General features: G+C 37.6%; 8 protein-coding genes across 9 annotated transcripts in view; 5 read left to right on the top strand and 3 right to left on the bottom strand.

Annotated features, from left to right (window-relative positions):
• The window catches only part of LOC137721314 (guanosine nucleotide diphosphate dissociation inhibitor At5g09550-like), a 4213-nt gene extending 2446 nt beyond the window's left edge, over positions 1-1767 (top strand). Inside the window, exons 9-13 of the mRNA XM_068460414.1 lie at positions 79-177; positions 274-398; positions 770-980; positions 1241-1315; positions 1507-1767. Coding sequence (XP_068316515.1) covers positions 79-177; positions 274-398; positions 770-980; positions 1241-1315; positions 1507-1557 — 561 coding nt within the window. The 3' untranslated portion in view covers positions 1558-1767. The remainder of the gene's footprint in view (positions 1-78; positions 178-273; positions 399-769; positions 981-1240; positions 1316-1506) is intronic.
• Positions 1768-2852: 1085 nt separating this feature from the next.
• On the bottom strand, positions 2853-5515 carry LOC137720461 (very-long-chain (3R)-3-hydroxyacyl-CoA dehydratase PASTICCINO 2A). Its single transcript, XM_068459530.1, has 9 exons — positions 5294-5515; positions 5102-5213; positions 4953-4971; positions 4756-4844; positions 4589-4642; positions 3629-3699; positions 3450-3531; positions 3113-3209; positions 2853-3022 (listed from the first exon to the last, which is right to left on the bottom strand). The coding sequence occupies exons 1-9, from the start codon at positions 5362-5364 to the stop codon at positions 2952-2954; spliced, it is 666 nt and encodes a 221-aa protein (XP_068315631.1). The 5' UTR covers positions 5365-5515; the 3' UTR covers positions 2853-2951.
• Positions 5516-14762: 9247 nt separating this feature from the next.
• LOC137720506 (phosphoglucan phosphatase DSP4, amyloplastic-like) lies at positions 14763-21526 on the top strand. The gene is made up of 14 exons (XM_068459583.1): positions 14763-14902; positions 14991-15060; positions 15159-15203; positions 15885-15987; positions 16196-16272; positions 16364-16440; positions 16629-16709; positions 17092-17224; positions 18260-18319; positions 18651-18707; positions 19268-19363; positions 20315-20374; positions 20505-20612; positions 21017-21526. The coding sequence occupies exons 1-14, from the start codon at positions 14877-14879 to the stop codon at positions 21146-21148; spliced, it is 1125 nt and encodes a 374-aa protein (XP_068315684.1). The 5' UTR covers positions 14763-14876; the 3' UTR covers positions 21149-21526.
• Positions 21527-24089: 2563 nt separating this feature from the next.
• On the bottom strand, positions 24090-26922 carry LOC137720405 (Golgi apparatus membrane protein-like protein ECHIDNA). Its single transcript, XM_068459473.1, has 6 exons — positions 26783-26922; positions 25885-25941; positions 25573-25776; positions 25373-25432; positions 24928-25054; positions 24090-24365 (listed from the first exon to the last, which is right to left on the bottom strand). Exons 1-6 carry the CDS (start codon positions 26795-26797, stop codon positions 24277-24279), a joined length of 552 nt encoding a protein of 183 aa, XP_068315574.1. The 5' UTR covers positions 26798-26922; the 3' UTR covers positions 24090-24276.
• Positions 26923-30493: 3571 nt separating this feature from the next.
• LOC137720001 (O-fucosyltransferase 39) lies at positions 30494-34420 on the top strand. 2 transcript variants are annotated; one of them, XM_068458991.1, is made up of 10 exons: positions 30494-30781; positions 31495-31557; positions 31644-31725; positions 31862-31932; positions 32027-32115; positions 32218-32421; positions 32563-32833; positions 33136-33363; positions 33501-33698; positions 33948-34420. In XM_068458991.1, the coding sequence occupies exons 1-10, from the start codon at positions 30656-30658 to the stop codon at positions 34155-34157; spliced, it is 1542 nt and encodes a 513-aa protein (XP_068315092.1). In that variant the 5' UTR covers positions 30494-30655; the 3' UTR covers positions 34158-34420. The 2 variants fall into 2 exon arrangements, with proteins under 2 accessions (XP_068315092.1, XP_068315091.1); XM_068458990.1 differs by having other exon boundaries at positions 30496-30781; positions 31462-31557.
• Positions 34421-37009: 2589 nt separating this feature from the next.
• Positions 37010-38941, top strand: LOC137720998 (uncharacterized). The gene is made up of 3 exons (XM_068460127.1): positions 37010-37441; positions 38334-38450; positions 38613-38941. Exons 1-3 carry the CDS (start codon positions 37157-37159, stop codon positions 38724-38726), a joined length of 516 nt encoding a protein of 171 aa, XP_068316228.1. The 5' UTR covers positions 37010-37156; the 3' UTR covers positions 38727-38941.
• Positions 38942-39114: 173 nt separating this feature from the next.
• Positions 39115-43732, bottom strand: LOC137720997 (uncharacterized protein At4g38062-like). The gene is made up of 2 exons (XM_068460126.1): positions 43619-43732; positions 39115-42587 (listed from the first exon to the last, which is right to left on the bottom strand). Exon 2 carries the CDS (start codon positions 42553-42555, stop codon positions 39634-39636), a length of 2922 nt encoding a protein of 973 aa, XP_068316227.1. The 5' UTR covers positions 42556-42587; positions 43619-43732; the 3' UTR covers positions 39115-39633.
• Positions 43733-47695: 3963 nt separating this feature from the next.
• LOC137720752 (uncharacterized) lies at positions 47696-49927 on the top strand. The gene is made up of 2 exons (XM_068459868.1): positions 47696-48314; positions 49448-49927. The coding sequence occupies exons 1-2, from the start codon at positions 47840-47842 to the stop codon at positions 49501-49503; spliced, it is 531 nt and encodes a 176-aa protein (XP_068315969.1). The 5' UTR covers positions 47696-47839; the 3' UTR covers positions 49504-49927.
• Positions 49928-69688: the final 19761 nt, after the last annotated feature.

Here is a 69688-nt window from a genome sequence, read left to right as displayed (position 1 = left end):
TTTTCATGCATATCGAAAATTTAAACCCACCCTTTTTGTTCGTATTATCGATACTTGACTGATGTTGCACAATGGCAGGTAGAGTTTGAAAACAAGAAGGCCATTGGTGTGACTTCCGAAGGAGAAACTGCAAAATGCAAAAAAGTTGTATGTGATCCTTCATATTTGCCTGACAAGGTAACGTCGAGAAAAAAAATTTAATATCAGTAGGGTCATCTGGCATGAAAAGTTTTTTGAACTGATTTGAGTTCAAATCTCCATCTCGTGTAACAGGTGAAGAAGGTAGGGAAAGTTGCCCGTGCCATATGTATTATGAGTCATCCAATCCCAAACACCCAGGATTCTCACTCAGTCCAGGTTATTCTACCCCAGAAGCAACTTGGACGTAAATCTGATATGTAAGTTGATACCTCGAATGCCAATAACACAAATTCAATTAATTATTCTCTAACAGTAAGTCCTTATTCAAGGACCTTTTGAAGGACACTTGATCTGTACAAACATATGCATTTCAACCCACACAACAAGGGTTAAGTTAAATGAGTTATTTGTTTGCGTAAGTCGTTTTCATTTTGTGTCATTCCTCCATAGAACTCAAAATCATTGAGAATCGGGTAACATGTAATGCATATATAAAATAAACAGAAGTTGTGACGATGCCATACTCACGGTGCTTGCTAGAAGCCACATTGCAATTAGAATTAAATTACCATGAGAATGGTAAGACCTTGCAAATGAAGTTCTTTGACCGGATATGCCTCTGTTGCAGGTACTTGTTTTGCTGCTCCTACTCCCACAATGTAGCTCCAAAAGGGAAATACATTGCTTTTGTGTTAACAGAGGCAGAGACCGATAACCCCCAAGTGGAACTGAAGCCTGGAACAGATCTCCTTGGGGCTGTAGATGAAATCTTTTTTGACACTTACGACAGATACGAACCTACTAACCAGGATGCTGGGGACAATTGTTTCATATCCGCGGTGAGAATAAATGAATTCTTACATCTTCGTTTTGATTATTTGTAAGCTCATACATTTATACTTTAATTTGTACTCATGACAACTAATGGTGCTTAACTCGCAAACCCTACTTTCACTTGCTTTCGACACAAAAGCCGGCCATAAGTTCATTATAAAGCCGATTAATCCAAATAGTTGTCAATGTTACATTCTAGCCTGTCTGTATTTGAATTGATACTTTGAAGTCATTGTTCATTTCTTGGAGTTGGAATGCATTGCAGAGTTATGACGCAACGACGCACTTTGAGACTACTGTGCAAGATGTGATTGCCATGTACAGCAAGATAACTGGAAAGGTAAATTTCAAATCCATTTAGCCAACTCAAATAATTGAACATTAAGGATCAATCTAATCCCGCCCGTTAAACGAGGAATATAAATGTAGGACTTAATCAGCAGCTGCTTTATATACAAATCAGTCGAGGTTACATTTGAGCTCTTGCATTAGTACTCGAAGTTGATTTATCTTACTGCACCATGTTTTCAGGCCCTTGACTTGAGCGTGGATCTGAGTGCTGCTAGCGCTGCTGAAGAATGAAATTTCGGAACAAGAGCAATTAAAACACTATAGTTCCTTTAATTTCCTCTTCTTTCAATTTTTTTTTATTTTTTTCAAGTTCCAAGCTTATTCATAATCTGTTTCTGTTCTTATATATGTTGTATTCGTTAAACATGTTAATTAGCAGCACCTTCGTTGCTTAAAAACTTATTCCGCTCCGAAGGTGTAGATTAATTTGAACATTCTCAAAGGAGGATATAGAATTTTCGTTCTTCTGCTTCTGACACCAATACATGGCTCACATATATAATGGTTAAGGAAATTTTAGTTGTTTCCTGCTGCAATTTTACGTCTATTCAAGTTTAAAAGATAATTGATGACGTACGTCGAGCATGTGTGCATGTGATATGCTAACATGAAATTGGGACTGGCCCTGAGATTCAAGGGCTCCGAGGCGAGCCACTCAAAGGGGCCCTTGAATTCTCAGACCCTTAATGCGTTGTGAATTCATATTATTTTTTGATCCGCCACCAACGCATCAACAATACTGGTAGGATTTGGCTGTTCCTTTACCATCGCTTCAACAACGCTGAAAGCAGAAGGATACCAGAACGCGAAAACTTTAGTGGAATCTAGGCTTGGTTGCCCTATTACCATAGAAACTTGAAACTTTTCCACCGGGCTCCGACATTGCCAATTCCATCGCATCCCTTCGGATTTCGTCCTATGCCTCCTTCAGAATACGTTTGCCACGAACGTTCTCTATTGCAATTCGCAAGCCGGACTGTTTTTTCTTACAGAGATTCGCTGAATGAACAGATGTAGAGAGAGATTGATATTAGGAAGATTATATTCACACATCCTAAATTACTTATCCGACACCTTTTTAATTTTTTAATATTTATTTCTCAAGTGCTAGTGATGTGTAGAAAATATTAAAAAATTAAAAGAGCGTGGAAGAAGTAATTTGAGATGTGTGAATATAATCTCTCTTGATCTTATTTGTAATCTAATTTCAAAAATAGTTTCCCGTTTTTTACCAACTTGGAAATTACTTTTACTTTTCCTGTTTTATTCACCCTCCTTATTTTTCTTTTCTTTTGAAAGTCCTTTTTCTTTTTTCGCTTTCCTTGAGGAACAAGTTTCCTGCTTTTAACCGCGTAGCAGCAAATCTCTGTAAATACATCCACATATATTCCTGTTTTTAACTTTATGGTGACCTGAATCTTGGCTAAACAAGTTTATCGTGTTAAGATCGAATAATTTTTGTTCGGCGCTAACCAGGATGATTAGTTAGTCTCGTTAGCATGTTAAGAAATTCGTCAAAACAAAAATGATTCTGGCTGAAAACCTTTTTAAGAATAAAATTCCATCTTACACACAAAACCGTATGATTAATCATGATGAGAAATACATTGAAACTTTGTTGCTGTCTACTCCCCTTTGGCTTTTGCAAGAGCTTTCTTCCTCTGTCCAAGCATATACCCGTACATGTGAGGACTCCCTGCAACAGATAAATCCACCAGAAAATAAACAAAAACCGGCCAAATAGTTTTAAGTGTGGTTAAAATATGCCAGTGAAAGAGATGCGTACCTGGGACATAGATTCCTAGTGCAACAATTGCAGCATAGAAGTAATCGAAAGAGAAGTTCCACTTGTTTGGCATCCTTATAGAATACTTCTCAGAGTTCTGTGAATACAAGAACATAAGTGGTGAACATAAATAAACACTTTCAAAGACTACGCTATACGCTCTTTGTAGCTGCTGTGGACAAGTAGAAGATGATGTGCAAAGTTGCATGTATTAGATGAGTAATAAACGACTAGCACACCTAACTTGCAAAACCCAGAAAACCACTCCTTTTGGAACACCCTCCTCAACAAAAAAGCAAAGAAAGATTTTGCTTTTATGAATCATATAATTTGATACCTTAATGTGTGGCAGGGCAATATATATTAGACCAACTTCACTTGTGATGCCAGTTGGATACAACAAGATGAAGGTGCTATACCTGCATGGCATTGAATACAAAATAATGATGAATGAATGAATCGCAGGACTAAAACTACTTCCCGTCACATCCAATGATCACAAAACTGATGAACTACCTGAGCCACAAGAGCCATGAAGGTGCAAAACCAAGTGCCTCCTTCATACCAAAGAAAGAGTATCGAATAATCTGCAATTACAAACAAATGAATCTGAATTTGTTCACTCCTACAACTGAAGAAAAAGCCAACATGATTGCAATCAGCATCAGGATGCAAGTATTAATGCAATGAACATCAGACGGCAGCATGAATTTAACTGGCTTCACAAGTGAAATTAGTCTAATATATATCGCACTTTAAACCCTAAGACGGCAGCATGTATTAATGCAATCAACGCCTGGTTTCAGTATGTATTACCTTAAGTTAGGAATTTGGAAAGTGTTTTGGAAAGTTAAACAAAGAAGCAATTGTCTGAGAATTTTCAAATATTCTGTATAAACCCAACTTGTTATAAAAGCCAGCTATGACATACAAATTTTAAATTAGAAATTAGAAATTTCCGTCCAGAAATTTTTTGAGCCTTAGCATATGAGGTTTCTAAGTAATTTGGGAGCAGAAAACATACATACTGAGTTGCTCTTATTACATGCTTTCGAAGCAAAAGTTCAAGACAAACTTTAGACAAAAATTTCTTTCGTTCTTAAAGCAAGAAACTAGGATTTACTAAAATCATTTCATCAAGCTAAAAGCCTAGGTATTAAAAGGTCCCTTCATACACAATCTAAACCAAAATGCCAAGTCTTACAATTCCACAATAAAATTCCTTTTATCCACAATCTGATAAGAGACATCACACTCAGATAAAACAAATCAAAACAAACTTGGTCATGCCATTTTATCAGACAAAATCAGATTGCGAGATCAATGGTTTAGAACAATACTTAATGACCCAGATTGCTTAAGGCACCAAAAATTTGAAAACAAAAGTGCATATACTTGCAATAATAACACTTTTACACAGATGCAAACACAGAACAGAGCAAAAAGCGCAAGAAATGAAGATCGGATAACACTTGCCTCGGTGATAGACCAGCTGATGACCAAAGAGCTAACAAGCATATGACTCCGAGTCTGCAGCAAATAAGCTTCATCTTGTTACTTAAATATCCAAAAGAAATGAACTTTCATGTATAATAAAATGCTACTAAAAATTTAAACCCCAAACTTTGTATTTGCATTTGAACCTCAGGAAAACTCCACAGGATTCCCCATGTCAGATACAATCTCGAACCAATTTGCGGCAGTGTTGCTGTTATTGGAGATCTCACCAAACCTGCATCAAATGCAATCCCATATGAGAACTAACAATTAACAAAACCCACAAAATATAATTCAATCAGCTGAATTTTAACATATAAACAAAGGAAACTAAGGTACTCACCCACTAGCCCATGAAGAATCTGTTGCTCCATCCCAGCATTTCAAAACCCAATTCAAAGAATAACCCAAGAAAAATGAAACGTGAAAATACATTCTCCAATATTCAAAAAATAAATAGTAAGCAAGTGGAGGGAGTAGTGGAAGTAGAACCTCCAAAACGGCAGCGGATTGGGCGAGAAGCAGAGGGCGTTCGACGGCACTGTAGACATGTTGGTGGCCGGATTCATTGAGAGTCTTGAGAGCAAGATACAGTACCTGAAACCTGAAACACAAATCGAATCCAGTTGGGGAGAGAGAGAGAGAGAGAGAGAGAGAGAGAGAGAGAGAGTGGGGACTGGGTACCATCCGAGGAAGACAGTCCAGTTGTAGAGGGAAAGGTATAGGCGCCTGAGAGCGGATAACGGTACCGCCATGACTGATGTCTATGGCAGATCTACGAGCCTAGACAGCAATTATAGAGAGCGAGAGAGCGATGGGAAGAAGAATAATAAATGAGGAGTAAAGGGCATGTAGGTGAGTAGCTCAACGCTTCAACCAATTAGATATGCTGGCGCCTGAAATTTTTCTTGCACCGTTTTTAGTATTTCCTAACTTCCAACCCCCAACGATTTCAATTTTGTTTCATTAATAAAAATACCAAAACCCATTAAAGGTCAATGCTACTGCTTTCATCATAATAACCCATTTTAGGACTAATCTGCAATTGCTGTGTTTTTTTCAAAACTGTTTTTATTGTGATTTGAGAAGAAATATCTATGAACTAAAGTAATTAATTAATTGTTTGGTAAATTATAAGGGAAGTGTTATTGGCACTCCAAAAATCTCATTCGACACTCCTCACAAATATATTTTTCTTTCCAAATATAGAAAGTTTGGAGTGTAGAATGAGATTTTTGGAATGCCAATAACAATTCTCAATTATAATTGTAAAAGTGCTTTTAGCAAAAGAAAAAAATAAAAAAAAATAAAAAAAAATAAAAAAAAAAAAAGAAAGAAAAAGACTAATTCGACCTAGTCCTTGTGACAACCCGTCTCAAATTTTACATTTTTATTAATTTTAATGGTGTGAGTTTACGAAAATGCCCTAGAGGCAAAGACTTTGACTTCCGTTGACCATCGCCTAGAGAGACGTATAACTTATTCGTTTAGCATGTCCTTGTGGTACTCGTTGGTGTGAACGCATAGGCGAAAGCCGTTTGCGAGTCCGGATTATAACAGTATGGTTGTGAATGTTTGAAAATGATTATTTAAAGTTTAGTTATAAATTATTTGAATTCCCACCTTGTGGGAAAGTGGCCAATCAGATTTTAGGCACATTAAGAAGGAACCAATCCGAATTTGAGGGAGAGAGGGGAGAGCCAATCAGGAAAAAAAAAAAAAAAAAAGATGGAGAAGCTCCCGGTGCACCCCTGCCCAAACCAGCGTGACCACCCATTTTCCAAGGCCGATTCCGGCCAACTTCGGTGGAGTTTTTTCGACGCCACCACCACCATCTTGAAGCTTTCATTCCCTTCTACATAACTCACCCAAGAACCACCTTGATTAACCATGGTATGTGGCGGTTGGAGGCCACAAAAGTCGATGGAAATCAACAGTGCTCCGGCCACTCTTTTCGATTTTTCGGCAAATCGGCAAAGCGATGGCCGATGCCACCACTTGGGCTTTGTAGCCCATCATCCCAGGAGCAAAACTCAACCAACCTTGACCCCGTTGGACCACTGTAGAAGACGAATTGACACCGAGAAGCTTTAGGCACCCGCCGGCTTCGTGGGCAAAATTGACTATCTTCTGTCCACTTTTGGACTTCATGGCAGGTATGGAAGTTGTTCCTCTCTTTGAAATCTTTATTTTTGTGAAATTTGAGAATTTTTAGAAATAGTGAAATTTTCCGGCGAACCGTGGTGGCGCATGTGCCGAGACTCCACCTGACCTTCCTAGGCTAATTTTGAAGCCCCGATTCCATATTGGACATCCGTTTAGTGAAATTATGATGTTTAATATAGTTTCATAGTTGACCACCTAGTTGGCCATTAAGAGGTCCTTGCATGAATTGATGATCCGACCGTTAGATCATCACCAAATTTTAATACATTATGGTATGTAATATTTGAGGATATTAGTAACTTACAGATTGGAAATCTGACATTCGGATCCTCCCAAATTGGATTTGTAAGTTCGTGAAATAAAACGTTGACCGCCACTTGAATTGGCAATTAGTGGAGATCCAACTGTTGGATCGTAATGAAACTTTAGTATTATTTTCTAGAAGTATAATGTGGATCTTTAGAAGTTTCGGATTGGAAATCCAAAATGCGGATCTCCCGGATTAAGTTACGTAGGGTCGTGGACCCTACCGTTGATCTTTGACTGAAGGTTAATTTTTGGTCAATGGATCTCAAATCATTCTAGAACGTCCTTGGAATGTGTTTTATGTAAATTACAGGTTCTATGAATAAGAGTTCTGAGATGTGACTAAATAATTGTTCTAAGTGAGGATCGTTCATGACGTCTCGATATTCGTGCTTAGGAGTTGTAGCGCGGACCTGAGGTAAGTAGGTCTTTTCCTTTCTATTGTGTGTGTGTGTGTGTGTATAAGATTGACATCTCCACAAATGTTTATAAATTGAATATTTCATATAATTTCTGTGAATGTTTAGAAGTACATAGGTGAACTGCGAATGGCTTGATCCTCCTCCTCTGCCTCCGACATTTGCAGCGCCGACGATTCCGACAAAGCCTTTGTCGAGTCCCTCCATATTGCCGCGTCTAATTGGCTTCTAGCAAAGAGAGAGAAGATTCATCAATACCTGAAGAATCCCACAGCTCTCAAAAACTCCAAATTTGGGGAAATAGGTTAGGTGGAGAAGCATATGATTTAATGGAAATTGGGAAGGGAAGGTGCACAAGATAAGGGATGAGACATGAATTAAGAAGGGAGGTGTATGTTGGAAAAAAGTGATGGGAAGGGGTTGTGTTTGGTGGTAGAAGAACAAGGAAGGCCTCATCTTCAACTGTCATGTGGGGAGAAGATGGTGTAGGGAAGCCTTTTGTTGGGTGTCACCTTCCAATGTCTTTTTTTTTTTCCATTGTTTTTTCCACTAAGAAATTAGGTAAATGTTTAGGAGGGGACGGTAGAGGAGAATAGGTCGCGGGATGGGAGGCATAATCACATAGAGAGAGAGAGAGTGAGAGGAAAAGAGATGAAGGCACAGAGATTGAAAGAGAGAAAAAGACCAACGAGTACGGTTGGACATTTTTATCCCCACATTGAATAGAGATTTAACATAAATATCTCTTTTGAGTTAAATTTGCTAGTAATCTTCACCACAAGGGTATAAATTCTAATTTTTTTTTACCATAGGGTTGTCTTCCAAATACCCTATCACCACAGAGATCATTAATCTGATTCGGCCAATTTTGATATATTGAATTGGTGGAGGGTGAATGGGTATCTAAATATCCTATTTTGGCACATGTTGCAAGAGAGATTTTTAGCTATTCGTGTATCAACCGTTGTTTCGGATCCTCCTTTAGTACACGTGGATGGATAATTGATCTATATCGTAGTTCTTTAAGTCCAAAAATGGTGGGGGCTTTGATATGTACCCAAAATTAGCTTAGGTCTATCCATGTTGCATTACATCATGAGTCAATTATTGAGAAGATTGAGTTTTGTAAAGAAGTTGAGATAGGTAATCTTATTTATTGTATGAATTATTTGATTTTGTCAGATTATTTTAGAATAATGTTTTAATTATATGTTCTTTCTTTTTTTATTGTATGTAGAAATGACAAGTGGAAATTGAAAAAAAGAAAAAAGGTGCTATGTTGCCCCCTAGGCTGCCTAAGTATTAGCAAGCAAACTCTAATTCAAGCTTGAAATGGTTAGGTGTTGAAGTGTTGAACTTGAGGACTTGAAGAAGTGTGAAAGACATTGAACTTTAATGTTTATTTGAAATTTTCTAGTTGAAATGTTTATTTTAATTCAGAATATTTATTTGAAGCTATGACTTTGGATTTTTTATATTAAGTGTGGAAGACTTGAACTTTGGTTTTTTGTTTTAAGTTAGAAGACTTGAACTTTGATGTATAGTTTAAGTTTGGACTTTAGAAGATTTGAACTTGGAATGTTTATTTTAAGTGTGGAAGACTTGAACTTGAAACGTTTATTTTATTATGATTCTAGTTAGAATGTTAACTTTGAATTTAAAAAATATATATATGTTGAAAATTTGAAATGTTAATTAAAAAAAAAAAAAAAAACACTAAAGCAAGCCGAAATTGAACTGAGGAAACCGAACCAAACAATGACTTCCATTTGATTTTCGATTTTGGCAAAAAACCAAAACGAACCGAACCCACCCTCTAAAAGAAAAGGGTGGATACTGCATTTACAAAGGATAAAACAAAGATTGACAAAGTTATTGAATTACATGATTTGTAGAGCACATGTGTTCAAGATTTTAACACATTCAAACTTGTTTATTTAAATGTTTCTACAAGAAAATCAATTGAACCGATTCTCCATTTTATGAGTATGGTGGTATGTTTTTTTTTATTCTAATGGTAGTTGGTAGGAGATCCAATCGATTACAAACGTCGAAAATCCGGGTTTCTCAAACTCTCCGCCATGGCTATCACCGCACGTGGCAGTGTGTGACCTACTTTAATGTGTTATTTAAGCACTATAGACCTTCTAGTGACCTTGTGAACCTATGTCTAGTTTGGTCTCCCTAGATTCCATTGTTTGGTGTAGTTCAAATTGGACCATTACTAGTTTGTATGATTGGCGTTGTCAATTTGTAGAACGTTGTTGTTCATATGTTTTAAGGACCTTAGGAACTTACGGATCGGAAATCCAATGTACGAATTTTCTGGATTGGATTACTAAGGTTGTTGATCCTACGATCGACCATTGGATTGTCATGAAATTATAATATGTTGTTACACATAATATTTGAGGACCTTAGAAACTTATAGATTGTAATTTCAACATACAAATCTTCCAAATTGGATTATTAGGGTTGTTGATCATACCGTTGACCACATTGACCACGGGTTGACTTTTGGTCAAAATGTTCCGAGTTGTTCCTAAATACTGAAACTAGTATTACTAGAGACCCGATAAAGTTTAGCAGACTTACTCCAGTCAGCGGGCAATCATGGGGATGTGCACCTTGGTTTATGTGCAAGTGGCACCTTGATGTGGTATACGTGTTTATTGAACTTCTAGATGATATAAATGATATGTATGATTACTTGTATGAATATATGAGCCTAGAACCCTATTAGAAGTGTTGTGTAGAACTTGTATGTCTGTATGACAAGATATTTAGTTGCTATGTGAAATTAATAGTATATGTGCTCAAGTTGTAAATCATAGGTGTTGTTGTATTAGGTATAATGTGTGATGATGCGACTACACCATGAAACAATGGTGGATGGTCCTACTTGACATATTTGCGATGGGGACCATACGTATTTAGGGGTGATCATGCTTGGAATATTCGCGATGGGTGATCACTGCTTACACGGTTAGATTATGCATATGGCTTTGCTTGGTATATCCGTGATGGGAGACCATATGCAATCTAGGAGTGATTATGCTTGGTGTGGAACCATTATTTTCTAGGGTTAGAGTAAGGCTTATCCATTTAGAAGTCCGGTCATAGATTCACCAGCTCCGTGCAAAGCTGTTGATGAGTCAATTTTATATTATATATTTAACCCTATTTTTAGTATATTTTGGTTGATATTTTGGAAGAATTTTGATACTTTGAATTGTATTTCTAATATAGGACATTCGACTTCCTCTGGAGCAAAACGTTATCAAATGGATGAATTTTGGAGCAATTCTAGTTGGAGGACATTCGTGAGTCACTTGGCTTGATTGTATCAAAATATCAGATTTTTCCACCAAGCAGTTATTTTCTGGCGATAAAATAAATGAGCAATGTGTGGTGCTGGAATAGTGACGTTTTGGGCTTGACTTGCGTTTTTGGAGCCCAATATGACTTCGGATGGTTTTGTGACCTTCTAGAGAAGTGTTCAGAACGTCTTGATCTTTAAAACAAGCTATCTTGAGCCAGATTTGGAGGATATTTGAGGCTAAAACGTGGTTGGACAAGTACTTGGCAGATTCTCCTAGTTTAATTAGGGCTTTATTTTCTAAGATATTTTATTATTATTTAGTTTCCTAGTTGGAATAAAGAACCTATGTTTTAGGGTTTGTGCGATGGCTTAGCAAATATATTGCTTTGCCGTTCTCACTTTTTGGCTACGCTTATTATTATGCAACTTTGGAGACAGAAAGTAATTGCTAGGGTTCTTGAAGATTTTCTACTTTAAAGTGTTTTCATTCCTTTTATTCTTAATAATATTTTCTATGATTTCAATTATGAATATGCGTAACTAATTCTTTATGCTATGGCAAAGCCTTGAGCCTTAGCATGAATATATAATTTTTATTTAATTGCTTATGATTGATTGCATGCACACTTTGAATTATTAACCACCATGATTAAAATTATCTAATTGTCTTAATGCTTGATCACATTAGGATCTTTAGAAAAGTAATTTGATTCAATTGTGGTCGGAAGGTTCCCTAAAATTGGTGTTGGCTTTCTTGTGATTAATAATTGTAATTTCACTTAGGATGAACACCACATCCTAAGGGTTGCATGGTTTTTCAAAGGGTTTTCATAAAGCATAATGAGTCTCTCATGTTCAGATTTGCTCCGAACGTCCAAATGGGTTGCATGTTAGATATACGTTCTATGTTGGAGGTTCCAAGTAGAATATAAATTAGGAAAAACTAACCTTCAAAATGGCATGTGTAGATCATAAGTAATTGGTAAAAATACATAGGATTGCTAGGTGATGGTGGAACCCTAGTGCTTTTTTAATTTGATTTTTCCAAAACAGTTTCTTTCCCCTTCATCTTTAATATTGCAAATTAGTTTATTTTTATTAAATAAATTCATTTTAATTTAAGTAGGTCATAAAAATCAATCATCTCAACTTTTTGCTTCACAATATATAATTGGAATTTGGTTTGCTTCGATTTATTTAATAATCCCTATGGAGAACGACCTTGCGAAAACCATTGATACTACAATATCCTTGTCATTCTTGCAAGTATCATAGGAGTTTTTAACCCGTTTGTGTGTGTGGTAAGTTCCCTATCAGGTGTATCAGAAGGAGTAGCAATGTCACCATCACCTTATTCCAGGGCAATAGACAGAGTCCTTACAACACTGTTGGATGATCATACTTATTCCGCAAAATGCACGATTTGATCTGAATATGAACACAATCAGATCCTTTAAGTCTTCGAGTTCCTACAATCTAAGGATATTGGTGTGCACTACAAATAATCACAACTTTTAAGAGGGTGCAATATCTACTCCTAAACATTCTCTAGGATTCCTCCTAGCTTAGAACGAGGATTCTATCCTAAAAAGGTCTATCTCCCACGATATGAATACACCCATCTAGGGTTCATCTCTGGTAACGTAGTCTAAACACTTGAATTTTCCTACTTACTGCTTGAGTCTAAACTCATTCACTAACTTGATTATCGGAGCCTTTGGTCAGCATACCCCTCTTGGTCTTAGGCTTGCTCACAGATGTTTACTGTTTTGCAGGTTGCTCGAGTTTGTACACACCCACCACTCACAGTGCGCGAATTTTGGTTCCAACAATTAGTGCTTTCATTGAGAGTGAACTCTTATTCCTGTCGGCCAGATCAGTTTACCCATTGACATGTATGAGAGTTCAATTAACAACATCAGCTTTGTCATCTTCCATGGCAATGGCCACCAATAGTACGATGGGGTCACCGTTATAAATGAGATGTAGGAGAACGTCATGGAAATCTGTCTGTCTCTGGAAAGCGTTCGACAAAGCCCGCTGGTTATAGAACCCACTCGACTTGCCAACATGAAAGCGTGCATTGAAAACTTAAAGGAAGCTATTTCCTATTTCAAAGAATTGGCTACCTGAAGGACAAAAGTAATTGATCTGACCTCTAAAGAATCGCCTCAACCTCTTACCCTAGAAGAACATTGCAGGAAACCCAAAAGGCTTTTGGGTCTCCACCTTGTCTTGTGCCCAAGGTAGAAAACATTTTGTAGAGTTAATTACACATATGGCAAGCAAGAATACTTGGAAATACCTGGAGAGAAAGAAAGGCAGCTTGCAAGAAGCCAAAAATGGTGGCTTCCATCAACAAGCCACTAGCCATCGATTCCAATATCTTGATGTTCTCAAACCGAGACTTGGAAGATGTCAACTTGCCCCATGTCGATGCCTTCTTCATCAAAATACAAACCTCCAATGCCCTAGTAAACCGCATCCTGGTTAACAACTGCTACCCAAGTTTTGTTCGAGCAAAAGTCTTATTAGAGATAAAAGAGCTTAAGAAAATAATAAAATCCAAGTAAGGGCATGGGTACCCAATGACAAATATCTATTTTGAATACAATGGATATAGAGAATTGTGGAATTACAAAGTGATGATCATCAATGATATATATTGGTTTATATAATTGTAACCCAAAAGCTTGAACACCTCCAATTTATGGAGCAGGACCCGCTGAGGCAAACCGAAAATTGGTTCTCGTCACTACTGGAGCTCCTACGCTAGCATGAAGAAGCAGAAGCTCCTCCAAGATGGCAAATTGAAAGGTCGAGTGTTGGGCTATTTGCATAGACAATAGCTAATGGATATTAGCGATTTTCGTTTGGAAACCGTCTTGTCGAGCCACCAAGGTTGCTAAGGAGTCTGAAATTTCCTGATTTGGGTCTAGGAAAACCTCCACAGAGGAAGAAGGCTCTACTGTGGCAGCCCTCTTACCCATGGCGAAGGAGGCTCTGAAAACTAATTGATGGGCTCACAACAATGTTGTAGCAGGAAGAAAATGAAATACGCAGGAAAAGGAAAGGAAATAAGAAAATACTCTTCTTCATTCATATGCCAAAAAACTGTAGCTAGGGTTCTAAATACGTGAGAACCTACTCTTACCCTACGAGACCACTAATACAGTGATTACAACACGTAGCAAACCAAAAAAGAAATACAAAAGGATAATATTAGAGACTAGGCTTAATAGTTCGAATACCTTGGGCCTCCCATGACTCGAAGTCCATCATAATATGTACTAAAGTTATTAAGAGCGAAGATGGTTGAACATCGTTTATTAATAATGCATGTCTGCGACTAACGGGGAATGATGCAAACACCAAAAGACAAAAAGGTTACTATTTAGGCCTGAAATCTTGGGTTTGGGCTGAAATAGTCTCTACTTAATAAGGGTGTATTTAATTGAGAATTTGAAGGATTTTAATTCTTTTAATGAATTTAGGGGTATTTAATCAGGATTTTAAGTAATTCTCAGAAATTCAACGTGTATTCAATCAGGATTTTAAGATAATTTATTAAATTCCTTAAAAATCCAGGTTTATTCAATTATGACTTCAAAGAAGTTTATAACATTCCAGGTGTATTCAATTAGAAATTTATTTTAAAGAATTGTAAAAAGTTTAGGAATTCGAGAGAACTGAAGAGATTCCCTAGTGCAATTTAAGTATTCACAAATGTCTCATCTCTCCTGAGATTTCGAGAAAATTGAATCAAATTTTTTTATGAAATCTCTATAAACCAATTAAACTCCTTTAAACTGCATGAATTTATAAATCTATTAAAAACTTTCAAATTTTCAATTGAATACGTGATTGATTTTCAGATAGTGGCACTTTTGAGAATCTCGGAAATGGGCATTCTCTCCCTTTTTCTTCCGCCAAGCAAACATCTATATAAACCCAAACACAACAATATGTCGTCAGTTGGAACACCGAGCTCTCTCTCCCTCCTCTCTCTCTAAGATCGAAAGAAGATCTATCTTTTTTATTGCTGTGATCAGAGATGAACTGTCTCCAGATTCTCACAGGGTCTCTCATCCATTTCCCTACACACATATTCCATAAACATTCACCGATTAATGAATCTTTTTTCATTTCAATTTTTTCCAAATTTCAGATCCCCTGTTTTGCCTCTCCGGAGCTTCGGAAGCAGTCCCAGGAGGCCTTCCTTCTATATAGCAACTCTGGTATGATCATCTTTCTCCCCCATTACATATAATCTGCGTATGCAGGCGTGGTACGGAATGTTTTGCAGATTTTACCAACTTCTCTCACTCAAGTGCAGGGAACAATGAGCTGCATCGATCTACCCGGAAGCATGGCCGTCAAGGTAAATTAAGAATTTTTGAAAGCTTCTGTGATTTTTTCATGCTTGGATCTTATAAACTTGTCTTTTTTTTTATTTTATTGGGTTGGTTTCTGTTTTGGGTAGTTTTTCTGTCTATTTTTTTCTTGTGTTAATGAAAATTAAGTCTGGGAGATGGAAGCAGTTATGAATGCATTTTGTGTCATTTGTAATTGAAATTACTTCAGCTGTATCATTTTCCGAATTTGGGGTTCGGTGTTTCTCAGAAGATAATTTGAAATGAATTAACAGCCTTGTGTTACTGGTTTAAGCTTCTAAAGTCAGTGGTAAATTGTCATGGTTTAGGAGAAGTGGATAATGGATTCATTGTTGACGTGCTAAGATATTAACCCGCATATGATATAGGCCTTTGGACCATAATTTGTATCTCCTAGTAATGACATAGTACTTGGTAGGGTATGAATTATGCTCATTGATAAGCATCAATGGGTGACATAGTGCATGATAGGATATAAGTCTTTTGGCACAATATCATTTGACTGTGATGGCCCAATTATGTTAAGTAGTTTCTGTGGATCTATGTGTTTTTCTGTAGGGTAATTGGGGATGAGCAGTATGCATGCCTTCATTCAATTGGTTGTTCAATTTGTGAGACATGTTGTCTCGTATCTGTCGTCGATCATGCTACTTGGTGTGATTCTGTAGGCAATTTCTGGTTCCACCTCTAGTGCTGAGACAAGTGGTGCTGAAGCGAAAGAGGAAAAGTCTGAGATATATAGTAATAACATGACAGAAGCCATGGGTGCTGGTAAGTTAAAATGCTTGAAGTTTTCATAGGAATGGCTCGTACACTGAGAAACAAGATATGAAATTGTAGGATTTTTCAGTGTTGGAATCTGGTTTGGAGGGTGTGCACAGTGTTTAGAATTTAGATTGATTTCTTTCGGTGTTACATTTTTATTGTTACTTTGTTTCTGTCATTATAGCTAACAATTTCTCATATAATCTTGATGCAGTCTTGACCTATAGGCATGAGCTAGGTATAAACTACAACTTCATACTTCCAGACTTGATTGTGGGGTCTTGCCTACAGGTGATCATTGTTTTTATAACTGGTCATAGTAACAACTTTTATCCATTGTTAAAGTTTCCTAGACCGAGTATTTCGTTTTACTTATAACCAGACTCCTAAAGATGTTGACAAACTTCGAAGCATCGGCGTGAAGACTATATTTTGCTTGCAACAAGATTCAGATTTGGAGTATCCTGAATATTTTGTCTTCGAAGTTTTCTTTTGCCATAAACTCATTACTGGAAAAAAATTCACTTGACTCACTTCATTAGGCATGAGGTAATATTTGTAATGTGTTGGCCATTTGAGGCAACTGTCACAATTTAAGTTTATTTAGAGGAAAATTAAACATTAATTTCCTTAATTAAAACTTCCAGATATTTTAGTGTTGACATTGGTGCCATTCAAGAGTATGTCAAAACATTTGATGACATTGAGCACTTGCGTGCTGAAATAAGGTCAGTTATTTGAAAATTTTTGGTGTTTCTCTTATTGTTGTTCGTTTTCTGGATGAATTTCTGACATTGAAGCATGATAGTTTGTCTCTCATTACTGAAAAGTAGAAGCAGTTAACTTAAGTTTCTATTTCCCAATTCTATCCATGCCAATCATATCGAATGATCATTTTAGTTGTTTGGAGAGCAATATCAATAACCAGCTTATGAACTTTCACATACAGTTTTTTTTCATTAGAAATTTACTAATTATTCGTCTGTCTGTGCTTCTCTGTCCCTCTCTGGGGGAGAGTCTGTGTCTGGATGAGCATGTACATTAGCACACATGACACAATACATGTATAGTTGCTTCATATATTCAGCCGGGTAATGTTTGATGTTGCAGGGACTTTGATTCATATGATCTACGTCTCCGGCTTCCTGTTGTCCTTAGCAAATTATATAACGCCATAAATCAAAATGGAGGTGTCACTTATGTGCATTGCACTGCTGGACTTGGAAGGGCTCCTGCAGCTGTGGTATGTTGTTAATGGTGTATTTAAAAATAATGTTATTCTTCCCAATGTTTGCGTAAAATAGCAGACACCTTATGGAACTAATGGATTTAACCATTCACATGGAAGCTCACCCACCCGCCTATCAATTTCTTATTACTTATAAAATAGTGTTATGCGTTTGTGCTTTTGATATGCGTATTTTCATCCATGACCATTTATGTTTGTGTTTAGTACTTTGCGGCTTTTTTTTTTTTTTTCAGCCAGAATTAATGCAATTGTATTTAGTTCAATACGAATTAAAATGAACCTGTTTGACGTCCAAGGTTTACTATTAGTAAGTGGACCAGGAAAAATGAACAAGGGGGAAAGGTTTTAGTAAATTAACCTAAAACGTAGGAATAGTTTTTTGTCAAAGCCAAAACATATGTTAGTAGATTACGTACAAGGGAAAGCTCATACTGTTTAGACAAGGAGAAAATGTGGGACTATTTTAGTTTCTTGTATTTTAGTGAACCCATGTGACGTGTGTTTTCCGCATGGGGTCTCATATTTCCCTGCAGCTAAAAATTTTCTTTTTTCTTTAGACCATCCGCAGACCTGGCAGTTTTTGAGCCCTCTTGACAGATGCTTCCAATCCTGCGAAGAAATTTTTTCAGTTGTCTTTACAGTCTCTCAAGATACCTCAAGAAACTGCCAGGTCTGGGAAACACACTCATTAGTAATTCCCTATGTAGGGGGAGATGTGGTATTATTTTAATGTTAAATGCGAAACATTTAACCTACACAGTCAAGAATTTAGTAAATTTGTTAGAAAATCATTTAAATCATATGAAGCCAGCAACAATAGACAGGCATACACAAATAAATGCATATCCAAATAAGTCTTTGAAAGTAAGAAAAAACAATGAGAACTGTTAGTAACATCAATTTTTTTAATATACAGCTTGCATTGTCTTTCATTTCATATATACTTATTGAATTGTCCATTACACAGATCAGTCTGGTGTGTTGGTTATCTCATTTTAACGTTGTTCTTGAATGTTGTTATGATGGCAGTTGGCTTACATGTTCTGGGTACTGGGATACAAACTTACAGATGCTGTCAATTTACTTATGGTAACCTTTTTTTTTACTCATTCTGATGTGGAATTTATCAATAATTCAATACAACATATCTTTTTGGTAAAAGAGCTCCTGTGCATTTTATTTAGTGAAAATGAAAATCCTAGAAGTTTAGTTTTGTATTCACAAATCTTTGAGAGAACCTTGCATGTCAAGCTTTAAAATCATTAATGAGTTTTATGTAGTTGTAAGACATTGCTATTTTCAGAAGAAAAAAGATTCAGAAAGTTTGAATCAATGATATGACAGCTAAGCCGCTGTACTGCATGAATTAATCTGGAACTTCATAACGTCTCAGAAGTATCTTTCTATGGATTTAATGCAGAGAAAACGTCCGTGCTTCCCAAAACTGGATGCTATAAAAAATGCTACTGCAGATATTGTGAGTATTTTTTTCTTTAATGCTATTTTATATAAATAATTGCTTAAGTCGTCTTTACATGTTACCAGTTTTTCACATGTATCAATTTTCAACTTGAAAATATGATGATATTGTAAAAGTTTCAGGGTGCATGGTGACTATCTATTTAATAGAAAGTTTAGAAATTAGAGCAGTATTCAACCGCAATACAGTAATAGATCCATTCCTTAATGAAAAAATCTTGCCAAAATTGCCAGGTGGTAAATGCATGCTGGTGATTGTTTTCATTTATTAATGCTTGAATTCATTAGTAATATGAATTACTGAGGGTGGATAGTTTCCCTTTCTTCTGTTTTTTTATTGAAATTTGCACAAGCCACCCGGACTTTCGGGTTATGTGCATTTGCCACCCAAAGAATTTTTTTAACAATTAGCACCGAGACTTTAGATTTTTCGCTAATTTACCATCTCCATCTATCTCTGAAACAGTTTAAGTTCATTTGATCTGATATCTGTCTTCTTTTGTTATGTAAAGAGGAAGTTATTAAAAATCCACATGTCACATATCTTCTCGTATAAAGCTTACAGGCATGACAAAAAAGGTTGTCACGTTGACTTGGGGAGGTGATAATTGCTCTACAGTGGAAATCTCTGGACTTGATATTGGATGGGATCAGGTAGTAATCTTTTTTATTTCAACCTTAGCGGCAGACTTCTATTCTTGCTATAGCCTCAAATTGTGGTTTTAATGTATAGTGCTTTCTATCTCTAAATGCGTAGTATGGTATGGACTGTTTTGGACTGACTCTTGGGTATTGCTTTTCCGATGCTCATTTTTCAAGATAATGTGATAGAGATGATGGGGAAGATTAGTCTTATAAGAAGAGTATATGTATATAATCATGTATAGAGATGCTCGCACCTTAAGAAAGCATGTGGTTCTCCAAATGACCTAGAAACAAGTAGAGCTGTTGCAACATATTGTTCAAAGCAGATTTGCATGTCCTAGTAAAAGAATTTAATCCCTATTTGTAAAGGTCCAAGTCGCGGCTTATTAGATAGGATACAGATGTTACGATTAAACTCATCTTGGGTCACTACAAGACATAATATGTCATTGTGGTGCACATACATTAGATTGATTGATTGTTCTGTGCGGGAAGGTCAAGGAAGTTGGTGACCTGATGACAGGAGAGCCAGTGATGGCTCATGATGTTCTTATCAATCTATTATGTGCCTGTGCGTAAAACTTTGGTTCGATTTGAGCAAGCAATCCATTAAATTTGAATAATTAACAATACATATCATCAAGATGTTGAAGAAGATTATATGGGATTGGACATGAAAAAGCATAGACATATTGAAGTTTTTGTTCAAACATCATAAGAACAGAACTGCTGTTGACTTGAATAGTGCGGTGAAAAAGTAGTTGCTTCTTCTTTGAGCAATGGCCAAGAAGTTTTCCATTTTACTTCTATGTTTATTGAGGATAAATGAAACATAGTGATTTTGAATGCTTAAGATCTTATAATTTCAACTGTTGGAATTCTGGTGATAGTGATACTGATACATATTTTACGGTTTGTGTTCATTTCAATCTGTGACTTTCGCTTGTGATGCTTGTCCAGAGGATTCCTTTAGAGTTTAATGACAAACAGGGTTCATGGTTTCTCAAGAGGAAATTGCCGGTGAGGATTTTTCTGAATAAAAAATTTGCTTATGTTTGGTCTTTCAGGTTCAGCATTGGTTTTCATAACATTCAAACTTTGAATGTTTTATTCATCGACCAGCTTATTAAAATGAACTTATGCTTTACAGGAAGGACGATATGAATATAAATACATTATTGATGGTGGATGGACGCACAATAAGCACGAGCCTTTCACCTCTCCCAACAAGGATGGCCATGTCAACAATTATGTTCATGTAAGGTTCAGCTTTGAGTCTTTGTACATAATTAAATAATCTAAAAGGAAAATATAGATATATATTCCTTTATAAAACAATCTTGAGGTTCTTTTGCCTATTGGAGGCAGGAAGAAAACGGTAAAATCTTAAGATATAATGCCCTTCAGGGCTTTGTTTTGGAAAATTTTGTCTGCACATAATTTTTTTGTATAAGGAAGCAATTTGGCCACTGGGCATCAAGAATATGCCAGATATCTTTCTTTCTTTGTTAAATAATGCCAGATATGTTTCGGGGAAATTGGAAAGGAAGTTTTATAAAGTTGCTGCTTACTTTGTGGGATTAGAAACTTTGATCGCATGAATGGATTTTAATTGTTCAGGTCGCACCAATTTTCTTCTCATTGGCTGAGCTTCTCGTGCAGGTTGTTGAGGAGGATCCTAACAGTGCTAGTGCGGCCATACGGAAGAGGATGACTGGTGATGATCCTCAACTTACAACAGAGGAACGACTGAAAATAAGACAGTTTCTCGAATCTTGTCCCAGTGATGAGTGAATTACAAAAGGGCAATACAGTTGTTCTAGCATGTAAAGTAGTAACTGTACGAGTTCCCTATTCTTATGTGTTAACATATATGAAATAATGTGGTATAGTTAATGATCAATAAATGTAAATTCCTATTCCAGCAACAACTTAATAATAGAAAGGGAGGAGCGGAATTTAAATTGACTGACCTGATTTATAAATGTTGTAGAGATCTTTTCAGAAGGATGAAGATAGGAAAGCTGTGTTTGATTGTGGTAGAGGTAAGTCCTGCTCAACATGAATTTTCCACAGCCTTTTTTCATGATTATTTGTTTGAGTAGATTTGATGCGAGTTTGTTAAGAGGTTGATGATAATTGAATAATCGGTACTGGCACAAAATTCTACTTATATTTGTTTGACCCCTAAACCGTAAACTCAACTATTGTGGGGTTCAAGACTTATTACAGATTATGGTAAATTGCATTCTGCAGAGGTTATTAGAGATCACAATATTCTCAGAGTTTCTGTTAGGAGACCATTTGTGGTGAGCTTGATTTTGTGAATTATGTTAAACTGTTTGTTGAATTCCTTTCTGTTGTTTTTTGAATTATATGTAGCATAATTATGAAGTATCTGGGCTCATGGGTCATGTTTCGGTTTGATGTGAGACGTTGGCATCTGTAAGTTCAAAAGGGAAATTGTTTTAGTGACCTACTCATTATCATTAGGTAGAAACTTTTTGTTTACTTGTGGTGATCGATAAATTTTCTGCTTTCTGCGTTTGTTACTCATGTGTTGATACAAGACTGGGAAACTGCTGACATGAATTGTTAACTTAGATGCGTGGTGGACTCCTGATGTTGCATTTCCGTGTACTTGCACTAGTATTGTATCTTTGTTTGATGTATAATTCTTTTCACCTGTTGAGGTTTCTGGTATCGGATTCTACAGCTGCTTCGCTTCTGTTTTCCTCGGAACCACCAGATTGTGTTGTTGGTGTACTTTTTTGTGATTTAGTTGTAGCTGGCTGCTTCTCAGTTGTATCGTTCTTTCTTCCTTCAAGGAAATCTATCGTTTCCTCCCCGAACCATCAATTGGATCTCCGAGCATTTGACCCAATATCGCCCCTAGATCCAAATACCACAGCACCCTTCTCTCCTGCTACTCTTTTATTGTTTTCGTTTTGGTTCTCCTTCCTCCCCGAACCATCAATGTGATAAGGAACAAGAAAACCAGTAGAGAATGAGTGAATCATCCCAAACATAAGACTTCTCAAAGCTCAAATAAGGAAAGAAAATAGTACTAATTGCTTCGGTTGTGTTTACAAAGTGATCTCGGGCGTGACCATTTGGTGTGGTGGCCTTCAGATTCCGCAGTGGACGCATCAGAGAAATTGAATGCGTTTGTTAGCAAGGAAAGTCTGGTGGTTTGAAAAATCTCGCTTCTATTCAATTTTCTACAACTTATTGACAAGATTGGTTGTTTTGAATGCAAAATCATCTTGAAGGGTTTAGACTTTATAGTTTTAGTCCCATGTCGGTGTCAAACGCTCAAAATTTATAGGTTAACAAACTTAAAATAATAAGCCCTTAGTAGGTTGGAATTGAAATTGAAATGAAGGACTCAAGATTTAAGTGGTTCACTTCTCAAACTGGACTACATTCATTGTGTTGCTCAAGTTGTACTGATTTTAAAGGTTACAAAGAGTGTTCAGCTAAAAACTTATCTTTTTCTCTCTTTAGTCGTCCAACCACCTTACAAGAGGTTCCCACCTCTTTATATAGGCCCTCCATGAACCCAAAAAAAAAAAAAAAAAAACTCCTACATTTCTAGCATTTAATGTGTCACATGCATCGACTAGCGGGTTGGAACTTTCTTTAACCATCAGTCGACATTCGGCGCGTGAAGTGATGCTTGCTCAGTTAGGGCACGTCTTTCTAGATCAATACATACCAAGCAACCAACTTAGCCTTGATTTATCAAAAATGTCATTCTAAACAGTGGGCGAACCACCTTTATGTCGTGTCCTAGAGTTTTGCTTTAGATTGGTGATTGACACGTGGTCTGATTGGTGTCTGAGTAGGCCTACTCCTAAAACTTTGGGCCATAAAGTTATCAGTCTTCCCACGTGTCTTTGGGGGTCAGAAAGTACATTATGTTGCTCAGTCAGACTAGGCTAGTGAGCGGTCCACTCTAGCACTCAGGTATATCCCACTCAGGTATATCCTTAATTGGGTATTGGGCTTCTCAATCTTCTAGGTTTGACCTTAACTAGGCCTTTTGGATCTCTCCCCTGACTTGCACTATTTTATGAGCTGAAAATAACTTGTATTAACGGTCGGTTCATTGCTTTGATTAGGTCTAAAAGATCACTCTATACCTAAACATTGGACACATTTCGGTTTGAAAGGCTTGGCTATTTTATAGTGGATAAGAATCAACTCCGGGAAAGCTGGTCGTTATACCTGCCGTCACTTTGCGAGAGGACAGTCGGAAGAAAAAGAACCTGTGAAGCGTAAACGCAAACAGCTTATACACACCATCTCCTCGATAGAATTTACTGCTCCGCGCGGAATTTACCAGCCAAGAGGCAAGACCCGCATAGGCCTTTTGTTTCCAAAAACGATTCATTTCATTGAGAATACAAGGACCAAACAAGTAGTTTTGGAGAGAGGAGGGCTCTAGCAAATTCAAAGATATACAAACATGTCAATTTAAATCCCCCTCGCCAGAAGTAGAATGATAAAAGAATCAACGAAATTATCAAGCGACCCTTTTATCACAGTGGTGGAAAAGTGTTGAACCCTTGCATGACGGTGTAAGTTTTAATCCTGTCAGTGGCTAATCTAACATCTAATCTAACAAATCTATCGTTTAATAAAAAAAATTTAAAAAACTAAAAACGAAATTATCAATATTGGGTCATTGGACACAGTTTTATCATACAAACTATGATTAAAAAAGGTAAAGTTATGTAAAATTTTGCATCAATGTATATATCAAACATTCAATACAAAACCTTTAACATGCAGTCTTTGTATCCCTACAAAAGCTCAAAAAGAAGCAAGGATATTGCCGGTCAATATGGTGGATCATGTATACGCTCTTGCACAAGTTCATTTGTTCCAAAATATTCCTATCTTCCTGCATGCTTGACTCAGACGACACTGAATGCTGATTGTATTGTAGACGAGAACCGGGATGCAATGGTCTGGGAGGCAAACTGTTGGATCTGCTTTTTCGCGTCTGGAAGCAAAATCAAAGTGTTATTAACCAAGAATATGAAAACAAATTATCCCATCAAACACTACGGGGAGAAAGAAAAAGGAAAGCCAACTAGTGAATCTATCTTCAAATATGGAACTATTCCAATCTAACAGTTGTAGGTGATGAGTAACAGGCGTGTTACCTGCAAGAATGAGAGCTTAATAGCTATAGTACAATATCATCTACTTATTTATACATACCGTTCATATGTTTTGGGTATAAAAGAAAACTTTTAGGGTTCTGTCTTATTTGTGAGTTTTCCACATTCTTGAGTTTTATGTTTGGGTTTTGTGGTTCCAAATTTGTTGGTTTTATCAATTATCATCAATTAAGATCGCCCCAACATAAGTAGAATCCCGAACCAACCACTGTAATAGGATACATGATATGCGTCCAGCATAACATGCACTTCATGTAAAATGGTTTTCGTGTAATCTGTCCCAATAGTTTTTAAACCCTATCCATCCTGCGACACAAAACACAGAAAAATATCCTATATATCCATATATCTAACAACAAAATCAAATCAATGCTTCCATACCTTTCCGGCATTTGGTAAAGCCAACAATATTTGCAATGCTAAGGGTCAAACACACTCCTACGACGAGGAGATAATCTGCCTGAAACTTTATTAGAGAAAATATTCCAAGCACAATCCATGCAACAGCCTGCCCAAAAATGTAAAACAGCAACTTGAGACGTCAAAATAAAACAGTTCACAACTATGTGCACCTTTTACATACATGCACAGTGGACCTTGCTATATATATTTTAAAAATACTTTTTCAGTTTCAATTCTATTCATATCATCTTCAACTCCAAGCAGATCCATCCAGCTTCTTGTAGAACACACAAGTAACACAATGCTTTTAATATCTACTTTTATAACCTAATGCATATAATTTATCAGTATAAATCTTTATGAAAAATCGTACAAACGAAAATTGGTGCTGCACCACTTGTTATATTGAAGCTTATTTGCTTACCGTGATGTAAAGTGTCCACCAGAAGAGCCATGAATCCTTTTTGTTCATCCGGGCCAATGACTAAAGACATACAAGTAAGGATCAGCTTGGATGATAGTCAGGTGGTAACAGAGTCAACAGTAAACACTCTTATATCATTGAGCTTAGTAACAAAGGGAAGAGAAAACGATAATACAGATTTTTGTGATGGTAATACTAACCTCTTGGTCAAGGCATTCAAATTTCCACACACTCTCACCAAGATCATTTATCTCATTCCACCACCTCAACCCAACTAAGATGCGTCCACTAACATTCTTAACTACCCAGAAATCAAGGGCAGAAAGAAGAACAGTCACAACAAAAATGATGACAAAGTTATCAAAAAAGAGGGCAGAAAGTATGTAAAAAGCCAATGCTCCAGCCTGTGAAAGAGAAGGAACATAATGTTACTTAGTGAAGGAGGCAACACATTTAAATGACAATCTTTCGTTTATAAGAAACGGTAAACAAGAAAACTATAGATACTAGACCTTGAAAAGAACGTGGAAGAAACATGTCTTCGGGTTGGCATAGTTTTCCCCTTGTGGCTGCACATGAAAGTAGAGTAGAATTAGCTAAACGGAAACAAAAATGAAAAATGGTTACAACATAATGGGTCCCCGAGTTCAAAACAACACCATCTTACTTTCAACCACAACATAACGAGTCCCCAAGTTCACCGGAAAGGGCCAAAATTAAAGGGAAGTTTTCACATTCAAAGTCGCATTCATATTATTATCTATTTTCTGGTAAGGGCAAATAATGTAACACCTTTGATAAGAAACTCAATCCTTTTGCGACATATTACACTCTGAAATTGAACTCTTTCTTCGGGTGACATAACAACAAAAGCCCTCTTCCTATTTTTTGTTTCCCTTCAATAAAACCTTTCCTATTCGAAAATTAGATTTAGCTGCCGATTATACAACAGATTAGAATTAAGTCCCTGCACAATGCTAGACCTCCTCTAAGCAGCAAGCACCATACGGATCTTTACGAAAAATAAAATTCAGTATAAATTGTAGCGATTCAAGGCCTCATTAATGAATGATACTCAATTTCCTCTCCCTTTCCACAATTTTCTACTCAACCAAACAAATTACTAAGCTCAAAACATATCAACGAAAACATCCACCTAAAGAAAATCAGAAATCGAGATTACCATGGAAATTTTCCAAATGAAATGTTAGCTAATATTCTAATCGTTTTCCATTATTTTCTCAGCAACCAAACAAGAACGCAAAACGCATAAGCCAGATCCAGTAATAATCCAAAAACCCTTTCAATCCCAACATTAAACCCAGAAACGAATGGCCCACAAATCCGAGAAACTGGAGCAACTGAAATCGGAAATAGTAAGCAAGAAATTGAAGAAACGAGTCAACTCACCTGGCTGAGATCCATATTTCCCAGCTTGTGGATTTATGGGGTTATCTCCGCTCCTGTCTGAATTCCGAACAACAATTTTCTGAGCTCTCTTCTTCTTCCTCTTCTTCTTCCTCTTATAATACGTTTGCTTCGTTAGATGCAGCCTCCCTTTTTTGTTTTTTTTGTTTTTTTGTTTTTTTGTTTATATTTATTTTATTTTATTTTCACAATATTCAGGTGGCCTCGGCCTCATCTCAACTAAATTGGGCCCAACATGGGCTTGGCCCTGTCCAAAGTAAACGTGGGTGGGAACATTAAGTATTAAATTAAGGTATTGTATACGTTTCGATTCCTGACCCTAATGAAATGTCTTTGTGAGTATTCTCGGCTTCTAAAATGGTAGACCATCATAGGTAAGCTATTAGCTAGTCCCCTTTTAAACGAAAGGAAAAATTAAAGTATGATATGAGCAATTTAAAAACAATACAATACACGGAACGATACGTATAATGTGAACTTAAAGATTAACGTCATATAACAATGTTAAATTGAGGTACTGGTACCAAGTATGGATGTGATATCAACGATTCTCATAATGGCACCATATCAACAACATCACTGAATATCGTCAAATTTGCCGACGACGACCAAGTAGAAGATGGTGCAGGATAACCCAGAGCGCAACAACATCCATATTAGATCTTCATCTTGGTGACAGCAGACATCATTGAAACCATTACCACCACCAAGATTAAGTGGTTTTGGTGGTTGTAAGTTAAACCTCATTATTATTAGGTCCATTGTCTTAGATTCTTTTTTCGAATGCGGTCTTAAAAACTCCCTCATGAAACTTCCTTAGTGTAGAATTTTCAAATGTGAGTTAGGCCAGTTACAATTCAATTCTTTTGTCTTTACATTACAATAGTTTAACGCTTTTTCTATTTTTTATACATCCTTATTAAGTTCTGTCCCTTAATCTTTTTTAATTCATTCGATTCAATCGTTAGAAACTTAGAAACGGGTGTGAGATGTAAAAACTGGTTGTGGATAGCACCACTCGTTTACAATATGTCAAGTCTGCTAGGGTGGGCATCCGACTAAATAGAGTATTAAAGTAATGGATGGTTTTGAGGACTCCAGCGGGTTAAGGTGTTTCAAATATGTTCACCACCATATGGTCAGTGAAGTTACAAAAGCACACCCTAGATTACACGGGTTAGTGATTAGGGTTCTCTTTCTCTTTTCATCTTCTTCTATCTCCTCCTCTCACATTCTCTATTTTATCTTTCTTCTTTTTTTTTCTTTTTTTTTTTAATAAAAAATTAATATAAGATGTTGACATGACTTAACCATGACCGGTTCAAAGAGGAGGGGAGGGAATGAGAGGGAATAAAAAAATGGAGAGAATCTACTCCTTCGTTATGAGTGGTAGTATGACAACCTCATTCACTATGAAGTGGCAACAATCAAAAGTTTACAACATCACTTGTATCCAAAAACCAATTTCAAAAAAGGCTTATTTTTAGCACATCCGTTGGAAGTCTATTTTAATTTCACTTTACTTCTTATAACTCAAAAGTTGCTACTTTATTCATTGAAAATCAAAATTTGCTCCGCTTTGCCTCCTGAAACTCGATTTTGATTTCATTTTGCCCCCTGAAACCTGTATTGTTAAACTTGTATTGTACTGGACTTTGTGCCTTACACTTGTAAATAAAAATACCAAAATAAAAGTACCAAAATACTATTATTAAACTTGTATTGTACTGAACTTTGTGCCTTACACTTATTATACTGGATCGTGTGTCCAATACACTAAAAAATCTCTTTTTGTGGGCCGGGTGACCGCAACGCTCTCCAAACACAATAATGTAAGAAAGATGAGGTTTGGGGTCAGGGGGAGGAATGGAGAAAATCAGCATTCATTTCTTGTTGCTCCAACAGCAGGCACAAGCAAAAGCAACCACCTTACCCTAGTTCCCGTTATGGCTATGTTCAATAAGATTGGGAGGTTTGCAAATTTGGACATTGGAGAATATCCAAATACCAAAATGCTAGAAAACAAGAACAATTGAGCGAAGCATCTCTGAGCCACCACAAATTTGCACATTTTGTTTGGAGGGATTCAATTCCACTTTGTGAATTTTTCTTTTTATTTTTTTTATACAAAGATATATTATATACTAATGGATCTGATCCCGTTACTCCAAATATTCAAATCTAAAAATTCTTACCTATAAATGCAGAGAAATATTGTTAATTGTAGTGCTAAACGAAATTAATCCTTCCAATCTAGGTTAGAAAGATCATTCTATTCTATATACCTACAACATGCAGAAATAACATACACGAAGCCGTTGGATTGGAAGAACCGAAACATCCCATGTGATGTAATTCCCAGTTCCATCCATGTAAAATTTGAACAGTTACTAACTGACTGTAGTGTCGGTGCTGCCTGGCTGGAGCACCAAAAGCCAATCTATTAGGTATCGTTTGGTATGCAGACGGGACGGGACGGAACGGAATGGAACGGGACGGGACGGGACGGGATAGGACGGAACAGAACGGAGCGGGAGCAAATATGCCCTCGGATGAAAACAAGGAGGAAGAAGAAGGAGACGGAGAGGTTATAATTTTGTGTTCCACGGATGTGGAATGAGTCGTTCCAGGGGGTGAGGTGGAACGAAAATTCACCCAAAACTCGTCCCGTGGAACAGCTCGTTCCACCCGTTTTAGGCGCACCAAACGTGGGACGGAACGCCCTGTCCCACTCTGTTCCGTCCCGTTCCACGTACCAAACGGTACCTTAAGTACGGATGAGAATCCTCTCCTGATCTCTTTTGCAGTTTTATCTTATCTGTTTATCGGACATCGTTCGATTACTTTTTATCAAGTATTGTTTGTGTTCAATTTTAAATAAAAAAATAAAAAAAATTTCTAACTGCAGGATGTTAAATAAACGAACAAGATAAAGTAATTTTCGCGATCCTTCACAAAAAAGATTTGGATAAGATCTTATTCCATCAAGTACATAGAGTCATAGGGATACCCTAAAAAAAGTATGAAAGAGTCATAGAGATACTCACCCAGAAGCGAACCCAATGCTCCAATTTGCAAACCTTGTACACTGCAATTATCCCCTCACTCATCACTCTCTCCCCCTAAAAAAAACCAAGGAAAGAAAATTAGATGAGTCCTACAATTAATGTTAATATCTTATCACACATTTACGTGTGTGACAATTAATCTTTGTATGGTAATTTTTTTTATTATTTTTTTACAGAAAAAAAGAAATTTAGGGTTTTTGTTTATATATTTGTATTAAAAATATAAATTGGAAGGTAACCACAAGCCGCCCTTGGGTTTTTTTTTTATTTTGGAAAGCAATGGGGACTATGTGTTTAACTAAACAGAGGGGTCCGAAAGCAAACAAAAGCACTCTGTTTTGCAATTTTTTTTTATTGGAACTTTAACGAAAAGTTTATGGTATTATTTACTTTAACGAAAAATCATATTTTTACACTAAAAAATTAATCATGATACTATTTACTTTACTCTTTATTTTGTCATTTTTCTTAAAACTTAAAATTTCCAAAGTATTTTCATTATTTTTTATTCGATTAAAAGCCCTTAAAAAAAAAAAAAAAAAAAAGGCTCTTTATCTCTGAGAGTGACACGCTTATCAATCCAAACTACAAAGCAAGCAGTCCAGGTGTCCTCTCAAAGTGCCTTTACTCTCTCGCTCGCTCTCCCATCTGCTTTGTAGGCCGCTACATTTATAGTCGCGTTATTCCCTCGGTCTCGGTCTCGGTCTCGGTCTTGTTTCTGGGTCTTTGTAGTTTCCAGTGCAGAGCAAAACCCAGATTTTAGTTTTCAGATTGAAGTTTTGGAACAATGGTGGTCCAGTTTCAGTTTTCTCCCAGAGGAGGAGCTCTCGGTGCTCTTCTGCTCCTTCTCCTCCCAGTTTTCTTGCCCACTTTGTTCAGTCCGTTGGGCCATGCTTCTCCTTCCATGTACTCGGTATGTTTCTTCCTCTTCTTTAATTACCTGTTTTCCTTGGATTATACTTCCCCTTCCACGTACTCGGTAAGTGGTAACGAGGTTTTCCTGCTTTTTCTTAGAGGGATTTTCTGGCCTTTTTCTAGTGGTTTTGGTTATTGTTCAATTTACTAATGCTGTACAACACGGTAATTTCCTTTTCTTAGAGGGATTGCATGCAGTTTTTGCTTTGATTTGTTTGCTGCTGCCATTTTTCTTGTAAATTCGATCACCGACAAACTGAGGAACAAAGATTATCATAGCAATTAAGGCGTACATGCTAGAGCTAGAGCATGAGTCGGTCTTATGATGTCGGAACTACTCCAAATAACGCTTATACTTGTTGGGTTAGGCACTAAGCTGAATTAAAAAGTTGTTACATTGATGAAATTTGATTAACTCCGCTAGAAATTTTGGGACCCGTGAATGGCGCCAAGCGAGGTTAAGATGGAAATTGTTTTGTATGCTTGGGATCATGAACACATTGTTTGTACTTGTAAGAATAGGAAGGGCCTTAAAATTTACAAAAACGAAATGCCGAGGCGCCCATCAATTGTTATGCGATGTTTGTGCAAGTAGATATGTGTGCCATTAGTGATATATAAGTGCATTTCCCACCTGTTGCAAAGATCAGGATCATTTAAATACTGCTTTTCTTTTAGGGGCTTGATGTGATGACGAAGTCGACTTTTCAGGAGTGGAATGTTCCAAAATCTAAGCACCTACGCCTTCTCAAGAGTGCTTTACAACGCCAAACTGTGAGTAAGAGTTTATTAGTTTGACTGATTTGTACGCATAAAATTAGACTGAAAAGATTAAAAAAAAAAATCTTTACCTTGTGTAGTCAGAAGGGGAACTCTCGGATCTATGGACACCATTGGCTAAGGAATCATGGAAACCTTGTGCAGAATCATCAGTTGCCCCTTGTGAGTGTTTACGGAAAACAGCGTTACTTTGGTTATGTCTCTGTATCTAAAGTAGTTTTACTGTAGGTTGCAGAACTAATGTGTTTTACAATGTTAAGTGCTACTTTTTCGCAATTGATTCTTTTATCTCATGCAGCATTACCGGAAAAATCTGAGGGATTTATCCAAGTTTTTCTTGATGGAGGGCTGAACCAGCAGAGGATGGGGGTAGGTCTTAAAAGTTTGTAATTCATCCAACTTGTATCTGTTTCAAAGTTGTGTATAACCACCTGGCTAGTTCTTAAAATTATTTTATTTGTAGATATGTGATGCAGTAGCAGTTGCTAAAATACTGAATGCAACCCTTGTGATCCCGTACCTTGAAGTGAATCCTGTATGGCGAGATTCAAGGTATTTGTAGAAGCAAACGTTGATTTATATTTGCATTATACATGTCTTTATCTCTTGAATCCTTATTGGTACTTATTCTTCTACCGGTTCTTTTCTCTGCAGCTCCTTCATGGATATATTTGATGTTGATCATTTCATTAATGTATTGAAGGATGATATTAGAATAGTTAAAGAGCTCCCTTCTGATTTCTCGTGGAGCACAAGGGAGTACTATGCAACTGCCATCCGAGCTACGAGAGTTAAGACAGCACCTGTCCATGCTTCAGCAAACTGGTATCTAGAGAATGTATTGCCCCTAGTTCAGAGGTCAGTGTCACCTGAACTTGTTGGCTTAAATTATAGTGTTCTTCTTGTTTAATTTTCAGACCTTTAGTAGCTGTTGAAGTCAATGGAAAACTATGGCTTCATATCTTAAATTTCATATATGCTGAATTGTATGTGGTTCAGTTATGGAATAGCAGCTATTGCCCCATTCTCGCACCGCCTGACATTTGACAACTTGCCTATGGACATCCAACGACTACGCTGTAAGGTCAACTTTCAAGCATTAGAGTTTGTCCCTCATATTAGAGCTCTTGGAGATGCTCTGGTCAGCCGTCTTAGATATCCTTCTAGCAAAAGTGGGGGAGCTAGTTCCAATTATTTGCAGGAGATGCCTAATGTGAATGACAAGCAAGGGGCAGGGAAATTTGTTGTGCTGCATCTACGGTTTGATAAGGTTTGCCCCTCATAATTTGATTCACATCCATTTAGATTGACTCCTTTATTTTTCCCCAAAATTTGTGTCGTGCACAGTGAAATTCTGGCATTGCTGGTGGATGGAACTGCTATATGTAAACAATCGATGTCTAACTTGCAGTATTTTATGTTCTGCGGTACACAAACAATGGACAGATTGTATTTGTAACACATTATGTGCCACTTTAACAACTTACAATTGATTTGTAACTGTTGAAAAGTATGAAAATTTTGTGTTTGCAATATGGAAATTATGTTCTGGATTTATTTTTCGTTCTGCAGGATATGGCAGCCCATTCGGCCTGTGATTTTGGAGGTGGAAAAGCTGAAAAATTGGCTCTGGCCAAATACCGACAAGTGATCTGGCAGGGAAGAGTCCTTAACTCCCAGTTCACGGACGAGGAGCTGAGGAGTCAGGGGCGTTGTCCATTAACTCCAGAAGAGATTGGATTGCTTCTTGCGGCTTTAGGATTTGACAACAATACCCGCCTCTATCTTGCTTCCCACAAGGTTATTAGTGTTCCTTATATCCAACTCATGTCAGCCAAGTCTCATCCAGTGAATGGGCAAATATCAGTTAGGAAATTCAAATCTAATGTTTCTGGTTACCATAGGTCTAATTCGCAATTTCGTTTTGTTTTCTTCAGGTATACGGTGGGGAAGCTAGGATTGCTACTTTGCGAAAAGTGTTTCCACTTATGGAAGATAAAAAGAGCCTTGCTTCTTCAGAAGAACGGGCCCAAATCAAAGGAAAGGCTTCTCTGTTAGCAGCGGTTGATTACTACGTTAGCATGCACAGCGATATCTTCATATCTGCTTCCCCAGGAAACATGCACAATGCACTGGTAAGACTTCCAAATAAATTTTTTTTTATCAATTCTATGATGTCATATATTCCTGTTGCCATGGCTGGTACTTTCAACTTGTGAGGGTAGTCACTCACCTGCATAATGTCTTTGAGCACCCATCCTTACACGAAGGCACGAGATGTTCACTGCAATTTGGTGAACTGTAGATATGTTTTCACATGCTCTCCATATCATAATGTTCTGCAACTCATAGAATGCTGACGAAGAAGAAATTAATGTCAACAGGTAGGGCACCGAACTTACGAGAACTTGAAGACCATCAGGCCGAGTATGCCACTATTGGGGCAACTCTTCCTAAACAAAACCCTTAGCTGGTCGGAATTCCAGCAGTCGGTGGTAAAAGGGCACGAAAACAGGCAAGGACAAATCAGGATTAGAAAGCCTAAGCAGTCCATATACACGTATCCTGCTCCGGACTGCATGTGCCAGGCATGAGTTTAATGTCACAGCGAAGGCGGGTATGGCGAGTTTGACATCTCGTTATTTGGTACCACTAGATTTTGAGACTTGTATTATTTGGTAAATAAAAAAACAATGCCCATTTCCGTTACTCGTAAAACTACATAGCTAATATCTTTCGATAAGGTGCAATAGGTGTGATAGGTGCTTGTGGCCCTGTGGGGATGTATTGGGAGGAAAAAATAGTGTAAAAGTGGGGTTGTAAACTTGTAATATTTGTTGATGTGTTTGTTTCATTCTCTACAACCTTGAAGGACAAAAGGAATTTGGAGGCTGGTTTTCGTATTCTTGTATCGAAATGGAGAGGGGAAGAGCGATGAAATGAAAGGCAAAAGAATATGATATAATTTCATTAAAAGCCAAGAATAGGCTACTCAGTATGAGGGCTCAATCAAATTACTCAATGAGGGAGTTTCATGTTTGCCCTAACTTTTGTGGGTTTCCATTCTGGTCCCTTAATTCTTTTCGTCCCTAGTTTTTTGTTTTGATACTTTGGAGTTTGGAGATTGGTTAACTCGATTAGCATAATTTGGTAAAGAAAAGTCGAACATAAAACTTCTCATTTACATCTCATGATAATTTGTACCAGAGATTATAGTTTTCTCTACTGACTTATTGATCGGCTATGAAGGATAAAAAGCAGAATGAGAACGAGATTAATGAAATTTTGTCATATATGTTTTGTTTGAAATATATATTTAGTTATTTTTTATACAATAAAAATAAAAATAAAAAGTGATTAAAGCGTGGCTGTAGCGTTGCTTCTAATTCTTTCTCACGTCAAGAAAAAAATTGTGTGTACTTGATTTATTAGAAAACATCTTTCGATGATCAATCCTTACAAAACGTGCAATTTTGCACTCATATTTAAAATAAGAATACGATTGTGTAAATCTTAGTGTATCTAGGTATATCTTGGAATATTCTCTTTAGTAGATATGATCCTATTAGAGTTGTAATCCTATTAAGGTAAGGATTTAACGTATCATACTACTATAAATAAAGCCACAATGGGGTAACACAACACACACCTCACAATAAAATCTCTCTTTTTTTTCTCTTATTGCCGCCGGCCTCCCCCTCTATATTCCCCTAGAATAGTTCAGCTAATTAGGCCTACAACACGTTATTAGCACTTTCTTACCAGAAGCTAAGGAACTGAAGGATCATAGGAGGAGATTTTCTTCTACAAAATTCAAAGGCTCTTCTTTGTTTTCTGCCAATTAAGTATGCTTAAAATAAAGTAAGATATTTGAAACATTCACAAATCATCAAAACATTCCCCATGATACATGAACCCCCTATATTTATATTTTCCTTCTGATATATATTGTATATGATTTATTTATTTGTCAATATATATATACACACACACACACGTTTCATGCATTACGCAATTATTATTTTTCTATGTGGAATTTGTGAGTCAAAGCATATAAATAAATTAGAAGCAATTTAGGGCTTTTCAACCCCTAGCGAAGTCGGAAAAAGAACAAAAAAAAAAAAAAAAAAAGAACCTAGGAAATATGCGGTATTGGTTGCGGCTCGCTGTCACTAGCCGAGTGGAGCACACATGGGAGCGGCATCATCTGATGCCTTGGACCACACTAAAGTAGCCCTTTGGGATTTACTGCTCAAGCATGACAACCCAGGCCCTTGCCCTGGTAGGGTATTCACGGGCCTGCAGCCCCAGCCCAACCCGAGAATTATGGATATTATTTCTCGATTGATTAATTGAATGAATGAAATTATATTTATATATGTGACCGATTCAATTAATTTATTTCTAGTTACGACTAATGGAGAAGTTAGTTGTCTGGCTGACTGATAGTGCTAACACGCACACCATCTTGCGTGAGCGACGCTATTTTACTAACTTCGTACCTAAGAATGCACATTTGACAACCCTCTCAGGCTCATCCAACTTGATTGAAGGATACGGAAAGACGCATATAATGTTGTCTATGAAGTTGCTTTTCAAATATATATATGTTCAATGGTTTTGTACTTACCTAGTGGTTCCTATTCCACTACGGGGCAAGAGATAGATTCCGTCCTAGGCGACGGTTACGGTGTTGGCATAATGCCAGAAAATGGTTTTCCTCTGGCTATTAACACAGGGACGGGGAGCTGGCACGAGGCTTGGGGGTGATTTTCCTCTGGCAATTGGCACAGAGAAGGGGAGCTAGTATGGGGTCTGGAAGGATATTACTTGTAGTTCTCTTATTTGGAAGTTATGTCTAACTCAGGGGGAGTATCCTGAAGTATACTCACTTGAACTTTATGTACTTTTTTTTTCCTATGATTAGGAGCATTTTTCCCATTGGGTTTTTGCTACCAAACGAGGTTTTGATGAGACACCTATCCTAGGATGATCATACTCCGTTGAGTTCACTACTTTCGTCTTGTATGACGTTTATTTTAGACATTATGCATACTTCTCACTTTTCTCCTTAGTATATGGGTTCATCTGCCTTAGGTTTTACCATAGCAAGGTTCTGTGAGTTTTATTACCAATGCATACTTTCTTTAAATTTGAGACTCTCATTTTCCCGTTGTGTCGACGACTTCATCAACTATTCTACCTTAACTGCTGAAGACCTGATGCGATGTTTTGTTTCAGTATTTACACACTCAAGGGAAATGTTGCAGTCATATTTAAAATAAAAATGTGATTATGTAAATTTTAGTGTATGTAAGGATGTCTTGAAATATTCTCTTTGTAAATATTATTCTATTAAAAATGTAATCCTATTAAGATAATGATTTAACTTATCATACTACAATAAATAAATAAATAAATAAATAAAAACAGCCATAATAAAATAAAATGACAACACACCCCCACAATTAAATCTCGCTTTTCTTTCTTATTGCCGTCGGCCTCCCCCTCGCTATTCCCCTTCAGTGCCTACACCAGTACGGTCAAATTTTGATTATTTTTTCAGGTTTTCAACCTACGCCAAAAGGGAACAATGGGCGACGACGAGAAGGTGAAGAGCGAGGCTCTGCAGATAATCGAACGACACCAGAACTTGCCGAGTCTCGTTGTCTTCGATCTCGACTACACCCTCTGGCCCTTCTTCTGCGAGTGCTGCTACTACGACGACACGCCGTATCTTTACCCGCAAGCCTCGGGAATATTGTATGCGCTCAAGGACAAGGGAATATCCATGGCTGTTGCTTCGAGATCTCCAACTTCTGACGTTGCCAAATCTTTCCTCCAAACACTGGGTATCCCCTCATTGTTTCTCACCCAGGTTGGTTGATCATTTTCTTGTTTTATTTTCTAATCTTTAATTCGCAATTTGTTTAATTGAAATTAAAAATAAAAGACCTATTAGTTATGAAAATCCAATCTATCGAGTGGTAAGTAGAATTGAAACCACACCGTTTGATAAACAATTTGTGATTAGTTCTTGGTTATCATTTTTTCTAATGATGCACATATACTTCTATTTGGTCGTGTATCCCGTATTCGATACTTGCTCGATACTCTTGGATACTATTCAGACACGTATCATGGTCAATGCACACGGCTTTGACTTGATGAATAGGCGTAGGATACACGTATCCGACTTTTAAGATACATTTATATTTTCAAAAATGATAATAAAAAGGAGAAAATTAATAGCTATATCTATAATTGAAAGTTGGATACATTTACACTTTCAAAAGTGATAATGAGGTGGAGAAAATTGATAGGAGATATTTATAATTGAAAGTTGATGAATACAAAGAGTTCCCCTCTAATTAGAACTATGAATACAACTCTCACGCTTCTTCTACTGTATATTAGTTTTCTAACTTTTCTCCTCCAACAACTCAAATGTACTTTAATTTGAAATTTTGAATGATGAATTATGCTTTAAATCGTATATTTTTATTTTCCATATTTATAGAGTATCGTGTCTTAACTTTTAGAGATTTTTCGTATTGCAGTGTCATATCATATTGTGTCTCCGTTTCTGTATCCATGATTCATAGATTTTTTTTCTTTTTTGAGCTGGATATATGAGGAGAGTATATATAATGGGAGAGCGGAAAAAACGAAATGGTTATCAAATGAATGTTAAATGTTATATATGTTAGATAAAGCGACTAACCTACATTTGCGTAAACTGAATGTATTATGTGTTTGTAATTATGCAGGAGATTTTCTCCAGCAGGACTCACAAGACAGAGCATTTCCAAAGAATTCATGCAACCACTGGGGTACCCTTTACTGAGATGCTTTTCTTTGACGACGAGGATAGAAATATTCAAACGGTAATCTATCTACCATTTATATCCGTTTTGGAAGATTTTCCCAATAAGACTGCATTGAATTGAAAAACATAGATATTAAAATGGAATTCGGGTATTTGAAATGATTAGATTCAATGAGTCATCCGAAATTCGTGTGTTTGATCAATCACACGGTGTTTACAGGTATCAAAAATGGGTGTGACAAGCATTTTAGTTGGTAATGGTGTGAACCTTGGAGCTTTGAGGCAGGGTTTGTCCGAATTTGCGCGAAAGTCAGCTTCATCGAGCAGGAGCTAGTAGAGATCGTTTTCCCCCATCTCAGGACTGCAATGCTTGTTTCAGCATTTGGTTGCTCTGGTACCAATTCATACGACGAGATTGATGTATTGTTGCTCATACTACTTGAATGTAACTATCATTCGTATAGTCGCTTAGATACATTGTACTGATTAACTTGTCATTGGCTAGATTGTACCACATTGTTGTACTATTGGAAAGAAACGATCATTTATGTTAGTAAATTTGAAAATTGTGGTGTATACTGTCCATTTCCTTCAGATTTTAGGACAGTTGATGTTGTTTTGATGTAGCATTTCATCTTGCCTCTCTGTTTGTTCTTGCTAATCAGACAAAATGACAATCGATCTCAAGCTTAATCTGCATAGGACTTTATAAAACACGCAGTTAAGGGGTGTTTGTTCTTATTGGAAAACCGCATTCTGCTAAATAAATGCTCGAGAGGTAAGACAACATTGGCAATTCTCAGAAAAAATTTTGCGTTCGTTGAGCTCGATTTTACTTAAGACCAAACCCTAACTGGTTACATTTTAATTTAGCATTCTAACATTTAGACTTACCGTCGAGGTTGATTCTTCATGTTAACTGGTGTAATTGACAGCAGAACAGTGAACACTGTGAAAGGTTAAACCTTTTGAGTTTGACTAAAGGCGAACCATTGTTCTGATGAACCAATTTCAATTTTTCTCGTCGAAAACGAGTTTGCAAAGAGAAACTTAATAAATTGCAGAAACATTGGCTGATGCACATAAGCAAAAGAAAATTACATGCTTAAAAGGATAAGTCAAATTTGTGGAAACTTGTTGTGGTTGGAAATAAAATACTTACACACGCGTGGGTCGTCATACACAAGCTAAAAAATTCCATGCTATGACTAAACTGCATGATATTCTGAAACATGTACTAGCTAATGGTTGAGGTCTCTAAACGGAGATCTTTTATCAGAAATGGCTTCAGATATCTTGACGATGATAGGCGTACACACATTCTCTTGTTCTGGATCAACAAGTTCATCATCCCATTTCAAATCCATTCCTGAACCTTTGTCGTCGAAAGAGAGCATTATCCTTTCCAACATTCCCATCAGTTGTTTATCCGTAGCGCAGAACTCCCCGATCTTATCACCCAGCCCTCCTATAAACCGCAATAAATTTTCCTTTTCCGATGACAACTGAATGACATCTTCAAGTAAATTTCTTCTTTTATTCTTGAGCTCCTCAACCAAGGGATCCGAGTTTATTAGCTTTGTCTTCATTTGATTAGTCAGTCTCTTCACTTCCTGCTCTTTTGTTTCCAACTGAGCTTCGACCTCCAATGCTTTCTGTTTCGACTCACACAAGGATTTTTGTTGTGATTCGAGTTTCTGCTGTATATTACAGATTTCATCCTCAAGTTCCATGGCCATCAATTTCTTTTCTTCAATTTCAAGTGCAGCCATAACCTCAGCAGCAGTGATTTTCTCCCAAGCTTCGTAAATCATATCAATTTCTGACTGTTTCTCGGCTAGCTGTGAAGAGAAAGAAGCTAATGAGCTGTTAAACTTGTGTTCCAAGGACTCCACAAGCTGGAGAAGAACATTCACTCTCTGGTATTTCTCTTCGACTTGCTGGATGAGTTTCTCTTTCTCATACTCAAATGTTCTCTCTGCATCAGTTTGTGCCATCACGAGACCTGCGAATTCCCTTCTCAATGATTCCTGCTCTAGCCAGTGGACCTCTTTCTCGAGTTGCTCAAAGTTCTTGTCCTTCTCTCTTGTGAATTGGAGAAAGATTGAATTCTCTGACTCTAAGGACATCGATGTCTCTGTCTTTACTGACTCAGCATCGTCGAGCTTCTGCTCCAGTAACACAATCTTCTCCTGGAGGTTATCTATTATTTTGTCTTTCTCTTCAAAAATAGAAAGAAGACCCTTTTTTTGTTGCTTTATGGTTTCCTCGACTTCTACCTGTGCAAGAAGAGAAGCTTCCAACTCTTTACACATTCCTACACTTGCTTCAAGATCACTTCTTAAGCGCTCTGCAATTGATTTCCATATTTGCAATTCAAATTCAATTTCATTTTCTTCAAATATTTTTTCAGCCAACTCAACATTTGCTCTCTCCAAGGCATCATTAACTTCTCTAAGCTCTCTTTCAACTTCTTTCTGTATAAGAAGCTTCTGGTTGTCAATGAGATCCATAACTTCAATTCTACTCGATAAAGATGCTGCCTTTTCATGCTCTTCTTCAGTACCTGCCAGTGCTCTAATAAGAACATCATTCTTCATCTCCAGCTGTTGCATCAACAGAGAAATCTTTTCTTCATTCTCTTTATCATGCCGATCCATTTCAGACTTCTCATTTGCAATCTTTAACTGTGCCTCAGAAATTCCAAGTTTTAAAACCAATAACATGACGGAAAGCTCCTCATTTTCCAACTTTAGCTGCATACTTAGAAAATGATTGGATTCCAACTCCATCTCGAGCTCTTCTATCGTTGCATCTTTCCTTTCTAGCTCATTCATATAGTTGCGCACATCACTCGTCATCTTTTCTAGTTGAGAGTTGCATACAACTTTGTTGAGCCGATTATCTGTACAGTCCCTGTGCTTCTGCTCCACTTCCATCCTGAGTTCTTTTAGTGCTGCACAGTTACTCTTTAACTCAGACTTATGGTTGTTCAGGTCTGCCGTCATACTTTCCAGTTGAGAGCTCCATTCAGCTTCTTTGGCCCTATGATTGGCAACAGATTCTCTGTGCATCTGCTCCAAACTTTTGAGCTTGTTTCGTAGCTTTGCCAGGGAAGGTGAACCTGGTGCTGATTGGATTTGGGCTTCCTGGAGTTCTTTCAGCAAAGCTCGCAACTCCTGATTTTCTTGTTCCAGCTTCCTTGTTTGATATCCCATTTCTTTATGAAGTGCCTCTTTGGTGCTTAGAGACTGTCTCAATGATGCAATTTGTTTGTCCCTCTGAGCAGTCAAGCATTCCAGCTGCGATTTGGCATGCTCATGATCAGAAAAGACGTTCTCAAAGCGTGTTTGGAATTCAGAGACTTGAACCTCCAGACACTTTGTCCGGCTTTCTTCATGAGCCAGGGCTTGGTTGCACCCCTGCAGCCGGTTTTGAAGATTATCTGAAATTTGGGTTTTAGAATCTAAACTCATCTGCAATTGACAAATCTCATCGAGAAATGAAGACTTCTCCATCTCCCATTCCTTCTTACCAGCCTTGAATTGTTCACGTAGCTTGTTGTGGGCTTCTTCCAGATGTCTGAACTGCTCCGTCTTCCATTTTATTTTATCTTGAACTTTATGATTTTCCTCCTCTAGTTTGAGTATCACCTCATCTCTTTCTCTCGGCTCTTTGGGTGCATTTGCTTTCTTTTCTGCTTCCGAACATTTCTTCTGTGAGACTGATAGACGGCCTTTGAGGTCTTTAATCTCGTCTTTATATGCACAAAGTGTTTGCTCTTGATCCATTTTCTTTTCATTTGCCTCGTCTAAAGCCAATGCCAACGCTTTGTTCATGTCTTCCAATTTTCTAAACTTCTCATCACAATCAACTCGAAGTTTATCGTTTGCAGCCCTTAGATGTTGAACTATGGACTCTTCCTCTTTCAAAGCGCATTTAAGATCTTCACACGTCTGCTTTGCCATCGAGATTTCCTCTGTCTTCTTGTTTAGTTCTTGTGTCTGCTGCTCGATTTTGGAACTTGCCTGCTGGAATTTTGTGAGCTGCTCATTGTGTGCTTTCCTCAAGCTCTCGTATGGTTCTGATTTGCTTTTATATTCTGCCCTGAGCTTCTCAAGCTCAGCTTTAACTTCGTCCAGCTCTTCGTAAACCTTTTCCATATTTTTTCCCCTTTCAGTTTAACAAAAAAGACCTGTTTGCAAACAGAACAAAACTTCAATATCCAACACATCCCAAATTCTTATCACATGAATACTAAGAACAATATAACACAAGACAACGTGAACCGAAAACAATACAGCTGAAGCGCTAGAACTGGAAATGGAAAATCATGTTTCAACGGCTCAACAACCGAAAAACACCTCCGTCTTTCTGACCTTTTTCTTTCCTTACAGGATGAACCATACTCATAAGAAATGTCAAGAATTTAGCACAATTAGATGCCAACTTGAAATTTTGCACCACACGCATCTTTTCAGTTAAAATTTGTGGCTAAATGTGTGTAGACACTCAAAAGTTATTCACTTCTAGAAAACATTTCAGTCAAGATTCAATACAACAGAAAATAATGAGGACACCAAGGAATCAGAAAATGTTCCGAAACAACATATCAGTACATGTATATTAAATGAATGGAGAAACAAACTGATATGAATCTATAACTACATTGTGTCTATTCTTCGTCTCGGGTATCGTAATAAGACCTTGATTCGGATAAAAAGGTCCCCATAAAATCTGAATGTGGAAATTTCATGCTTTGTTCCATTGTTTGTTTGGTGAGAAAAAGTGAGAAGCACAAAGAAACTAAGAGCTTGAATCTAAACCCAACAAAGAACAAAAGGGCAAACATCAAGATTTCAATTTTTCTTCTTCTTCTTCTTTTTCTTGGCAGTCTTAGCAACCAAACATTGTTGGAAACCCCACATCGGAGATTTGAGAAAACAAAATCTATAGAAATCAACTTGGAAATTAAGAATTTGACAGTCCAGACCCAAAAATCACAAGAAGAAAAAAAAAATGCAACAAATAGTGAAGGAAAACTGCTTAAATCTAGCATAATACAACCAATGACTTAGTGTTTGGTCTCCAGGAAAACACAGGAAATGAACATGTTTCCTAGTTAGACTGGTTTTACATCCGAAACCGAGAATTCTATCAATTTCCTGAAATTTTCTCACTAACCAAACAAGATTTGAGAAAAACAAAGAGAACCCAGAAACGTACCTGGCGAGATCACAGATTCGACATTCGAGTAGGACTTCACGCAAGTGTTGCGGGTTTTCGATTTTCTGGTTGTTTCACTTCTTTGTGCTGAGGAAAGTGAGAGGAAAAGCAAATGCGAGAAAACTCGGAAAGAAAGAGAAGTAGCCGTTAGGATTCGAGTGTGGAAATTGAAAAGGTATTGTACGACCCTACACTAACGGCGTTATAGTGTTGGCTACTAACGGCGTTAGTGCTTTAAACTGTGTTGGAACTTGGAAGTTTAGGACAGGATGGGAATCGTGAAATACTAGCCGTTGGAATTTGGGATTGGATTTGTGTTGGGCCTTTCAATCCCAATTCCTAAGAAATTCGTTTAGGGTTTGCATCATCTACAGAAACAAAAAGGGGTCGATAATGGATGAAACCTACAACACAAACCCTAGCTTTAACCAAGATTTGATTAGGCCTCAGGAATCTCTAATGAACTTTTGACATTTGGTAAAGGAAAAAAAAGTCAAGATTGTTGGGGTATATACATACAAAGATCGATTTTCCATTTTTTTTTTCTGGGGAATAATTTAGACGGGTTCAACTAGATATTTGCTCGAACGAAAATAGAAATCTAAAATCCATACGGATGAGTCACGAGGATTTTGTTAAGCCTGAATTAACAAATTGCGTACCAGGTCAAACTCTGGTTGAGCTCGAAATTATGAGTTCAACATGTCCAAACTTAGAGATCTTGGCCTTTGGTTAAGACCATTGGCCAAGATTGAAACATAAATCGACGGTGTCACTTTCACCTCATTTTATCACAATATCCGTGAAACTCTCTTTGATGCTTTCTCCATATCATGTAGCCTTCATTTGACCCAAAGAAGTGATTCCCCTTCATCTTACCTTGAAAATCCCATGTGGCTTTTTTTTCTTTTCACCTTGGAGTTTTACCATATGGTAAATTTGAGAGAGCTTTATGGACATTGGTAGAATTGCATGGAAGCTCACTGGTTGGGCATCTGATTCCTTTACTTCCTAAAATGGGTTGTGAGAGTGGAGGAAACAAATGAAATGTTGATGAAAATAAAAAAGAATGCACTCCGAATTTGAAGGAGAAGGTTACAATTTCGGAAGGAGTGGAGCTTTTTTCTCAAATGAAAATAAAAGACGAAATGGTTGTACAAAATTGACTCAAAATGATACTTTTTTGTTTTGAAAAAAAAACTACTTTTTTTTATTTCTAAACTGCATCTATATTAGGTTGGTATTGTAAATTACGCTTCAGCTAACATAAAAAAAAAAAAAAAGAACTAACAAGATTTCATAATGCGCTACAATTGCCAGTGTTTAAAGCAAATAAATCGATAACATGAGCTACCACATTGACCTCATGACATTTTCAGCGACACGAAAACTCACGAAACCATAGAGACATAGCCTTATCGCCTTTGAGAAACCTAGGGTTAAGTTAACCCAAAGAATCTCCCTATCAATTGGTGGTTGTTCAATAACTGTCGATAGTAGGTGGTGTCATCCATATGAATGGTACATTTCATTCATGTGCACTTTTGGTGTTGAAAGAGGGTCCATTTTGACGGTTTTAATTTGTAGGACGGTGGCAACTAGCAAGTTATCCATTTGCCATTTTTGTGCCACACAACACAAGTTATGATAAGAGCCTTGTCACCACAACCACATACTCAGAAACACTAGATACACCACATTCTACTGCCTCTTTGTAATTACACTATTATATCCAAAAGCTCAAACCTTGAAAGCTTTGCTTCCACACACCAATACTTGGCTCCACAAAAAAAATTGTTAGGAATCCATCCTTTTACTATTTCGTGGCTGGCTAACGGAACTTTTCATGTTATAGATCAGTACATATCATTATTTAAAAAAAATGAATATAAAATGAGATCATGTAGTCATCAAGCTATATAAAGAATGGATGATAAGAATTGGTAACCTTTAATTATTTCGTTGCTGCCTCACAGAACATTTCATGTTATAGATTGTGTAAATATCATCATTTTAAAAAATGAATATAAAATGAGATCATGTAGTCATCAAGTTGTATAAAAATAGATGATTGGAATTAGCAAAACAAAAAAATTATAATATGAGCTGTTTATTTATTTACTACAATTAATTAACTAAATAACTTTAATTTTTATTTATTTATTTACATAAATGATATTTACAGAATAACTTATAATATAATAGCCTCTTACTATTTTTTGGTAACCTTTTGGTGGTAGCCTTTTCATCATTTCATTCTCATGTAACGTGCCAAATGGAGGGGCTGTTGGTCCTTTTTGTATCCATTAGGCTGTGCATATGAGTCATTGATCACGACATTACCCATGCAAATTGCAACTATCAAACGAGAGCACAAGACAAGAGTTTATTCAACTTGCGGTTCATTTTTTATAATAAACATTTATTAAACATGCGATGGCACTAAGAATGTATCTCAAATTCAGCACTCTTATTGTTTCTGTTTCTTTTTCCAATGAAATAATAGTATTATCACTTAGTACTATGGTTTGATAATATTCCTCATTTGCTTAAAAGTGAAAGGTCTTAGGTTCGAATTTCATAAATGACGAATTCGATACCAAATTAAACTACCTATTATGTGACTTAGCTCAACTCCCAAATCCCCTAATGTAACAATATGATGTATTAAAAAAAATAAAATGAAATAACGGTATTATTCATTGAGCCTTGAGGAATCTGATATGAGTTTCATTTTTTAACAAACGATATTATCTATACTAAGAGAGATGAGATGAGTTTAACCTCATAATGGGCCTACCAATAATGTGATTCAAATTCGGCTTTAGCGTGAATCGAATCTAAAATCTCTCACTTATAAATAAAAAAAAATATCACTAAACCACAGCACTAAGTGACAATTAGATGTCAGTTATCATTTCAATAATTCAATGCAAAGAGTCAAACTCCTTCATATATTTTCATGCTCGTTTCTTAATGTTTTCTTCGAAGCCTTAACCCATAGGTTGACATAGGTTACACGTGTCAGTAACTTGCACCGCAAACACACGCAATGATTGGGGTTTAGATCCACCGCGTCAGCAAATTTGGAATCCACCCCACTAATCACCCTAATTTTAAATTAGCCCATTAATTAATTACACGACTCGGAAAGGATGCCAAACGATCGGAGGAGCACAGTAAGATTCATACTCCGCCGCACTATCTGAACAGAAAGGCTAGATCACGACCGTCGAATGTGCCACGGTAGAGTCCAAAATAAAATGAAAAATAAATAAATAAATAAATTGGAGAGGATTTTTTTTATAAATTCGGAAGCAGACGTTCACTCGCAGTTGGTTTCTCAGAAAACACAGAGAGAGCGAGAGGAAGAAGAAGAAAGAAGAAGACGACGGTGGCGATGACGGGGCTGCGAAAACCCTATTAATTCCTTTTCTCTTTCTGAAATTTTCCTTCGCGGTTACTCCACCTCCGTCTGCCGCCATAGTTTTGGGGTTTTTTTTTTCTTCTGGGCAATAAAGTACCGATTTCACCCCTTTGGAATCTCGAAAAATTCAGACTTTGTACTCGTGGTCTTGACCCAAGTCTTCCTTTTCAAGTTTTTGGGGTGGGTTTTGTTCTATAAGTAAGATATTGTCAGTTTGCGGACTCAAAATTTGGGGATTGTTTTCTGGGTTTGTGATTTTCCGGTGTTTTAACTGTGAATTTTTCTGGGTATATTTGGAACTAAAAAAAAGAGGGAGTTGAAGTAATTTTTGAATATTTTCAATTGGGTCATTGTGTTTTTGGAGTTCGATTAAGTTCAAGTTGGTTTTCTTTGAGTTTGATTCTTGAGACTTTTCTATTAATGGAAAGTTTTAAGCTTGATTACTGAAATTTGGTTTTACTAATTCATTGGACTAAGTTTCTATCTTGTTTGATTTGACCCCTTGATCTATGAGGAAAACAAGATCAATGGCTTTTTGCTATCTTTAGATTTGGTTAATTGATCCTTACCTTTTTAAATGGTCTTAATTATTGCTTTCGGTAGTGGATTTTGAGTTAGGATATGATTTACTTTTGTTAGTGATTGACAGTTGGTTGCTGCTGCAACAGGGAGGAACCGTTTGGGCTTCCCATTCTTTTGGTCTCAAATTTTGAGTCTCTCTGGGCTTTTACTCCTTTTTCCCTCAATTCTTTGCCATCATCTTTTAGCTTTCCACTAAATTGGGGTTCCGAAAAATGGCAGTCTCTTTCACTCGTCTGTCATGGTGTTGGTGGGGTGGGAAGGAGAAGGAGCCTGCTAACAGTGGCTCCTCAATGAATTCTTCTTTTGAGTGTGGTTTTGGTGGTCTGAGGGAACCGGGGGCGGTTCAATTCTCTTCGGTTAAGGGCCCAAAAATGGCCTCGTCTCCGAGGAAGGTTAAGAGGAAATGGCAGAGTAGGGAAGAGAGGAGGGTTGATAGGGAGTATGATATTGTTATTGTGCCATCGGATGGTGGTGGGTTTTTGTCAGGGTCCGAATCCGACGATTCGGACTGGTCTATTGGGTGGTTGGAGCCTCATGGCTCTGGTTTCCAGAGTGACGATGACGAATCGGATAATAGCTTTGCAGTGCTGGTCCCGTGCTATACCCCTGGCTGCAAGGAGGTGGTGGATGATTCTAACAAGGAGCTCTTGAGTGCCATCAAGAAGCTCCCTGGTGAATTCTCATCTGGTAAGAAATATACTTCTTGTATCTTTTCTGCTTTTGATTGAGTATGACTGCAAACAGCAATCTATTGAAACTGTTGAGTAATTTTTTATTCGAGAGATAATCTAATTTAAATTCCAACTGTTGGGGAATTTAAGTTAATTGATATTTGGATGCTTCTGAGGTAAAACAAAATCTTGTTTTTGGTGATTACTTGCTCTAGGAATAGATAAGGTTGGGTTGTTCATTTCATACCAAACAATTTGTTGGTTCTATTTTGGGGATTTTGAGTCAATTATTGTCATTTATGAAGACATCAATCTGTGACCTTCTTTTATGCTGGGAAATCTGGTGGATAGGATCCTCCTCTTCATCCCACTGCATTCCGTGTTCCAACCCTTCCCCTCCCCTTAGATAAGCTTAGATTAAAGTAGAAATATCTCTTGTAATAAAACTAAAAAGAAATTGGCGTATTTGGTTAGTATCTACTACCAAAAATGACAAGGCATCCTATTGTGGTCCTTTCCTGTAAGTAGACAACGTTGTGGTTGCAATTCTCAAAACCAATTGAAAGTATATGGGGGGAAGTGGAAATGCACTGCTCTGTGCAAAATATTATGGTTTTTGGGACCTCATGTTCCAGTTTTTTGGAGACTAGTCAAAAAGGTTGTAATTTGCAGAACTCATTTTCTTGGAGCTTCAAGTTGATCGATCAGCCACTTGGATAACTCTCATCTTCACAACCTGGTCTGATTGGCAGATTGACTGCATGACCTTTGCAAAACTTGAAGAAAGACTTGGTTTTTGACCTCTTTCTGAATGCTGTGAAAGCACATGAGAATATTTCCAAGTGAACTGCAAATTGTGCATGAGAACAAAATCACAGTTACCCTTTTGTGAGCATAAGTCTTGAGATGATTTATTGCTATTTTTGTTTTCTTCTTTCGGAGGTGCGTGGGGCAATTGTGCCGAACATTTCTGAACTTATTATGTCAGTTGGCTCCTCGTTTACACGAGGAATCAAATTGCTTGTTCGTTTCTTGATCTTTTTAGGCTTCTCAGACTTTACTGATTGTGTAATATTGCAAAGGTTCTGTTAAGTTTTTATGCTCTTAGTATGTCATCTGTGCTAATCAGCATTTTGGTTGCATATGCAGATTGCAAGAACTATATGGAACAGTGGCTTTCTTCTCTTCAGAACTTCGACGCCTAAACTAGCTTATTTATATCTCAAGAATGGCCCTATTTTGACGAGTTCTTTGCCGTGTGATCCTTTTTCCGAAGAATCAAGTCTGTTACATAATTGGATATAAGTAGAAAATAATGCGATTAGGCCTCCTTGCATCAGCAAAATCCTGCCGAGAAACGCAGAAGATTAACATCCATCAGACTTATGAGAATGATTTCGACACGCCTTTAATTTTGAAGATAGCAGGGAAGACAAACACTAGTTGCTTTCCAGCATATGCAGCACCAAATGTGAAATATCAAATATCCTTGGACAATGGAGAATGCTGTTTTTGGGTTTGTAAATACTGATTTTGTGAATATAATCATGTTTGTGGTCTCTAAGCTCGCTACTATTGTAACTAAACATTTTCCTGCCGTAGTTAATTAAGGGCCAATGCTGTACTGAATTTTGCAGTAAACACTAACATGTTTGCAAGTGCTTTTAAGATGGTTAAAAGTGTTTTCAGATAGTCAAATATATTTTTGATAGAGCTTGACAGAAAATAAGAAAATGCTTTTGCTTTTTAAAAGAACTTTTTCACCGAACACTTAACAGTTCATGAGTAAGAGTGCTTCTTGCATAGGTAAAAAAAAAAAAAAGTGAGTGCTTCTTTTAAAGCATTTTCAAATGAGCAATTGTGAGTGGGACTATTTTTTTTAGAAAACACTTCTGCTCACAACACTTTGAAAGTGCCTTTAGAAGAAGCATTTGATAAGTGCTTCTTCCAAAATCACCTTTATAAACAAAGAGCATTTGTTTTGTCAAATGTAGTTAGAAACGTTTTTAGTGGCCAGAGACACTCCGAATTAGATTTTCGAAATAGGTCGTTTGAAGGGTCAATTTGTGTGGGTGGTACTTTGAGCCTACGGCCGCATTTTTCTGTGGTGGTGGATTGCAGTGACAATGATGAGAGTCTGAGTGTTTGTTTTAGTATTTGTCCTTTGAGATTTGCAACTTGCAATTGAGGGAAAAATTGATTCGTTGTTGGTAGTGGCCAAGTAGCGTTCAGTCTGTCTTTGACGCTGCACAAAGCTGCTTTAATTAACTCCTTTTCATTGGTGGAGGAGAGAATGTGTTCGGATCGTGGTGGGATGCCCCCGCATGGTCTTGACCTCTCCAATTTTGGTGTTGAAAATTCAACATAAACCTTACTATATTTATTATGCTTACGTGAGTAGACATGTTCAGAGTACAAAATTATCCATCAAACGTACAAAATTATCCATCAAACGTTATAATTTTTTAATGTTGAAAATAATAGTACAATGATATATTTACATTAATGGGTGAAAAATTTGAAATATGCTGCACAATGAGTTAACTAAAATGATTTGACATCGAACTCGTCAGTCACAAAAGTCGAATTTAAAACTTTTACTTACAAATGAAGACAAATTTCACTAGATCGTAATACTAAATAACACTCTCATATGCTTTTAAATTCAAGCATTAAATAAAAGGAAAACTAATAAAAAAAAGGCTTAAAAACTTTGAGTTTTAACGATGATGACAAAATAAAGGGTAAAGTGAATAGTACCAGGATTAACTTTTTAGTATAAAAATATGATTTTTCATTAAAATGAACAGTACTGGAAACTTTTCGTTAAAGTTCCCTTAAATAAAACCACAATCTCTTAGAAATCATGACGAATTAAAAGATAGTGGTGCTGAGCTACTGAACATAATTATGTTCACTAGAAAGCAACTGAAAAATGTTGAAGATTTTTGTTGCTAACTATTAAGATGTTCATAGCTTTCGGTTAGCCGTTTTCAAAATATTGAGTATTAAAGCAATAAATAATATCTTCACAATGATTCTGTAATTTCTTTTATTCAATATGAATGACTAAACGTTCATCAAATCAAGTAATTTTTTCTACAAAAGATCTTTAGATGATAAAAAGAGCGAACAGTTTCAAATATAAAGTTTGAACAGTGAAATGATGCTATGTTAGGAGGGGAGAGAAGGGGAGAAATTTTGTACGATTTTTTTTTTAATACAATGATATTATTCACCCTAAGAGAATGAATGATTGTACCATTGTATTAAAAAAATATCTTAGTGTGAACAATACTATTCCCATTATTCACACTAACAGAAAAACACGACACGGGTGTCACACTAAGTCATTGAATGGATCAACCATGTTTGAATACGCCTTAGATAAAAATCGACCATAAGACTTCTCACTTACTAGTTAAAATGAATACCACTAAACTATGATACTAAGTCACATTGTAAGAATAATATTTGGCTCATAAAATTGTGAAGGAATTCCTTCACAAATCATTTCGTGACCAAATTACAAAACTGCATACAATTTTATATGGAATCAACTTGACTCCTCAACACATTTTGTAGTGAAATCACAGAACTTCCCACTTATGATCAGACCTACTAATTGTTCGAGGCAAAGGTGGATGGCCCCTCACACAGCTCCCTAAGGGTGAATGGCACTTTTGGTGATGTTGGTCGTCGGGTGATCTCTTGCTGCTTTGTATGCCGCAAGATGAGTTTGAAGTTAGTTTGAAAGGTGCCTTTGTGGAGCATTAGGTGTAGGCCTTGAGGTTCACAATCAAAACTAACAAAGTCTAGGCGTGCCACTGTTATCTCAGTATAACATATGTTGAAATAGATGTGTTTTGAGTGGTTACTTGCGTCCCAAGTTACTCAAACTTCTTGTTATCAAATGACTATCATAGATGGGTTAAGTCTCCATTAAGTTCTTTTTCTTGCCTTGTAAACAAGGACTTTTAGTTTATGATCTTGTGTGTTCAAATGAAGGGAGTCCAGAGCCCTTTAAACCATTTCCTCCATTTCATATTATTCTTAATGAAAACAGGTTTACTAAGTTAACTAGATCTAGGTGCAAATGAGACTCTTAAGTAGGTAATAACTAGTAATGACTTGAATACATGCTGAAAAGTACATTTAAATGATAGATCTACGAAATTAAAGGATAAACAAAAAGACTTGGGCAAGGTTGAATGTTTTACAGCCATTTCTCTTTGAGTTTACAGAGGTTGTATGCTAAAAGAGATGGATGGTAAACAGGTTTTACACGAGGGAATTGATACTACAACACTAGGGAAGGTAACAGAGCTTTTAAACTAGATAAATGATAGCTTTTCTAAGAAACTATGACTAAAAAGACTGAATCTAGGTTGGTTTCAGCTTTTCTGGATGCAAATATGGCTTGAGAGCAGAGTTTGTATGTTGTTTAATTGGTTGTTTGAGTGTCCTTGTCTCTGTTGTCTCTTCTTCCTTTTATAGGTGATTTGACCTGACTGTTACAACTTTGTTCTTGGCCGAGGGCTTTCAAGGGCAGTGAGTCATCATGTATTTACACCTTTATGCCATTATAAAGTGCTTTTTGGCTACTAATGAGTTGGTCTCTGTCAGTTGTCACTTCAGTCAAAGGCACATGGCCTATGCCTTGGCTGAGAGGGCTTTAGTTTGTCTCTGGGCTTGATGCTGGGCTTCGGGCAAGTCCTCATTTAATTTGGCATCCTTGGGCCTTCCTTCATTCAAGCCCAATATTCAAATACTAACCCAAATAGTGCTCCCTTTAATCATTGTTAAGTCTACAAATCGAGGCCTTAATGATGATTAAAATGAACTACTTGCTTTTACTTGGGACTTGCACCATTTTAAATAGCCATTTTTAACTAAACCTTTGCACTAACCCATGATCTCCAACATTAACTAACTGTTCCTTATATAATCTTCACTTAAATTCTTCGGCCAAATACCTTAGCAATTCTAATCCTCTGAATTTCCAAAATTTCTAGATTTCCTAGAACTCACTTGTCTTCAACCTCTTTCTTGATTTCTGCCCTTCATTTTCTTCCATCTCTTCAAAAATCATCAAATGGCACCCAAAACTACTCGTCCTACATACGAGTTTGGCGAAGGTATTGTCAATATGCGCCGCATTCTCATCGGTCTTCATCGCCCTTATGCTAGCCTAAACACTTCAATGTTCTTCGAAGAGGGATGAGTACACTCCCTGGGGCCTGCTTGGACTTCCAGGGTCCTAGTTGTTGTGGAGAACAACATGCCTAAAGCAAATTGGTTCACCCCCAACCCATATTTCGCCGAAGCTGGCATTTCCTCCTCCAAATGGTATACTCATCGAAGAGGCTTTCCCTTGATGAAGGACGAGGCCTGGGCACAATGGGTAAATGAGCTTGAGCCTATTTTAAAAAAGAAGTGGATAAATAACGGCATCTACGAGCTCATTATGCTCTCCAAGGTCACGGTGGTTGCCAAGCCTAAGCTTTTGACCACAGCTCTTCTCTTTTGGAACACGGGGACCAACATATTCAATTTTTGAATGGGTCCCATGTCTCCGACCGTCCTTGACATGGCCTAAGTCTTCGAGCTAAGGCCCTCGGGCCGATGTGTAGATGTGACCCATAACTGGTTTTCCTCCTTTCGCCCGACTGCTGAAGGTTCGGGCGACTCTGACTCTATCATTCAGCTAGAGTACGCCTATTCAATGTTCAAGAGCTATGAGACTTCATTTGTAGGCTTCATCCCGTTTGCCAAGAGCACCTTTAGTCTGCCTGCCACCGCAAATAGGGACTAGGAGCACATGCATTTTCTCTTGTACTAGCTCAACAAACATGTCTTCCCTAATAAATCCGAAGGAGTGAAGTTAGAGTGGATTCCTTTGGTGGAGGCACTACACTCCTTCGATGATGTGGCCACGGGGCCCTTCCTCCTTGCCTACCTTTACCATCTCGTGTATGAGATAACCAAGGGTGAGCCCTATGAGACTAACCTTAATAGGCCAACCTGGATGGTCCAGTTGTGGCTGCAATGGTATTTCCCCGAGCTTTAGGTGCTAAACTTGGAGTTCCCCAAATGAGTGGTTCCTGCCCGCATTTTGGCCTAGGCATCCCCAACTAATCATTCAACATTCTCCTGCTTCTATTTCTTCCGAGTTTGCAGGACTCGAGCAAACTTAGAGTTAGGTGCTTCTGTTCGGCGAAGATACCCATGGTTCTCAGACCAAATCTTTCAGGACGCATTCGGGGAAGACGTTAGCCCGCTATGTAAGGAAAAGTTTGTGAGTTGCATCCAGCAACAAGACTTAGCTTGCGAAGTGCGAAATGCTGCACATGATATGAGCACGGGTTGGAGGTTTACCACCCCAACTTTTGTGCTAGGTAATGGGGGGTTTAGACAAGCTATTTTAGTCCATTTTTTCGACTCTGTGCACTGCGAAACCTCCTGTTGCCTCCGTTCTCCTCAGAAGATCACATTTTGGGTAACTTGGCGTATCTTAGAGGTGATGAGCAAGATTGCCCGCAAGCTCGTGGCCCTCAACTTTGAGTGCACTCCTTCCTTCTCTACTTGGTGGGAGGCCAAGTGGTCCAGGAAGTATGGATGAGATATAAGGAAGTCCCATGATCATTTTTTCAAGCAACTCTCCTTCAAATCCTATTGATGCGTGATTTATACGCGCACAAATTAAACCCTCTTTTCGTCAAATTGTAGTATATGTATAAGTAGGGATCGTTCTAGACCGGGGATTAGGAGGGATTGTTAACCACTTGGATTTGACTCAAAAACGTAAAATAACAATATGAAACACTATACTAGACTCAAAGAATGCAAAACTAAACTTTAAAACACTAAGACAAACCAAAAGACTCAAAACAACACAAACACACTCAAATCTGCCTAAAAACCACTTTCTGGGCAGATTTGAGCACAAACACAAATTTGGACGAAATTAAGTAATAACTTGACTCAAGAACGTAAAAACACAATATAAAACACTAAACTAACTCAAAGAATGTAAAACTAAACACTTAAAACATTAAAACAAACCAAAAGACTCAAACATCACCCAAAACACTCAAAACTGCCTTAAAATCACTTTCTGGGCAGTTTTGAGCACTTTGGTGAATTTGGACGAAATTGGGAAATAAAATTGAATCAAAACACTTTAAAACATAAACTAAACAAATTCTAAACACTAAAGAACAAGAAAGTAAAGGGGGGTTTTAAATTGACGAGAATTGAAATAACAAAACAAGTTAATAAACTAAACAGATTGTAAAACGAATTTGATGGAATGGAATGAATGGATGATAGAATGGCTAAGGGGTTCATCTCCATACATGTTATACTTGCATAATAAAATGATTTCCAATTGCATTTCAATAAACCATGAAACTCAACACCCCGGGTTAACCGTGATGCACTAATTAACCTTCAAATCTTCCTAACGTTATTGAATTGGATGGGTTAGCGCATACAACAATTCAAAACATTCCCCACAAGTCCTCAACATGAATGCATAGAAGAGATACAAGCAAGAATCATTACGCTCTATGAAAATTATAAGTGTTGACGAGGCAATTGTAACTATGAATGCATGATACTCTTGCCAAGAATTCATTTAACGCGATTGTTTATAAGCAACCTCCACTACTTGTGAATATAAGTTCGTAACTATTAGGTGAAACTCACTTATATTCTAGCGTCATATTCATGCATGAAAATTAAGTGTGCACTCTTAATAAACATACATAAATAAGTTATCAATCAAATAGTTAAACAAATTGAATCACAACTTATGAAACGAAATTAGAAGTAATCAAATCAAAACGCAAGCATAAACATATATTTCAAATTACCCCCTAGCCAAGGGGGGTTTAGTTCCTTATGATACAAAACAAAGAGAATCAAAGAAACACCTAAACATTCCAACAACTCAAACTTGAATTGTATGAACGTTTAGGCACTCTTCTCTTCCATGCCTCATTCGTACAAAACATAGAGTATTGAAATTAAACATAGAAATCAAAGAAACACCTAAACATTCCAACAACTCAAACTTGAATTGTATGAACGTTTAGGCACTCTTATCTTCCTCTTCGTTGTAGCACAAGGTCTAGGGATAGTTTGATGGTGTGAATGGTTTGGGTAGTGGTGAAGGAATGGAAGGATGGTGTTTGGATTTGTAGGGGAAGGCACGGCACAATGGTGGTTTGATGTCTACATTTCTGCAATGGATGAGTGTTTGAATGGAATGGATGGACTTTGTGAAGGGCACGGCCCCAAGGGACCAATTTCTGTTGTGAAAATGAATTGTGTATGAATGAGTGTGAATGAATGAGTATTTATAGGTGAAATGGGGGGAACATGACAGCTAGGTTGCATGTGCACATGTTGGTTGAATGATTATGAGTGCATGTGGCTGAAATAGCATGTGGAATGGCTGGAAATGCAAGGAGAAGGCATGTGCACGGTTTTGGGAGAGAATGGGAGTGCAAGTGGCTGAAATGTTAGAGGAACAAGTGCATGTGGCTGCATTGTGGTGCAATGATGGAGGAACAATCTGAAAATGCAAGGTATGGCTGGAATGATTGTGTTTGTTTGAATGTGCATGTGATTAAATTAAAGGATGCAAAGTAAATAAATAATGAATGCATGTGTTGAATTATGAAGATGCATGTGCAATGAAGTGGAATGACAATCTGAAATGGGATAGGTACCCACGACAATGATGATTTCTGGTGGTGTTTTGGGTGCATGTGGAATGAATGATTTCTTGGTGAGTGGATGCATGTGTTGATTAAAGGGGGAATGCAAAGGAAAAGCTAGAAATGCATGTGGAGTGGCTGCAAGGTGAATGAATAATGAAATGGGAAAGCATGTGCAAGGTTTTGGTGTGAATGATTGAATGTGCATGTGGCTGCAATGGAGGAGGAATCCTTCAATTTCGTCCATCCTCTTGGCTCCAAGCATATGATATCCATTCCAATCTCTAATTTGCTCCAAAAGGCTCCAAAAGGCATCCTTTTGCATACTTTGCCCTTAGAACCTGAAAACACACAAAAGAAGCATAAAGGACTAAAATAACTAAAGAAACATAACGTAAATGCACGAGAACAAGCCATTTAAGTCGCATGAATATGCTCCTATCACCTATCCTAAGCCAAATGAGCTCAAGAGTTGGAAGAAGATGATCCACCAGAAGAACCAACTTCTTCTAATAGGTATCTTCCATTGCCTTAACTTGAACTTTATGATGCTTTTATAATCTGTCATCCATTATCATTCTTGGTTATTTTGAACTTGCAGCCCAAGGCAACACTGGAGAAGCGGACGTCGGGTTGAATGAAGAGGCTGCAGATGCCTTGGTCGTTCATGAGGCTGCTAGACAAGAAGTTGGGTCCAGTCACACTGTTGGAGAGGCTGGGGATGTCTCTAAGCTATTTGGGGACTCTGAGGATGAAGCCGGGCCTGAAGTGGACTTGGGCACCTCGGCGGGTAAGGGCATCTGTGGTGGAAACTTCAAAGTCCGAGCCTGAAAAATAGCTCGAGCCTCGACTAGCCTTGGCTGTTCTGCGAGCAACTCCAACAAGGAAGAGGACTAGGGCTCAAACCTCCAAAGCTTCAAAACCTTCCAGATCCTTCCCTGCCCCTTTAGTCGAAGCAGACAGGAAAAAACATAAGTCTTCTAGTAAGTAATCTTATTTTCTTAGTTGTAGTTTCAGTTTCCTTGGGGGCATGAGCTAATACCTCATTCTTTCTTTTAACTAAGGCCTTCAGCAACCAAAAGACCTACTCTTGTTGTAAGAGAGGAACCATTCGATGCAAAAATGCACCAAAGGGACAAGGGGCTTCTTGACACTATCCTTAAGGAGCTGAAGGTATGGCCTCTATTCTTTTGAGCACTAAGTCGCCTTTTTGAAGTTTTTCCTTATTTAACTATTGTATTAATCCTTTGCTTGATTGCTTGAAACACGACACCAGGTAAGAAGGGATTTCTTAGCTCGAAGCTTCTTCTTTTCCGGCCCGAATGGTGTATGTTTCCCCTTCTCAGGCTAAACCTTCAAAGGTATACTTATTTTCTTTCTTAGATAAGGCTTGTGACTTTACAAATTTTGAAGTTAATGACCAATTTCCATTCCTTCATAAGCCAAGGTTGGAGAACTTGCATCTTCACTCGAGCAGAGCTCTATTTCCACTCATACAACTTTTTCTCCAACGCTTATGGTGACTTTAACTTCTCGGTTCAATCTAAGAACTGGGGAGATGCTACATTATGTGGAGGACAATAGCACTTCAGTAAGTATCTTTCCCATCAAATTTTCATGAATTCCTTTTTGAAGTTCTTCTAATATGATATTCATACTTTATTTTTATTTTTGTTTTTGTTTTTCTAGTCCTCTCTAATGCATGAGGCCTATCAACCACCACCAACCACTTTTGGGGAGCCAATAGTCCCCAAGATCCTAGTGGTCTCAGAAGTGACTAGCCCGAGGGCTCCCTAAATTGTTTCTTGGGCAAATCCCCCGGTTTCTCCTAAGGCCACTGCCATCACAGAGGTGCCTCCTTATTCTGTTTAGGGTCTCGCTCAGGTATACAAGTATTTCTACTTCTATTTTCTTCATTGCACAAGTTAGCTTGTTAACACTTGTCTTTTCTCTTGGTGTTTCAGGTTTCTGGTATGGACTCGGGCAACACTTCTCCTCATTCAGCAAGCGAGGCTGATCCTCTTTAACCGTCAAAGGCAACAACAACTCCCCCTCATTCTTCCAAGGCTCAAAGCTTAACCCAAGTATGTGAACTCTACTTTTTTCCTTTTCTTTCTTTTAATTTCGTTTGTAGACTATCTTCCTAATCCATTTTTCCTTAGATTGCAATAGGGTTTTGGCGAGGGCTCGGGCCAATCTCCTCCGCCCTTAGTGCGTAAATTAGCTTTTCCTAGGCCTTCCTTGGCTTCTGGTATTACGGGGATCTCTATTCCTCGGACAAAGAAGAAGAACACTGCTGCTATCATTCTTATTTCTGGGTCCCTTCCCCTTCTTCCAACTAAAGTTGCTTCTACTGCCTCTGCCTTTGGATGAGCTGGAGTGATGCCCTTACCACCTCTTGCATCTATCCCTCCAACAACTTCTTTGCCTGAGCTTGTCAAAGAGTTCAGGCAAATTAGGACAAGGCTATGATCTCTAAGCCGTCATTCTGAGCCTCAGCTTTTTCAAGATGTGCGCCAAGTCTTCAGGGAATGGATGAGGAGAGATTTCACATCTTCCTTTAGCTTTAAGGCTCTCCATAATGTTGAGAAGGCTTTGACTGAGCTCTACAAGGCTCAATACGAGTCTTTTCTTAATTTCTTTGAGAATTTAAGGGCGCTGAGGGATCAACATCAGTGGGTAGAGTGGGCATTCAACAGAATGAAGTGTTATAAAGAAAAACACACTCAGACTTCAGACACACTTCAACAGCTGGTAGAGAAGAGATCAACCATGGAAGATAGGATCATGGTGGTAGAGTTTGAGATTTAAAGGTTGGAGGAGCAACTTTCCACTTTAAAAGCTGAAAAGATGACCCTGGCAAGTCAACTTTACAAGAAAATAGAAGAAGTGAAGAAGGTGAACCAGGAGGTTGAAGACTCTGAAGCCCAACTAGCCAACAACAACATGTATCTATAAGAACCTGGTAGGATTTTCACTATTATACAAACAAATTACTCTAGAATATCTGCCTTGGCCAAAGTGTAAAACTGTTGAGCTAAAGTTTTTGTAATCTTCCTTCTCTTGTTGAAATGAAATGACTTCCTTCTTCCTATCAACTTGTCTTTTTTGTTCTTTGAATCTTTAACTATGGTAAATCCAGGAACTAACTTTGACTTTCTTAAAATGCTTATACTTCCTCAATATAACAATCTCTTACACCCCACAAGGTTAGGTGATATTTCTTCAAAAACTTAGCATTGACTGGATGCATTTGCAAGGTTCCTTCTAAATCTGCCAAGTAGTAACCCCATTTTTCCAACACTTTGTTGATACAGAAAGATCATTCCTAAGTAGGACTCCATTTCCCAAAACCTCTAAGTTAAGCTCCCAAGGGCAGAATTGCCTTCCATACTAACTCTCATTCCTTGAAGGTTTTCAACTTCACTTTCTTGTTATAGGCTTGTGCAATAGCTCTCTTCCCTTCTTGGATTTTGTTCAAGGCTTCGATTCGGGCTACATCTAAATCTTCAACTCTTTGACACATAGCTTGAAGGTATTCCTCACTGTGTAGACCAAACTGTCTTTGGAGTCTGATAGAACTAACATTGATTTCCATAGGAAGCACAGTATCATGCCTGAAGGTTAAAGCATAAGGAGTAGTTCTAGTTCCTGCCTACTTCGAGGTTCTATAAGCCCAAAGAGTGTCTCCTAACTTTTCATGCCATTTCTCTAGACTATCTGGCACCATTCTCTTAATATCATTTACCAAGATCTTATTGCTGGCCTCTACTTGACCATTTGATTGGGGGTAATAAGGACTAGACTGGATCATCTTTACCTTGAACTTGTTTGCAAATTCCTCTACTTCTTTCAAGATAAAAGATGGCTCGCGGTCTGTAACAATTGTCTAAAGCACCCTATATCTGTGTAAGATCTTGGTCCTAATGAACTTCTTGACAGCAATTGAAGTGATAGTCTTACAGCTGAAGCCTCTACCCATTTGGTAAAATAGTCTGTTGCCACAATTATGAAAGTGTGCCTCTTGCTAGAAGCTGGGTAAATTTGCTCGATGAAGTCCATTGCCTATCCTCGGAAAGGCCAAGGCTTCACCACAAGATTTAAGGGTATTGAGGGCACATGTTGGAGGGGTCCATATCTTTGACATTTTTCACACCCTCGAGCATAAGCCTTGCAATCCTTTTCCATCTCGAGCCAGAAATAACCATATCTTCTCAGTAACCACCTCATTTTGGTTCTAGCTTGATATGCTCCACAAATTCCTTCATGTACTTCAACCATCAATCTCATCGATTTTTCTTGGCCTAAGTACTTCAACAAAAAGTCCATCTGGGGTCTTCCTTAATAGAGTTTTATCCCACATACAAACTTAGTTAATTATTGTCGATTTTTCTTACTTGTGGGAAAAGAAGGATCATTCAGGTATTAGATGATGGGTGTTCTCTAATCTTCTATCTCAAGCTCTTTGGTCATTACATCTAGGCTGAACTCTCTCTCAAAGATAAAATGGAGATTTCTCCTTTGTACTTCCACATCTATCTCGAACCTTCTTTCTTGGATTGGTGCTCCAGAAGCTAATTGTGCCATCTCATTGGCAATTGAATTTGATTATCTGGGAATATGACTGACTGAAATCTTAGTGCCCCAATAACCCAGTAGCTAAGTCACTGCCAAGTAATAACCTGCCATGATGATGTGTCTGCACTTATAGTCTCTATTTAGCTGATTGATCACCAATTCTAAATCACCAAACACCTCAACTTCAGTTGCCCTCAACTCTATCAAGATTTCTAAGCCAATTATCAGTGCCTCATACTCTGCCTGATTGTTGGTAGTATCTTGATAATCTAGAAGGAATGAATAACAATATTGAACACCATCGGGATCAATACTGACAATCCAAGGAGTGATCCAAAGGCTGGTTATCCTTTTTATCTCTTACTGAATCCATTCATCTTTGCCCGATGGGGCTTTGCTTGGTGGGATCCAGAGATTGGCCACTTCTAGAGTTCCTAGGACATTGATAAGCTCATCCTGTGATTCTTGGTGCTTGGCCAAGAAGTCTGCAATTGCTTGCCCCTTTATTGCTTTTTGAGGCACATATTGAAAACTGAATTTTGATAGTGCTATAATCCATTTTCCAATTTTTCCAGTTAGCATTGGCTTTGACAGCATATACTTGACAACATTGGTCTTGGCAATAATATGGATGTGATAAGGCAATACGTAATGCCTCAACTTGCAGGCTGTGAAATATAATGCCAAACATAACTTCTCAATTGGGGAATATCTTGTCTCCACCTCAATAAGGATCCTACTAAGGTACTATACTGCTTGCTCATTCCTTCCTTTGTTGTTTTGGGCCAACAAGCTTCCTATTGACTTTCAAAGGTAGAAATATAAAGCTTTAAAGGTTTTCTTCTTTGAGGTGGCATGAGTACTGGTGGAGAGGCCAAGTAAGCCTTTACTTTATCAAAGGCTTCCTGGTGTTGTGGGCTTTACCTGAAATCTTCTTGGTTTTTCAACCTTAGTAGAGGAGTCAACGGCTGAATCTTGCCCACCAAGTTAGCAATAAATCTCCTTAAGAAGTTGATTTTTTCCAAAAGGTTTTGCAAATGCACTTTGTTGGTAGGGGATCATGACTCTATTATTGCTCGAGCTTTATTTTTGTCTACCTCAACCCTTCTTTGATGAACAAGGAATCCCAAAAAGTTGCCCGATCTGAAAGCACATTTCTTGGGATTCAATTTAAATTTATAGGTTCTCATTATGGTTAAGGCTTGTTTGAGGTCTTCTAAGTGTTGCTCTTTAGTTTTGGATTTCACCACAATGTCATCAATGTACACCTCCACACTATGGCCGATTAAGTCATGAAAAATGGCATTCATTGCTCTTTGATAAGTTGCACCAGCATTTTTTTAGTCTAAATGACATGACTACATATTCATATGCTCCTATATGTCCTAGGCACCTAAAGGCTGTTTTATGTATATCTTCTTTAGCCATTTTTATCTGATTATAATTGGCATTCCCATCCATAAAAATAGAACTTTGTGTTTTGCAACTGCATATATGGATAGGTTAGCCATTGGCATGGGATATTCATCTTTAGGCATGGCTCCATTAATGTTTCTATAGTCAACACAACATCAAACTGCATTAGTTACAGCTTTTAATACGGGTACAATGTTGGCCAACCACTCAACATACTTGGCAGGCTTAATAAATCCAGCCTTTACCAGCTTCTCAATTTCTTCTTTGACCTTTTCTTCAATCTCCTTTGACATTCTTTTGGGAGCTTGCTTCACAAGTTTATATCCCTCCTTAATAGGCATTTTGTGTTCTACTAAGGCGGAATCTAAACCTGGCATCTCAGTGTAATGTCAAGCAAAACAATCTTTAAATTCATGTAAAAGGCTCACTATCTTTGCCCGACTCCCAACTTCCAACAAGCCACTGAGTTGTATGGGCCTTGGATCCTCCTTAATTCCCAAATTAAAGGTTTCTAAGGTGTCTTGTACCTTTGGTGCTGGCTTATCAAGCTCAGTGCACAAAAAATTCAACTGACTTTGGACCCTTGGGCACATCATCTACCCAATCCAAGTCATGTATACACTTAGCCATGTATATGGCTGCTTCCACCTCTTCTCCAAAAAAAAAAAAAATTCCTCTTCTTCTCTGTTCTGAGTGCTTGAAGCCTCCTTTTCCTACTCTGCCTCTTCTTTGGCTAAACTATCTCTCACTTCTATTCTCTCTCTTCTATATACCAACAGTCTTTTGATTAAAGACTTAACTGCAACTACTTGGTCCTTCCTTATTTGTTCTGACATCATTGGTGTTGGTGGTCTGGGACAATATGAATTTTGTCCTATTCATCCTTAGTGAGAAACAATCCTTGCTTTAGAAGCTTTGGGCCGTCACCTTGGTTGAGCGGCAGTTCTCATTAGCTCCTAGACACTGTAAAATCCCAATATTGGGGGTTATAGAAGCTTGCCTTTGCCACATTAGCTGTGGGGAGAAATGGCGTGACTCAGCCTCTACTATCTCCCAAAATCTTGGTTCTTTGGGCTTGGCCTCATGGTAAAATGCGACTTGCTAATGCAAAGTGGATGGCACAGACAGACTTTGGTGAATCCAATCCCTACCAAGAAAAGCTCCATAAGTAGAGCTACGATCCACCACGAAGAAAGTTAACATAATTTGCTTGGACCCAAGTCCACCTCTAAGGGCAGTATTCCATGTGTTCTGGTAATGGCCCCAGAGAAACTGGAAACTATCAGATAAGTAGGAATGAGATTTCTTTCAATTCTACCCAATCTCTTCATTTGTTTAAATGGAAGAACATTGACCGCAACACCACCATCAATCACTTCCTTGTTGGTTTGGGCAAACCTGTCATGCCTGTTTCTCCTTTCCCAGCTTCTTCAACACTAACAAATGCCATCATTAGTTCTGTTGCCAAGTAATCACCCTCCATCATGGAAGGTTAATTAGGTTCAGGGCAAAACATGGCAGATAACACATAAGTCATGTTTACGTGGAAGTTGCTAGATCTAGATAAATCTTCCTTCTTTCCTCCAATTTGACCTACAAATTCATCTATCCATGTCTGTGCATGTTCGAGCAACATTAACTCGAGCACCTTTTCTTCTACTGTTATGTCAAAATGGAGTAATTGTCTTAGCATTTGATAAGGTATATCTTCCAGTAGAGGTGGGGGTATCCCCCTCTCAAGGGAGATGGTCCCAAAACACAGAGGTTCTGGCCTCCAACCTGGTGTAGGCATCATTACTACATTTTCCTAAGCTCTTCTCAACACTCTGTATTTTCCTGTATGGGGATTCTAAGGTACATAATCTCATTATCCCTCCATCCTCTCTATCTCATTCTTACTCTTCCATTAAAGTTACCTTCCTTGCGTAGCTTTTTCAAACTTGACATTTCCAAAGGCTTTTGAAATGGTAGGGATCTTTAATGACTTCATGTGGGCTGTATACTGCCTTTGAACCCTTTTGATCATAGATGCTCCCATTTCTCTAATAGGCTTGCTATACTTCCCAACTATGTACCATTTACGACTAGTCGCGCTAAATCCTTCTTAGTAACTGGAGGAATTAAGTTCCTGGACTTTTCTCTCCATCCCTGCCTTGAACTGCCATGATAACTTGGCTGGGGTTGCCTCACTTCTACCCACTTTGGCATCTTGGCTTCTTTATCCTCAGCTTCTTTAGAGACGTCATAATTTATGAATACCTTAGACAAGCCTTTAGGTTCAAAGTTTCTACCCAACCTCTGGAATACATTCTTGGAAGTTTCCTTTTTTGTTGCCCACACAACACCTCTGCAAGCATCATGTTCTTTTTTCTCTCTTCTTTTGATTAATTATTGCTCAATGATTGCTCCTGATGCTGGCACCTCGAGCTCACACTCACACTGACACTTGCTACACAACACTACTCCCTTAACCACAATTGTCTGTGGTTTGTCAGGCAAACCTTTAACTCCTTGTGTAGGCCTGATAACCTTTTTTTTTTCTCCTCTAGCTTCCCAGGTAACCTTTGTCTTCCCTTTCTTTACCTAGTTCAGGTTAATCATGTTTATTGGGGCTTCTGGGAAAAGATTTGTATCTATCATCATATTTGCCTGAGGTTTCTCTAGCAATAGTTTTCCCTTAACTATCAAGTCCTGGATCCAGTCCCTGAATTGTACACAGTTGGTGATAGAGTGATTAAAAGTGTAATGCAGCTTGCAGTACTTATTTCCTCTCAACTCTTCAGGCTTAGGCATTTTTTTAGTGTTGTCGGGCACAATGATTCTTGCCCACACCAATTCTTCATAAATCTCTTACGCCTTAGTCAAATTGAAAGAATAAGCCTGGTAATTTGGAGGCTTCATGGGCATAAATCCTCCATCATTCATCACTACTTTTTGATCTTTCACTAGCTGGACCAACCCCTTCACCATTAACAGTTTAAAAGGAGTGGTCATCTTGGCCGCACACATCTCTATTCCCTCTTCTCCATTGTTTTCACTTTCTCCAAGCTCAGGACTTTCAAACTCCAACTGGTGAATTACAACTTTGTTTTTGTAGAAGGGAGGCACCTTGGACGAGTGTTTCACTTGTTGTTCTTCAATCAACAACTTCTCATACTTCATGGCAACAATTACGAATTCTTGTAGCTCATTGAATTGCACATCATAAAACTTCTTTCTCAAGGGCAGTCTCAATGCCTTCTGAGCAATGGATATAAGTTGGGCATGGTTGATAAGGAATTGGCACCTCATCTTTGTCTTTTTAAACCTCATCATGAAGTCCTCTATGGACTTGTACTCATATTGTTTCACCTTAACTAGGTCATTGATAGTCATCTCGAGCTTTACCCTATAACACTGCTCGTGGAAAACCATCTTCATTAGCCCTCAGTTGGTAATGGAATTAGGGGGGGTAATAAAGAAGACCACTAAGATGCTAGGCCTACCAACGAATCCTAAACAACCTCAACTTGTAGTTAGGATTGTCTTCAAATGCCACACAGTAGTTGAAAAACTTGAAAATGTGGTCTCTAAATGACACATTACAGTCCTCCCCACTGAAGGTTGGGAATGCGGGCATTTTGAAGTTGAGGGGAAAAGGGTTCTGCTCATCAATATACTCGGGGTAGGGTTTCTAGTAGGTGATCCTGAATAGCGGGCGAGCTTATGGTTGGGCATTTTGGACCATCATCCTTATTAGCTTAGCCAACTCATTTCTAAGTTGCTGATTAGCTGCATTATTGTGTGGAATGTAAGGAGGTCCCCACTTCGGGCTACGATCATTGCCCAAGAAAGTCTTCTTATTTGGTTTAGGCTGTCTCCATTTAGCCTCTCTTCCCTTATCAGCTAATAGTGGTGGCTTATAAGAAGGAGGTTTACCCGCAACTAAGATCACACCTTTCACTGGATTACCCAATTTGATGAGTCATCCCATACTTATTTCCATTATGCTCGACCTGCCCCCTACTATATGGTGGAAATAATAAACGATCGGGCAAATTTGCCTCTAGGATTTCTTCTACTCCTGGTTGATTGGTTCCAGGTTCAACTTTCTTCTTCCTCTTATCTTTTATTTTTTTATTTTTTTTATTTTTTTTCTCTCAAGCAAAGGGAATAGGCGAATCACTGGTTCCTTCTCAGGACTTGTTTCTCTCATCACCTCCCTAGCATAACCCTTTTTTGGGGTAGAGTATTCCAGATCAAATCTTCTTTGCAGATTCTCTGTAAGAGAACAGAGTCTACTCACTTCTCCTCTAGTCTTCAGAGAAATTTTCTCCATACTTTTCAATGCTTGCACCATGGTGGCTTGCAAGTCTTTATTGGTCACCTTTCTTCCTGACTTCTTAGATGAAGTCGGGCTTTCCAGAATAGCTAGTCCTCGTAGGGAGGGAAATCTTCTTGATGGTCTGCCACGTTTGACCTTGGTAGACATCAAGATGGCCTGTACAACATCTCTGCATTCCACCTGAAGGTTCTCTCGTTCCTTCTTCTTCTTGGCATACAAGAAAATGGGTTCCACTAGGCATGCCAAAACTATGTTCGAGGCAAAGGTGGATGGCCTCTCGCACAACTCCCTAAGAGTGAATGACACTTTTGGTGATGTTGGTCGTGGGGTGATCTCTTGCTACTTGGTATACTGCAAAATGAGTTTGAAGTTAGTTTGAAAGGTGCTTTTGTGGGGCCTTAGGTGTAAGCCTTGAGACTCACAATCAAAACTAACAAAGTGTTAGGCGTGCCACTGTTATCTTAGTATACCAGATGTTGAAATAGATGTGTTTTTAGTAGTTACTTGTGCCCCAAGTTACTCAAACTTCTTGTTATCAAAAGACTGTCACAGATGACTTAAGTCTGCATTAAGTTCTTTTTCTTGCCTTATAAACAAGGACTTTTAGTGTATGATCTTGTATGTTCAAATGAAGGGAGTCCAGAGCCCTTTAAACCATTTCCTCCATTTCATATTATTCTTAATGAAAATAGGTTTATTAAGTTAACTAGATCTAGGTGCAAATGAGACTCTTAAGTAGGAAATAACTAGTGATAACCTAAATATATGTTGAAAAGTACATTTAGACGATATATCTAATAAATTAAAGGATAAACAAAGAGACTTAGGCAAGATTTCACCTTGTCGGGTAAGGTTAAACATCTTGCAACCATTTTTCTTTGAGTTTATAGGGATTGTATGCTAAAAGGGATGGATGGTAAACAAGTTTTACACGAGGGAATCGATACTACAACACTAGGGAAGGTAGTAGAGCTTTTAAACTAGACAAAAGATAGCTTTTCTAAGGAGACTATGACTAAAAAGACTGAATCTAGGTTGGTTTTAGCTTTTTTGGATGCAAATATAGGTTGAGATTGGAGTTTGTATGTTGTTTGATTGATTGTTTGAGTGTCCTTGTTTTTGTTGTCTCATCTTCCTTTTATAGGTGATTTGGCCCCACTGTTAGAGCTTTGTTCTTGGCCGAGGGCTCCTAGAGGCTGTGAGTCATCATGTGTTTACACCTTTATGCCATTAGAAAGTGTTTTTTGGTTGGTAGTGAACTGGTCTCTGTCAGTTGTCACTTCAGTCATAGGCACATGGCCTATGCCTTGGCTGAGAGGGCTTTAGTTTGTTTTTGGGCTCGATGTTGGGCTTCGGGCAAGTCCTCATTCAATTTGGCATCCTTGGGCCATTCTTCATTCAAATCCAATATTCAAATATTAACCCAGACACTAATGTTATAAATCATTATGTAAAAACCATCTATGCAAAAATCAATAAAATATAACATCATTTGATCATCAAACTCAAACTATATAAAAATAAATGATAAAAATTAGTAAAAGTATTATGAACTGTTTTTCCATTTGTTACCATTGATTTTTTATTGATTTCTTACAAAAATGATCTTTACAAAATAGTTTATACTATAAACAATTTCAATTATAAACATAAAATATAAATAAATAAAAACCAACAAAAATTGTACATGCAATATGTTGAAAAAGAATTTCTCGCTATCCTTGAACAACCAACTCAACCAAGCATTCCTCAAATATATAAAGTTTTTTTTGCTTTTTTGCTTTTTAGCTTTTTTGCTTTTTTGCTTTTTCGCTGTTGTTATTCCATCCCAAATATGTGATTTTGAGAGAAGACAACAAGACAACTACATAGGCATAGGCTAGACTAGAGTCCCATGTCATCATGCCAAAGAAAAGAAGAAGCATCCCTCCAAAATAACAGAAATACCCGTCCAGTCCTTGTTCCAATGATTTGGGCACCCAAGTCTGTTTCATGTCCGCCAAACTGTCCAAAGGACCACCCTCCTTAGTCCTTAAGAATGGGGTGCCCACCCATCAAATTTAGGTTGCTTCCTAAAGATTTATTTTACTAGAGTCGGTGACACATTACTTGCACGCCTTCTGCACCCAAATTTTCATTAGAAAATAATTACTCATAATTAACTATTCTTTCTTTTTTAGTTATTTTCTTTTTCAACTTTATTTTTCGTTACACGATTAATCATATTTTCATAGAAAAACAACGTAACTATTTATGTTTTTGATAATTTGACACATCTTACAGCCAACTTTATATTTGTTTTTGCTAATTTCTTGAAAATTTGAAAAGGAGGAAGAGAAAGGCAAA

Source organism: Pyrus communis, chromosome 16 (assembly GCF_963583255.1).
Source record: "Pyrus communis chromosome 16, drPyrComm1.1, whole genome shotgun sequence".
Taxonomy (NCBI): domain Eukaryota; kingdom Viridiplantae; phylum Streptophyta; class Magnoliopsida; order Rosales; family Rosaceae; genus Pyrus; species Pyrus communis.
Note: the sequence above shows the minus strand (reverse complement) of the source record. Positions and strands in the feature narration are given on the sequence as shown.

Coding starts and splice junctions, on each gene's coding strand:
- LOC137720997 (XM_068460126.1), bottom strand. CDS start 42,555: ATGGAAAAGGTTTACGAAGAGCTGGACGAAGTTAAAGCTGAGCTTGAG.
- LOC137720001 (XM_068458990.1), top strand. CDS start 30,656: ATGGTGGTCCAGTTTCAGTTTTCTCCCAGAGGAGGAGCTCTCGGTGCT. Junction 31,726..31,861: donor AGAATCATCAGTTGCCCCTT/GTGAGTGTTTAC, acceptor TATCTCATGCAG/CATTACCGGAAAAATCTGAG. Junction 32,422..32,562: donor GTATTGCCCCTAGTTCAGAG/GTCAGTGTCACC, acceptor TATGTGGTTCAG/TTATGGAATAGCAGCTATTG.
- LOC137720998 (XM_068460127.1), top strand. CDS start 37,157: ATGGGCGACGACGAGAAGGTGAAGAGCGAGGCTCTGCAGATAATCGAA. Junction 37,442..38,333: donor CCTCATTGTTTCTCACCCAG/GTTGGTTGATCA, acceptor GTAATTATGCAG/GAGATTTTCTCCAGCAGGAC. Junction 38,451..38,612: donor AGGATAGAAATATTCAAACG/GTAATCTATCTA, acceptor CGGTGTTTACAG/GTATCAAAAATGGGTGTGAC.
- LOC137720506 (XM_068459583.1), top strand. CDS start 14,877: ATGAACTGTCTCCAGATTCTCACAGG. Junction 16,441..16,628: donor CAACAAGATTCAGATTTGGA/GTATCCTGAATA, acceptor TAAAACTTCCAG/ATATTTTAGTGTTGACATTG. Junction 18,708..19,267: donor AAAATGCTACTGCAGATATT/GTGAGTATTTTT, acceptor TCTCGTATAAAG/CTTACAGGCATGACAAAAAA.
- LOC137720405 (XM_068459473.1), bottom strand. Junction 25,777..25,884: donor TCTTCCACGTTCTTTTCAAG/GTCTAGTATCTA, acceptor TCTCTTTCACAG/GCTGGAGCATTGGCTTTTTA. Junction 24,366..24,927: donor CTTTACCAAATGCCGGAAAG/GTATGGAAGCAT, acceptor TTTTGCTTCCAG/ACGCGAAAAAGCAGATCCAA.
- LOC137720752 (XM_068459868.1), top strand. CDS start 47,840: ATGGCAGTCTCTTTCACTCGTCTGTCATGGTGTTGGTGGGGTGGGAAG. Junction 48,315..49,447: donor CCCTGGTGAATTCTCATCTG/GTAAGAAATATA, acceptor TTGCATATGCAG/ATTGCAAGAACTATATGGAA.
- LOC137720461 (XM_068459530.1), bottom strand. CDS start 5,364: ATGGCGGTACCGTTATCCGCTCTCAGGCGCCTATACCTTTCCCTCTAC. Junction 5,214..5,293: donor TGGACTGTCTTCCTCGGATG/GTACCCAGTCCC, acceptor TTTGTGTTTCAG/GTTTCAGGTACTGTATCTTG. Junction 3,210..3,449: donor TTGCCCTGCCACACATTAAG/GTATCAAATTAT, acceptor TTGTATTCACAG/AACTCTGAGAAGTATTCTAT.